This window comes from Triticum aestivum, chromosome 5A (assembly GCF_018294505.1).
Source record: "Triticum aestivum cultivar Chinese Spring chromosome 5A, IWGSC CS RefSeq v2.1, whole genome shotgun sequence".
NCBI lineage: Eukaryota > Viridiplantae > Streptophyta > Magnoliopsida > Poales > Poaceae > Triticum > Triticum aestivum.
In genome coordinates, this window is record NC_057806.1 from 382,137,206 (window position 1) to 382,209,294 (window position 72,089).

Consider the following 72,089-nt stretch of genomic DNA (forward strand, 5'->3'; position numbering starts at 1 on the left):
GAAGATCTGAAGAACATGGGTCTCAAAGAAGATTTTGACTGGTCTGCACCTCCACCGAAGAAATTCAAGAAGGTCAAGGTTCCTTCTCTGGTGGCCAGCTCATATTCCTCATTGCACGACACTGATGAAAATGAAGACTTGGACGTCACTGCGGCAGGCCCTACTACAACAAACGACCCCAACAACATTGGCGCTCCTTCATCAACTTGATATTCTTCAGGGGCGTTAGTCCTCATATTCGTTCCTTTTGGTCATTTGATGACAAAGGGGGAGAATTTTGAGTTAGTCTTCAAGCGGGTCTTTCTATATGGGCGTTTTTTGTTAAGTTACAACTCTCATTCTTCTGCGACTTTATTGGATCGAGTTGTAAACTTAAACCTGATGGTGCTCTGATAATCTTGATACATTTTTTTGCATGCTTATTCCTCGTTAATATTATTGCACGCATGCTAAATTACATCAGTCACCATATTTCATCATGCATTTCAAATTCTTCATTGTTATATATCAAATGCGTGTATGAATTACAAGATATAGGGGAGATCTCCATGATTCAACTCTTCAAGTGTGCATTGCTTCAAAAGCAAATTCCTCACCATGCACATCTTCAGGGGGAGTTCTTCTATATCTTGCAATCAAATTCCTCAATATTAGTAGTTACACTTCATATGTTTATCCCCGTTGAAAACTTAACCTATATTGTCATCAATCACCAAAAAGGGGGAGATTGTAAGTGCATCTAGTGCCCCTTAGTTGTCGGTGTTCTGGGAACGGGGGTCCCCAGACTTGCCTGCCTGCGGCCTGTGGCGTGGCTCAAAGGGGGGCCCAGCGTGGCCCATCTTCACCAACACAAACCCAAGACCCTCGCGAGGGGCCAAGCCTCGCGGTGCGGACGATGCAGAGCTTCCTCAGACGCGGCCTCGTCAGGCTGGGTCACGAGGAGGCGGAGAAATCAAGGCGGGGTACCTCACGAGGTGCCCATGACGCAAGCCATGACGATCAGGGGCGCCAGGCGGGTGCTAGCCCGTGCAGTGTCCTTCCTTCCTCTTTGGTGCAAAGGGGGCAAGCGCAGTCGCGGAGTACCGAGGCATCAGGCAAAGGTTGCCGTTTCGGTGCAACGAGACCAAGACCAGGGGGACTACGAGACGAAGGTCACCGTGGAGCCCAAGACGGCGTCATCACCAGAGCTTTGCGCAGGCGAAGACTACTTTTGTCAGGATAGCTGATACTAGTTGTCCCCCTTCAAATTAGCCTGCCATTGTTGGCTCCCTTCCCGCTCGATATTTGGGAAGAGGACCAGGGCCTCTATAAATAGGACCAGCCACCCACAAAGCAAAGGGAGCCGGGGGGTTGGAAGGATAGAGAGGATCAGAAAGAGAGAGAGAGAAAGGTGACTGAGCTCCTCCCAGCAGTTCATCGCCCCAGCCAAGAACAGACCCTCGCGAGGCTGTTCTTCCTTGTATTGTTCATCATCACCAGCCCAAGAGGCAATCCACCACACCACACACTGGAGTAGGGTATTACACCACAACGGTGGCCCGAACCAGTATAAACCCTGTGTCTCTTGTGTTGTTCTTTCCATAGTTTAGATCCTAACAAGGCGGAGGAGTGCAGGTAGGTAGGAGGTGAAATCTCCGCTCGCACCCCAGTGTTCGAACCTCAAGGGTCTGCTGGAACCCGAAATCCGACATTTGGCGCGCCAGGTAGGGGTGCGCCGGGATTCGTCTTCCACCACCCCGTTCTCCTCCGACCATCACGCCCATGTCCGACGCTCGTCGGGCCCGCGCCGAGCGCCGGGCCGCGCTCGCTGCCCGCGTCGCCCAGACGGCCCCAGTCGGCGGGCGTCCTCGCCGTTCCCCATCACCTGCCGTCAATGCCGCCATCGGCTCGGCGGGGGACGAGCAGCAAGCATCATCCCAGCATCCGTCCATGCGGCAAGACGGTCGCACCGCGACTCCCTCGCTCACCCCAGCTGGTTCTTCGTCCCGCGCACTCCGCGCGCCCATGGACGCTCGGGCTGCACTCATCGCAGTGAACGAGCTCCTGTGCTACCGTCCCGTCGACGACGTCTACGAAGAATGGCTCGACCACGTCGCCAAGCTCGTCCGCGCTGCAGGGGGCTCTCCTGCACCGTCCGTTCCGCTGCACCGCACCCCGCCCCGCGCGGGCAATGAAGCTCCGGCGGAGCCCCGGCCGCCTCCTCCTCAGGAAGGCGCCATGGCTCCAAGGCGCGTGGCCCCTGGGTGGAACCCGCTCCGTCAGGCGCTAGTGCAGCAAGAGCAGAGCTGTCAAGAAGTCCCTCGCCCGCAAGAAGCTGCCCGGGCGCTCCCTGCTCCAGCACGTCGCGACCATGCTCCTGCTCCCGCGCGTCAAGACATTGCGCTGCTCCCAGCTGCAGCGCGTGGGGACATGCAAGACCAAGCTCCCCGTCATCCAAGGCCTCCCGTGGCCACGGCAGGCTGCCGCGCCTTCACCGCCGAGCTACGCAGCGTCGCGTGGCCTGGCAAGTTCAAGCCAGACTTGCCTCCTCGCTACGACGGCACGGCTGACCCTGCGGAGTTCCTCCAGCTCTACGAGCTGGGCATCAAAGCTGCCAACGCAGACGAGAAGGTCATGGCGAACTGGTTCCCCATGGCACTCAAGGATGGGGCCCGCACCTGGCTCCTGAACCTGGCTCCAGGCACAATCTCCTCCTGGGACGAGATGCGCACCCGCTTCATCGCCAACTTCCAAGGCACTCGCGACCGGCCACCCGCCGTGAGTGACATGCGCCGCATCAAGCAACAGCCCGGAGAGACCCTGCAGAAGTACATCCAGCGCTTCAACAACGCGCGCCTCAAGATTCCCAAGGTGACTGAGGAGGCCATCATCTCAGCCTTCTCCGACGGCGTGCGCGACGTCAAGATGAAGGAGGAGCTGGCGATGCATGAAAACCTGTGCACTTCCTTGGAACTGTTCAACCTGGCAACCAAGTGCGCCAGGGCCGATGAAGGGCGTCTCTCCCTCCTCGAGCTGCCTGCCGCAGACCCAGAAGAGAAGAAGCCCAAGGCCAAGGATGTGAAGCACAAGGGGGCTGCCGTGCTCGCGGCAGAACCAGACACCAAGCGGGGCAGAGATCAGCCCGAACCTTCCAAGGGCAGCCGGTACTGTGTGTACCATGACCTCCACACCCACAACACCAACGAATGTCAAGAGCTCTGAGCCGTGCGAGAAGGAAGGATCGGCCATCACCCTGACCGCAGTGACCGGGGCTACGGCCGAGGAGGAGGAAGGAACGCAGGACGCTGGGAAGATCGTGGCCCGCGCCAAGGGTGGCGCGATCAACCTCGCGAGGATCGCTGGCAAGATCCGCCTCGCTAGGGAGGCTGGAGGGATCAGCCTCGCGAGGATCGCCCACAAGGCAACGCAGGCCTCCCACCGCTGCCGCCACAGCCAAGGAGAAACGAGGACCGCCACCAAGACGAGGGGGCTGGGGGCTTCCAGGAGCCGCGCGCGATCGCCTACATCCTGGGCGGGGAACAAGCCCCAGCCTCTCAGTGCATCTTCAAGCAGTTCGCCCGCGAAGTGAACGCAGTCCTCCCCAGGCTCGAAGCCACGCGCCCTCTCAGGTGGTCGGCGTGCGCCATCACGTTCAGCTTAGCAGATCAACTCAAGTGTGCGGCTACAGCCGGAGTTCTCCCGATGCTTTGTTCCCTAATCATCAGCAACGTGGTGGTCACCAAGACCCTCATCGATGGCGGTGCAGGGCTCAACGTCCTGTCCGTGGATACATTCAACAACCTCCAAGTGCACTACAGCCAGCTTCAGCCAACCAAGCCTTTCTCCGGTGTCACTGACGGCTCCACGGTCCCGATTGGGCAGGTCCGCCTCCCTGTCACCTTCGGGGCACGCGACAACTACCGCACCGAGCTCATCGACTTCGACGTCGTTCACATTCGCCTGTCGTACAACGCCATCCTTGGGTACCCAGCGCTGGCCAAGTTCATGGCCGTAACTCACCACGGCTACAACGTCCTCAAGATGCCAGGAAGCGGCGGAGTCATCACGGTGCCGTGTGAAGAGAAGGACGCGGTGTGTTCCCTGGAAAGAGCCTTTCAGGCCGCGTCACTGGAAGACCCGGATCGTGGAAGCAGGAGGCCTCCCGAGACCGCCCCTAAGAAGAAGAAGACATCGTCCGGCCCGACCACCTAGGAGGCAGGCCCCTCTGGGCCCGCGCCTGCCCAGGGGGAACCTCCTTCCATCGCATAGGAAAGCGCGCCCGGCGCCCTCCTCAGGCAGGTCTCGGGGGCTCTCCCCTGGAGGGCCACCGACCTAGCTAGGGTCACGAGGGAGGCGCTTGGGCACCACCTGGAGGCGTGTTTCGAAGCACGTTTCCCTCAAGAAGGAGCAAGGCAAGGAGACCCCGACCCTCAGGAGTTCGTCAGCGAGGCCATTCAGGAGCTACAGGAGTCAAGAGTCATGAAAGGCAGCCGCCGCCTACCAGCAGTGGCTCCCCATCCAGGCGAGGATGGTGGGCTGCGCGTCTGCATCGACATACCAGGGCTCAACCGAGTCGCCTCTCTGGAGCGCCTCTGGCCCTCGCGAGTGGGGTGCTGTGGAGGCCCACCCCACAACTATGTTCACATGCCTTACGGCTTGCCGAACGCGGCTGACATGTACCAGCGCCTCATGAGGGGTATCACGGAGGCACAAGAGGCCATGCGTTCCGCAGCCCTGGCAGGGATGGAGATGGCCCGTGAGGAGCCGTCAGCGCCTCCGAAGCCTCCCGAGGCCCCTGGGCCTGGGGGCTCGTGAGGATCGGCTCCCGCAGCCCACCGAGCTTGCTACATCAACGCTCCTTCGTCCTCAACATCATCAGGTGACATTTTTCGAGTTTTATTTCCAGCTGGGAGCACCCCCCCAGGGATGCATTATTCCCAGGCCGCGTGGGTCCGTCCCTGCGGCGTGTATCCCTTTTTATTCCATGTTGTTAGCTTACCTTGTTGGGGGCGCCCCTCGGGCTGCATGATCCCCAAACCGCTCTGGCCAGGCCCAGCGGCATGTATCCCGTTTGCGTTTATTTTCGATTATGCGTTAGACCCACCATGCTTGATTATTTGATGCCGGTCCACGGCACCTCTTCTTCTCCATGCTGACCACTTGCACGTTAAAGGGGGGGTACCGGAGCATCGCGACTCAGGGATCTTACTGGCTCTCCAGCCCTCACCCTCTGGCCTTGTCCATGGCATCGCGACCTGGCATACCAGCGACGGCTGAGACCAGCTCGAGGGCCGGGACCCGAGGACGTAGAGTGCCAACATCTAACCAAATTTGCAGGGACACATCACATGATAAGGCCCAGTGCCAGGCGCAACCTGCCTAGAGGTAGGGCCCCGTGAGTCCCGCGCTGGCTCACGGGTGCCCAGATACACCTCGCCAGGCCCTACCGTGCCAGCCACGTGTCAAGGCGGGGCTGTACACGCCCCGGGGGCTCCTCCTGGAGGGGGCCCCCTCCCACGTACCAGTGGAAGCACCATGCTCTGCGCTGGCTGACGACACTGCCGAGGAGCGGCTATGCCCGTACACATACGGTAGCGCTATGCTTCGCGCTGGTGATAAACAACTGAGGGTGGCCCCCGGGCCGCACCAACCTTAGGGAGCCCAGAGCTCAGTGTCTAGCCTCATTGTAACGCCTCCCCTCGGGAGTGCCGCGCGAGGGGGCTGGGCACGGGGGCTGTGCCTGGGTCACACCCAGACACACGCCACCCAGCCAGGTCCCCCCGGGCCTGGTTCGTCGCGCGTCTCTCCCCAAGCGGAGCCAAGGTACGAAGGCCGTTTGAGCGTCAAGGGTGACTCCTGAGCATCGCGACTCAGGAGCCTAACTGGTCACGTAGCCCCTCACTCCGTGGCCCCGTCCTGGTTTCCGGTCGGGACCAACACTGGGTGAGGTACGCGCGCAGCCGGGCTCTGTAGACGTAGAACGGTAGATCCACCCGCATCACACCTCCCTACTTGCTGTTCGTGCGCCAAGGGGGACTCCTGAGCATCGCGACTCAAGAGCCTAACTTGTCATGTGGCCCCTCACTCCTTGGCCCCGTCCTGGTTTCTGGTCGGGACCAACGCTGGGTGAGGCATGTGCGGGGCCGGGCTCTGCCGGCGTAGAACATAAGCAAGTAGGAAGGAAAGGCGCAAATTTCAAGGAATTCAAAAGCAAATATTACAGTCCACACTATTATCTCAATGCCAAATGCAAGTTTAAACGCCTCCCCGAGGCATGATACATGTGCAGGAATTAAAGGCAGGACAGGAGCCGCCATGGAGTCACTTGTCGGCGATGGAGCAGCGCGGATTGGGTACGCCTCACGGAGCGGTGGGGTTGGCAGCGCCTTGCTTCAGCTTGGTGCTAAAGGCCCGGAACTTCCCCAACAGGGCCTCTGTGCGACCCTTCACGGCCCCGGCAGCGGCAGCGGCACGCTCGCTGCTCACTGGCTCCAGCAGGCTGTCGAGGTCGACACCGGGATCGCGAAGGTAGATGTGGGTGAGGACCCGCGTCATTGCTGCAGAAGACAGGACACGCGCCCCGGCCTCGGCCGCGGGGCCAAGGCCAAGGGCGACATCTTCAAGAGCGTGAACCAGGAAGGGAAGCAGCTTGGCGGGGCCGTCCTCGGCGCCAGCCAGTGGGCTCTCCAGGCCGCTGTCATAAAGCGTCCTCAGTGAGGAGCGAGCCCTCGCCTCCATCTCCGCGAAGGCCATGCGGTCCTCGGCAAGAACCAGGGCCTCGTCGTCCAGCTTGGCCTTCCTCGCCCCAACTCCTGCTCCAGCGCGCCTAGGCAGTCGTGGCGTTTCTTGAGCTTGACCTCCCTCTCCTAGAGAGCCGCCTCGCGAGCCTTCATGCCTTCTTCCTGCTCTTGGCAAAGGCGGACCTCGTTCGTGAGCTGGTCCCGCAAACCTTGCAGTTCACCCTCCAGCGCCTTGCAACGGCCACGGACGTCGACCACCTCCCCCAGGGCTGCATCACGAGCAGCCTTCGCCTCAAGGACGGCCTGCTTCTCCTCGTCGCATGCCGTCGAGGCCTGGACCAGCGCCGCCTGAATCGAAGCGTCGGAGCGAACCCATCCTGAAGCCAGCTCCAAGCGCCCCGCCACCAAGGGGGGGTCGGCGCCAAGAAGATCCTGACGCAGTCGGTCCAGCTCAGCAACATCATGATCCAGAATGGCAGAAGGAGTCGGAGAGACAGCAGCCAGTCGAGTAGGAGGAGAAGACGGCAGCGCGGCCACAGCATCCTGAGGCGAAGTCTGCCGCGCCCCGACAGCTGAAGTGGCGGCGGCAGGCAAGAGCACCTCGGGAGCCACTTGGGCCGTGGGGGCTGAGCTCACCCCAGCCGGCTCGGCCAGGCCTCGCGAGGACGACCGGGCAGGAGAAGCCTGTGCGTCGTGGTCACCCTCCTTTGCGGGAAGAAGCGCAGCCACGGATGGAACCTCGGGAGCCCCCTTCGGCTTCTTTGTGGCGGGCGCCAGCCTACCCAAGAGATGCGAACGTCAAGCCCTAGAAGCAGAGCAAGAGATAAAGACAAGAATCGAATGCTTACGGGTCATCGCTAGTGAGCTCAAGCAGCCTCCGGCCAAATTTGAAGCCTGAAAGCCGGCTGGAAGGGTCAACCTCGGGAAGCTTGGAGGCAGAAGGCGCATTTGCGGTCCGCCCCGGGGCCGGGGCAGACCCGCGGGAGATCAGCCCGGTCCTGTCCTTCTTCGGGATCGGGGGCGAGCTCCCGCCGTCCTGCTCGTCGTTGTCCTCGTCGTCGTCTTCGTCGTCATCCTCGTCGTCATCGCTCGGAGAGATGCGGAGAACGCGGGACCTGCGCCAGGGGAGGGGAGCCCCCGTCTCTCCGTCAGTCGCCTCAGAGTCAGGCCCCTTTCCCCGCTCCTCTCCTTCCTCCTCTTCGCTGGAGTCATCGGAGGGCACGTCCACCGGTTCCTCAGGAGTTTCCACGGGCACGGGCCCATCCCTGTTGAAGACGGGCATGGACTCCACTACCTGCTCCTAGTCGTCGCGGAGGAACAAGGGCGTAGGAGCGCCCGCCAACCTCACCACATCGCCCCCGACCAGAGATTGGAGGACCGCAGCCAAATCTCCGTTGGCTAAGGCCGCGGGGCTCGGACGGGGCCTCCACATCGGAAGTGAGTACTGCCAAAGCGGGGCCGGCTGGTGCTCCAGGAATTCCCTCAGTAGCAACGCGCCGGTCAGCTTCGCCGCCGCCATGTTGGCCGGCCTCAGATCCGCGTCCATCTTCTCCAACAACAGCTTCGCGCGGGGGTCCGTGAGCTCTGCTCGACCCCAATCGCTGGAGCTCATGGGCTGCTCCGTGGGCAAGATCAGCCGAGGGTGGATGCGCCCAGTATCCACCAAGACCCACTTGCTCCTGACGCCCTCAATCCTTTTCCTGGGGTTCGAAATGGCAATGGCGCCACCGTACGCGATGAAGCTCGCGCACGCGGAAGCAGTACCACGAGAGGTCTGGAGGTAGAAGTAGTGGCGCAGCAAGGCCACCAAGGGCTGCACCCCTACGTGAGCCTCGCAGTAATAGGCGAAGATTGCCAGGAGAAGGACGGAGTTGGGGTGGAGATGCAGGGCTTGTAGCTTATAGTGGCGGAGGACAGAGAAGAAGAACTCGGAGAAGGGAGGCACCAGGCCAGAAGCAATGGCACTTACGAAGAGCGGATAGAAGGTGCTCCCTTGACCCTCAGGGATGGCGGAGCCGGCTTTAAACACCTTCGCCCCGTTGATGCCCCACGCCATCGCCATCCGGCGCAACCGGGCAAGGCTCGCCTCCGACACGTTCGGCGGGTCCAGGGCAGACGAGTACCAAGCTACGGCCGGGGGCTGACGAGGCGCCATGGTTTCCTAGGTCACACGGTCGGAGTGGATCTGGAAATTTTGGAGGAAGGAGAGCCGCATGAAAGGGGATCTGAGCAGCAACCGGGGAAAGCAAGAAGCAAAGCCTAGGTGGAGGCCGCTCCTTTATCAACTTGCGCGGTTGCTAGGGCGCCCACGTCCAATCAACCGCCACGCGGCGCTCAAGGCCACAGGCTGTTAGGGCCTGCGGCGCTTCGCTCTTGCCCTTCCGCCTCCCTGCACGGCCAAGTCCGGGCGCGCCTTGGGCCCGGGGGCTACTGTCGGTGTTCTAGGAACATAGGTCCCCAGACTTGCCTGCCAGCGGCCTGCGGCGTGGCTCAAAGGGGGGCCCAGCGCGGCCCATCTTCACCAACACAAACCCAAGACCCTCGCGAGGGGCCAAGCCTCGCGGGGCGGACGACGCGGAGCTTCCTCAGGCGCGGCCTCGTCAGGCTGGCTCACGAGGAGGCGGAGAAATCAAGGCGGGGTACCTCACGAGGTGCCCGTGACGCAAGCCATGACGATCGGGGGCGCCAGGCGGGTCCCAGCCCGTGCAGTGTCCTCCCTTCCTCTTTGGTGCAAAGGGGGCAAGCGCAGTTGCGGAGTACCGAGGCATCAGGCAAAGGTTGCCATTTCGGTGCAACGAGACCAAGACTAGGGGGACTACGAGACGGAGGTCACCGTGGAGCCCAAGACGGCGTCATCACCAGAGCTTTGCGTAGGCGAAGACTACTTTTGTCAGGATAGCTGATACTAGTTGTCCCCCTTCAAATTAGCCCGCCATTGTTGGCTCCCTTCCCGCTCGATATTTGGGAAGAGGACCAGGGCCTCTATAAATAGGACCAGCCACCCACAGAGCAAAGGGAGCCGGGGGGTTGGAAGGAGAGAGAGGATCAGAAAGAGAGAGAGAGAAAGATGACTGAGCTCCTCCCAGCAGTTCATCGCCCCAACCAAGAATAGACCCTCGCGAGGCTGTTCTTCCTTGTATTGTTCATCATCACCAGCCCAAGAGGCAATCCACCACACCACACACTGGAGTAGGGTATTACACCACAATGGTGGCCCGAACCAGTATAAACCCTGTGTCTCTTGTGTTGTTCTTTCCATAGTTTAGATCCTAACAAGGCGGAGGAGTGCAGGTAGGTAGGAGGCGAAATCTCCGCGCGCACCCCAGTGTTCGAACCTCAAGGGTCTGCCGGAACCCAAAATCCGACATTAGTGATTTTGGTGTATTGAAGACTTATAGGTTAAGGGACTAATGTGTTTATGAGTGTACACAGGTCTATAAGTCTATGAGGAGTTTGATATTTACAGAGAAAGTCGACCCCTAAAAATGAAGTTCTTCGTCTGAAGACTTTGGTATTCTGAAGACTTTTTGAAGACTTTGAAAGTGAAGAAAATGGTGTGACCTTGAAGACTTGGTATTCATTCGAGGAACATAAAGCGTGAAGACTTTTGTTTTCATAGTTTCATTTTCTCTTTCTTGAGTCATAGGAAACACCCTACTATTAAAGGGGGTCGAGGAAATACTAAGGAAAAATTTCCATGTGATGGTCAACTCAAAATCCTACACCTACCAATCCCTTCGAGTGAAGCCATTGGAAATCTCAATCAGTCCAGTCATATTCTTCAGTGACAGAGACGAAGTTCTTCTGGTCTCTGAGGAATTTGTTCTGACTGAGGAGTTAGGAATTCGCCAGTGTGGATTTCCTACACAGTGAGGAACATGATAGCCCTGAGGATTTTTCTACTCAAAATTCCGACCGTTGCTGTGCTATGCGCCAGCTGTCCCAAAATATCTATCCACCTAACGGTCATATCATTGAAGGGCATTTATGTCTTATCATGTCGGGCTGCTCCCTAGGCTATAAATAGCCGCCCCCTACAACCACTAGCTGGTTGGCTGCTCTGAGAGAAACTGACACTTGTCATTTGAGAGCAACCCATCCTCCAAGGACTTTGAGCGAAAATTATCAAGTGAGGAAAAACCAAAAACCCAAAACCCAAACACCTACAAACCCCAAGTGATTGAGCATCACTGAAGAGATTGATCCTGCGTGGATCCGACGCTTGTTACCTTTGAAGATTGTGCTTCTTCCAGACGGTTAGGCGTCATGGTCTAGAGCATCCAAGAGGAATTGTGGATCACTGAGTGACCAAGTTTGTGAAGGTTTGGAAGTCACCTGAAGACTTACCACGAGTGATTGGACAAGGTCTGTGTGACCTTAGTTCAAGGAGAATACGGTGAGGACTGGGTGTCCTGAGCTGCGTGTTCAGGACTGGGTGTCCTGAGCTGCGTGTTCAGGACTGGGTGTCCGGGACTGTGTGTCCTCGAGTTTAAATACTCAGTCGCTCCAACTAGACGTACAACTGAGACAGCAGTTGGAACTAGTCTACCAAATCATTGTCTTCACCAAGCTTACTGGTTCTATTTCCTCAACACTTTCATTTCCTCATAACTGTGTTGTGTGCTTGTTCATATCTGTGTTTGAAGACTTTGACTGAAGACTTTCTCAATTTCCTCAGTTCAATTTCTTTAGTCTGTTTGTCTTCATCCTGTGTTATCCTGTGATTACGCTTCCTGTACTCTGTGCCTGTCTTCATTTCATCATGATGACTATGCTTGTATTCTGTTATGTTTACTTTTGAGTACTTATTCCGCTGCTAGTAGTTCTTCGCTAAGGAATTTCCTCACCAGCAAATTCCTCAGTGAAGAATTTCATAAAAATCGCCGATTCACCCCCCCTCTAGTCGATATAACGCACTTTCAAAAACAATAGCTATAAAAGAAAAACAGTAAACAAAAATATAAAAAAAAACTAAACTACTGGGCACTTGCCCATCTGGCAAAATGGGCAGCGCAGCCAGCCCAACTTCACATTTTTCTTCTACCTCTATTCATAGAGGAGCCGTGGACGATGCCCGCGCGTCCATGGCGGGGGATCTCCACGTGGTGAGCATCCATCGATCCCCGGCGACCTACAAGTGCCCCGTGACTCCTCTGCTAACCCTAGTCGCCTCCCACTCCACTCGCGCCTCCCTCACTTTGGTCCTTCCTCTCTTCGGTCTGAGCTCGTCCGAGCTTGGCCATTGCCGCGCCATCGTCTTAGCCATGGCCACTAACATCCCCGAGCAGTGAGACCGTGCCATGGAGGACCGCCATCATCATCATCGTCCCCTACACCGCTGGATCGAGGCTAGGACGTCATGATGCCGCCGCCATCGTTGTCTTCCCCAACCATGGCCGCAGTCGTCCACCTTGTCGATCCGCTCCATCGAGACCGCTCCGGCTCCCCTGAGCCCCCTGCCGACCCCGTTGTGAGCTCCCATAGCCGTTCCCCCTCTCCTCCTCCTCGAATCACCAACGTAGTCGTCGCCCTGATCTCGTCTAGAACCGTCGCCGCCCGACACCGTCGTTGTGGCCAACTCCGACCACTTTTGCTCGAACCGTGCGTGCCACCGCACTCACCTCGCAACCCCCGTCCATCCACTGCAGCACACGCGTGCCCCTGTGAGCTGCTCCTGCCGATGTGCTCTTGCGCTCACCGCAGCTGCTCTGCATGCTCTGCTCTGCTGCTGCTTCTCGCCTGCTACCGCCATTTGTAACTGGTGCTGGCTGCTGCGACCGTCGCCCGCCTATGCCTGACGCAGCCACGGCCGTCCGGCCTCGCAGCCCGCAGCCACCGCTGCCCCATTGCCATTGTTGCTTGCTGCCTACAGCTGCTGCTCTGCGTGTTCTGTTGCTGTGACAGTAACATTCAGTTACTGTAGCGCGCTAGCTAGCTTTTCTAATTCTATGATGAGCAACCCTCTCGACATCTCCTAAACTCCGGCAAAACAATTGTTAACAGGACTAAAAAAATATGGGAAGGTGGTATACTTGACAAACTCCATTTTATCCCACTGGACCAAATACATTTGATGCATGGTTTAAGTCCTATGAAAATTACAAAATGCTATCTTCTGATAACAGAAAACAGATTTAACCTCTAGCATGTGTGTGAGTGTGCCATGTGAGTGCACATGTGTGTGAGTGTGTGCGGCCGGCCCAAACTAGTTAGGTCTAATTTAATTAGCTAGATTAGTCCTAGGATTAATTTTGCTATTTAGTTAGTATCAGTTTAGCGCTAGATTAGCCCAATAGCCTATGACATGTGGCTCCATTCTAATCTAGACACTAATTTAATTTAGAAGCCTATGACATGTGGGCCATACCTCACATTTTAACCAGTCAAAGTAAAATGGTTGACCAGCCCCTCGAGTCCCACTGTCATACACATAGGCTAGGGTAACACTAGGTAACGAATGCACATTCTGCCTTCAATTCGATTTCAACAATTTCAAAAAATTCACAAAATGAATTAAAACTTTAAAAATTAATATAAAATAATCTGTAACTCGGATGGAAAAACTTTGTACATGAAAGTTGCTCAAAACAACGAGAGGAATCCGAATACGTCGTCCGTTCGTCTGCCACATGTCCCTAGAATAGCGAACATGCAACAATCCACCTCCGATCCGTCTATCCAAAAACGCAGAGCACCGGGAATACTTTCCCGGATGTTTCTCCCCTTCGCCGGTATCACCTCCTACCGCGTTAGGGCACCCCTAGCACCGCTACTTGTCATGTCATGCATCGATATGCATCTGTTTGCATTATATTCATTATTTCTTCCCCCTCTTCTCTTTGATAGACTACGAGACCGACGCCGCTGCTACCTAGTACGACTACGGTGTTGACGACCCCTCTCTCTTGCCAGAGCAACTAGGCAAGCCGCCCCTTTGATCACAAGATATCACCTACTCTTCTCTATACTGCTTGCATTAGAGTAGTGTAGCATGTTACTGCTTTCCGTTAATCCTATCCTGATGCATAGCCTGTCATTGTTGCCACAACTGTTGATACCTCACCTGCAATCCTACATGCTTAGTATAGGTTGCTAGTACTTCATCAGTGGCCCTACATTCTTGTCCGTCTGCCATACTATACTATCGGGCCATGATCACTCGGGAGGTGATCACTGGTATATACTTACATATATACATACTATACAGGTGGTGACTAAAGTCGGGTCGGCTCGTTGAGTACCCGCAAGTGATTCCGATGTTGGGGGCTGAAGGGGCAGGTGGCTCGATCCTGAAAGAGGTGGGCCTGGGTTCCCGAAGGCCCCCGACTGTGGCGGAGCGACAGGGCAGGTTGAGACCACCTAGGAGAGAGGTGGGCCTGGCCCTGGTCGGCATCCGTGGTTATGTCAAAATAACACGCTTAACGAGATATTGGTATTTGATCTGAGTCTGGCCACTGGCCTATTCGCACTAACCAACTACGTGGGAACAGTTATGGGCACTCAACGTCGTGGTATCAGCCGAAGCCTTCGTGATGTCAGCGACTGAGCGGCGTGCGCCGAGTTGGACTGCGTAACGCAACTTCCTTTGTAATGGAGGTTGCTAGGTCTGCTCTCCGGCCGCCCACGCAATGTGCAGGTGTGCAATGGGCGATGGGCCCAGACCCCTACGCGCATAGGATTGAGACCGGCGTGCTGACCTCTCTGTTGTGCCTAGGTAGGACTGCGACGTGTTGATCTTTTGAGGCCGATCATGACCAAGAAAAGTGTGTCCGGACAAAGGGGATCGAGCGTGTTGGGAAATGTGGTGCACCCCTGCAGGGAAGTTAATCTATTCGAATAGCCGTGATCTTCGGTAACAGGGCGACTTGGAGTTGTACCTTGACCTTATGACAACTAGAATTGGTTACTTAATAAAACACACCCTTCCAAGTGCCAGATACAACCCGGTGATCGCTCTCTAACAGGGCGATGAGGAGAGGATCGCCAGGTAGGATTATTTGCTACACGATACTACTTGGTGAACTTACCACCTACTCTCTTCTACATGCTGCAACATGGAGGTTGCCAGAAGCGTAGTCTTCGATAGGACTAGCTATCCCCCTCTTATTCCGGCATTCTGTAGTTCAGTCCACATATGATACCCTTATTCCTTTTGATACCAATGTATACATATGTAGTGTAGCTCCTTGCTTGCGAGTACTTTGGATGAGTACTCACGGTTGCTTTGCTCCCCCTTTTCCCCCTTCCTATACCCGATTGCTGCGACCAAACGATGAAGCCCAGGAGCCAGACGCCATCGTCGACGATGACTCCTACTACACTGGAGGTGCCTACTACTATGTGCAGCCCGCTAACGACGACGAGTAGTAGTTTAGGAGGATTCCAGGCAGGAGGCCTGCGCCTCTTTCGATCTGTATCCCAGTTTGTGCTAGCCTTCTTAAGGAAAACTTGTTTACTTATGTCTGTACTCAGTTAGTGTTGCTTCCGCTGACTCATATATGATCGAGCTCTTGTATTTGAGCCCTCAAGGCCCCTGGCTTGTAATATGATGCTTGTATGACTTATTTTATTTGTAGAGTTGTGTTGTGATATCTTCCCGTGAGTCCCTGATCTTGATCGTACATGTTTGCGTGTATGATTAGTGTACGATTGAATCGGGGGCATCACAAGTTGGTATCAGAGCCGACTGCCGGTAGGAATCCCCCTTCCACACTCCTTGGCCAAAGTCGAGTCTAGACATTGCAAAACTTTTACTAATGTGGTTGTGTGTCTTATGGGCCCACGTCGCCATTGGGTGGTGGTAGGATCTTTTATTCCTCTTCTATACTCTCGGACTCTGATCTCTCTTTTATTTGGGTTAAAATGGTTTTACTAACTCTAACATTAGGATCTTGTGATCACATCCACCTAGAGAGCCCCTTATTACAGATGATCGTCGGCTGCACCAGAAGATTCCGAAATCTCTGATGTTCTCTCGAGACACTTGTGTCCACCGCCTTTGCAAATTCCCTACCACTGTTATATCATTATGGATAACTACATACACTTGCCCTTTTCAATTCCATTGATCTTGTTATTACAAGATACCCCAAAATTCTCTCTATTGATCCGAGAATACTTGGTGCCTACTGCCTTGTAGTTCCTTGCCACCTGAATACCCCTATCGATAATTTCTCGCACTTATCGAGCATCCACTTATCCCCAGTTGTTCATGTGTTTCACCAAAGTCTTCGAAATACTATTTGATCTTCCAAAGATCCTCAGCAGCTTCTTGCTCTTGAAATTCTTGCTTGCTTGCATTATGGTTAATCCCATAAGTATAGTAATCTTATTGGCATCCTTTGTCACTATCATCTTGAGTCCATCGATTCAATAAATTACGAATGCTCGCAATCCTCAACCAGATCCTAGAATTCATCCTTCCGGCTCAGACTCCATTTTTAAACATGAGCTGGATCTCGAACAACCAAATTACCATCGATTATACCCCTAAGGCTATTCAACTTATCCATCTCTAATCAGAGCATTGCTTCTGATCCCTTGTCTATGAATTCATAATTCCTTTGCATTTGAGCTCTGAGTTAGTCAGTTGTTTCTATAATCTGATCTCCTTGTGTTCTTTCATCCTCTGGTTGAGTACCAATACTCACATCAGATCCCTCATGGACCACCAGATCCTTTGTTGGATTTTGTACGACACCATCCTTCATATTCATTAAACTTGTGAGCCTTTCATCGGATACATAATGCCTTTGGTAAATTGTATCCCCTGCTTTTGTCAACCATGCTCTGCTCCCGTGCTTGAGTTATCTACTTCTGAACCTTGTAGTATATGTTCCTAAGATACCCGATGGGTTGAACCAATGCCTTCCCTAATCTGTGCAAACCCGAAAGATTTCACGGGTCATACTTATCTGGTACTGCACCAGGTAAAACTTTCAACAACTGATGCCATTTCGAAGAGAAACGAGAAGTGAATGAAAGGTTATACATTGAAGAAGTGGGAGTCGACCTTGAACTTTGCGTTCATGCCCATGGACACGATGTTGATCTTTTCATGAAAGCTTCTCATAAAAATAATTACCGCCTTGAGATAAGTTCATCTTATATCTTTGATCTGGTCATTCACAATTGTGGTTCCGACCATATTGTTTGCCCTTATTTTCATTTCTCAGACAAGTTAAAGCCCTTGTCTTTTGCACATCAATAAGCCTGCCCAACCTCTATTATGATCTACCTTCGGGTATTACCCCTGGTATCTAGAGGATATCATGCCATTACACTACATCTTATGAACCTTTCCCTGTCATTGTCACTTCATGGGTTCTGGGTTGTTTGTCAACTGAGTACACCGATAAGTGAATCGATTCCGCATCCGATTCATTAACTCTAAGTAATTTTCGTTGCTTATGAGTTTAATAATCCTTCAAGTCATTCCCAGCCTGATCAGCTATATCATTGTCGTGTTAAATTTTAACTGTGCTACCTGGTCCTTCTTCCCGGAGCACAATTTCCGACGATGAGCTAAGCTCACATCAATCTTCCTCGCCATATTATTACACCTCGAACAGCAAGCTTGGTTCCAATCTTTCGTTTCATCAGTCCTTTTGTTTGATGCAATCATTGTTAAATTGCTTCTTCATGTAGCCTCTTGACAAAAATTGTCATGATCATCATCAACATTTGGACTCCTACCAGGATATCAATCTAATTCATGATGATAAGTGCCCTCCTCGTCCCTTGGTAGTTTTAGTTACCATCGACAACGTCCTTACCTTCATTTCATCACAAACTTGTTCATGTTATGGATGCAACTTGCTATCCAGCTTGTATTATGGTCTACCTGAAAGTATTACTATCTTTTATGTCAAGGATGTCGTGACAATTTCACCACCTCTTAAAAATTCTTGATACAAGTGATACTTCTTGCAATCTCTGTTCATTCCTTAGTCCCCGTGTTGTTTCTAACAGGAATACCGACAATTGAACCTTGATGTGTGAATTCAAAACTTCTAGCAACCCTATTGCTTCGAAGTGAATGGTCGATAGTTTCATTCTAATTCTTTTGTTCATTAAGTCACCATTCTAATATAGATCGTGCAACCCAGCCCATATTCCGGGTGCACCTTTCAACCAATGTTTAACTGTGTATGTTTTCCTCGAGCATACCTCATTATATCATTTGACCTGACTAATGTTATCTCCTTGTTGACATAAGTGTGGAAATCCATCTTTTGGAAATCTCGATGATATGTCGCTGAGTCCATCAGCCACCTTCTCATCCTCTCCTTGGTTTAATGATGAACTCTGGTTTCGGAACTTGCTTCCATGGTTCATTTCCCTAGAATCTTAAAATGTCCTTGCGTCAACTGTTGTTGCACCTTTACTTCTCGGGCATCCTGAGTCTGAGGTATCCTGACACCAATCAGATCTGAATCTCGATCAGATATGATGGTTGGGACATATTTCCAAGAGTTATAACACTGGTCTTTATAGGACTCAGAAGGTGATGTCATGCCTAGCACACCTGGCCGGAGGACCTATTGCTTTAGTATCCTTTATAGCAAGGTTAACCATTCTTCCATAAGGAAATTGTAAGACTTGTTCTATAAGTTGTTCCTGATGGATCCTTGGTGAATCCAAAGTCTGACCTTTGCTTGAAAACCATGTCAATGCTATCTCGAAGCATGTCCATGGTACTCCGATTTTCAACAAAAACATTTGAAGCCCAATGCTAAATGTTTCCTGCTCGATTATCCAAACACCGTTGTATGGGTAATGTCATGAAAATTCTCTCCCCTACCTAAAGAGTTTACTACATTATATCATGTCATGGATATCATGCTCTGCTTGTCCTTGGGAAGGATATACCCTTGAAATATATGTTTAAGCAAATTTTCCTTTCCATTGTTCTGTTTAATCTGATGATCACCTTTTCCTTTCCAGTGTTTGGTTTAACCTTTCTTGAGGTCTATATGATCTAAGCAGTAAAATTATCCTACTTATGTAAACACCTCGGTCTACAATTATGTCAGCAAGACCCTGTTATTATTGTTGATGACATTCTGGCAGCCACCGATGGATGAGAACTTTGCCTATTGGTATGCCTCGTTCAACGAGCAGGAAAATGGTTCTCATTGTCCCTCGCCCTTGGTACCAATGTAGTTCCCGACATAACTGTCAGGCTATCCTCTAGCATGCCTTGCTTACATGATCGTGCAAGACATTACCGCCCTTCCTACTTTTAACCCACATGGTGGGCCCATAACCCACAGTTCCACATGATCGAAACCTGACTCTCGTGTACACCCACGGTTTCCAAAGTTATCCCTCACGTGTGACCTCGTATGTAATTCACGGGCCACCGTCCTAGTCCTCCATTCTATATTAGGCGCAAGACTTATTCCCATTGCTCTAAACCCCTTTCACCCCCTGTTTTAGGCAACAGACAGTTGCCTACCCGCTTGGAGCTTCTTGTTGCCCATCCTCACCTTGATCTCGATAACTTTCTTGAATTTCAACTTGAGAGATGCCTCTATGACACGGTTATTGAGATAGCACCCAGGTACCTAACATATGTTGAGCTCCGTCCTTCCCGAGTTTTCCCCCTTAGCTTCCCATAAGTACGATGGAGATCCTGAAGGAAGAATGACGCCTTCATCAGGATAACCTGAAGCAGACAAATGATGACGTCAATGTAATGGATCGACCTCTTCAAGAAGAGCAACCAACCCCGAGAAAACCAGTTAGAATTTCGTGACCAAATCCAATCCCACTTACTCCCGCTCCTAAATCTCGGGATGAGATTTCTTGTAGTGGAGGGGATTTGTAACACCTCGATAATCAAGGTACAGTAACCTCACCCTAATGTGCCATGTAATCAGGTTTTATTAAGCCAATTTGCCACTTGATGAAAATCCGAGTCAAATTCAAATTTCAAATAACAAGTCAAATTCTTATTTCTTCAAACTGTCAAATAAAAATGTTCGAGGGTTTGCAAATATTCACCAAGTATTTAACATGTAGGAACCAACATTAAATTGATTTTTAAATTACCCTAGGCATAATTTAAGTGCACAAGCAACACTTATTATGCCCATTTAAATATAAACTTATTTTCAACATTTCCAAATAACCTCAAACTTTTTGGACAACACCAAAATATCAGCAGGTAATTATGTGGGAAGTTTCAACTTTAACTAAAATCATTTCTTTACCTACTAATAAACCACGCATCGCTTCTGGTGGTACGTCATAAAAACAACCCTCGAAGTTGGCAATAATTACCCACCAATGCCACCCGTAAGTGGCAAAAACGATTCGTTTTTAATTTCTAATATCGCTCCAGGGTTCTGTTATTAAAGGTGGATACGATATAATAGCACCAATGCATGAGCAGCGCGATGGCTCAGGCAACGATGCTCCACACAGGAGACCAGGGTTCGATCCCTGGTTCTCACACTTTTTCTCTTTCTTTTTACCAAGCGCAGTAATGAGCCAGCCCATGTGCGGGTCGTGGCGCCCCCTGTTTTCTATATTTTTTTTTATTTCTATTTTGTTTTTTCCCTAAAAATAAATTTCGGATTGATGGCGCCCCCTATTTTTTATTTCTTTTTACTTTTTTATTTCTGTTTTGGTTTTTTATCTCAAAATTAATTTCGGATTTCCAAAATATCAAACAATTGCGAGTTCTGAAAAAAGGTAGGAAAATGGTAAACTGTTTGTGAATTTAAAAAATATTCTAAAAATCAAAAAATGTTCATGACTTAAAAAATTGCTCACAAATTATAAACAAATCACGATTTCTAATGATTTCATGAAATAAAAAATGTTCATGATTTTTTTAAATGAGCCAATATTCAAAGCATATTCAGGAATTTAAAAATCATGTCCATCAGCTTTTAGAAAATGTTCACAAAAATTAAAACACATCCGTAAATAATGAACAAAACTAATTGTAGGTTCCATAAAGGTTTTATTAGGAGATCTATATAGCTCGTTTTATGATTTTATTTAGTCCTTCGCGTTGGGTAAAAAAGGGTTTCCGTGTTTTGTACAACGCTGAACCCAACAAAATTGACATAACTTTCTAAGGGTTTGTTTTTGTAAGCTATATTAAAATGACTAAATGTCTATTTTGCTTCCATACACAGTTATGCTTATTTTCATATCACAATAGTGGTTATGGTAAACACCGCTACGCTAAGTCCAGACGAGACACTTTATTTATCAGTATAGCTCAGGCAGGGTCCGTCAATGCAGTTTGCTCAGCCACAAAATATTTTGTGAATTTGATTCATACTTTTTTATATCTACCACACATGTATAACTTGATAGTTTTTTTTCCGTTGCAAGGCACGGGCATTTCCAAAAATGTTCGCTAAATCAAAAAAAGTTCGTCAAATTCAATAACTATTCCACCCAATTTCTAAATATTTTCATCGATTATAGAATGTTTGCCAGTTCAGGAAAATTGCTTAAAAATGTTCACAATTTTTAAAAAATGTTTGTAAATAGCAAAAAATATTCATAAATTGAAAAAATGTTCTTGATTGTAGAAAATGTTCAGAAATTTGTAATAGTATGTTGTTTGCGAGTTCAAATATGTGCATGAGTTTAACAAATTGTTCATAATTTCAAAATGTTCATGATTTCGAGAAATTGAGGGAGATATTGTATCTCGGTGATGCAACGAAATGTGATCATGACCATTTGAAATTATGAATTTTTTTCTCCCGTTGCAACGCACGGGCCCTTTTGCTAGTAATATATAAACTCAATACAAAACAATAGTTATAAAAGAAAAACAGTAAACAAAAATGTTAAAAAAAACAACTAAACTACTCGGCACTTGGCCCATCTGGTAAAATGGGCAGCGCAGCCAGCCCAACTTCACATTTTTCTTCTACCTCTGTTCACAAAGGCGCCGTGGACAATGCTCGCGCGTCCATGGTGGGGGATCTCCACGTGCCGAGCATCCGTCGAACCCCGGCGACCTACAAGTGCCCCGTGACTCCTCTGCTAACTCTAGTCGCCTCCCACTCCACTCGCGCCTCCCTCACTTCGGTCCTTCCTATCTTCGGTCCGAGCTCGTCCGAGCTTGGCCATTGCCGCGCCATCGTCTTAGCCATGGCCACTAACCTCCCCGAGCAGTGAGACCGTGCCATGGAGGACCGCCATCATCATCTTCGTCCCCTACACCGCTGGATCGAGGCTAGTACGTCATGATGCCGCTGCCATCGTCGTCTTCCCCAACCATGGCCGCCGTCGTCCACCTTGTCGATCCGCTCCATCGAGACCGCTCCGGCTCCCCTGAGCCCCCTGCCGACCCCGTTGTGAGCTCCCATAGCCGTTCCCCCTCTCCCCCTCCTCGAATCACCACCGTAGCCGTCGCCCCGATCTCATCTAGAACCGCCGCTGCCCGACGCCATTGTTGTGGCCAACTCCGATCACTTTTGCTCGAACCGCGCGTGCCACCGCACTCACCTCGCAACGCCCGTCCACCCGCTGCAGCACACGCATGCCCCTGCGAGCTGCTCCTGCCGCTGTGCTGTTGCGCTCACCGCAGTTGCTCTGCATGCTCTGCTCTGCTGCTGCTTCTCGCCTGCTGCCGCCGTTTGTAACTGGTGCTGGTTGCCGCAACCGTCGCCCGCCTATGCCTGACGCAGCCACGGCCGGCCGGCCTCGCCACCCGCAGCCGCTGCTGCCCCATTGCCGTTGTTGCTCGCTGCCTACAGCTGCTGCTCTGCGTGGTCTGCTGCTGCTATAGTAACATTCAGTTACTGTAGCGCGCTAGCTAGCTTTTCTAATTCTATGATGAGTAACCCTCTCGACAGCTCCTAAACTCCGGCAAAATAATTGTTAACAGGACTAAAAAATATGAGAAGGTAGTATACTTGACAAACTCTATTTTATCCCACTGGAGCAAATACATTTGATGCATGGTTTATATCCTATGAAAATTACAAAATGCTATCTTCTGATAACAGAAAACAGATTTAACCTCTAGCATCTGTGTGAGTGTGCCGTGTGAGTGCACATGTGTGTGAGTGTGTGCGGCCGGCCCAAACTAGTTAGGTCTAATTTAATTAGCTAGATTAGTCCTAGGATTAATTCTGCTGTTTAGTTAGTATCAGTTTAGTGCTAGATTAGCCTAATAGCCTATGACATGTGGCTCCATTCTAATCTAGACACTAATTTAATTTAGATGCCTATGACATGTGGGCCATACCTCACCTTTTGACCAGTCAAAGTAAAATGGTTGACCAGCCCCTCGGGTCCCACTGTCATACACATAGGCTAGGGTAACACTAGGTAACAAATGCACATTCTGCCTTCAATTCGATTTAAACAATTTCAAAAAATTCAAAAAATGAATTAAAACTATAAAAAATAATATAAAATAATCCGTAACTCGGATGGAAAAACTTTGTACATGAAAGTTGCTCAAAACGGCGAGACGAATCCGAATACGTCGTCCGTTCGTCTACCACATGTCCCTAGCATAGCGAACATTCAATAATCCACCTTCGGTCCGTCTGTCCAAAAACGCGAAACACTGGGAATACTTTTCCGGATGTTTTCCCCCTTCGACGGTATCACCTCCTACCGCGTTAGGGCACCCCTAGCACCGCTACTTGTCATGTCATGCATCGCTATGCATCTGTTTGCATTATATTCATTGTTTCTTCCTCCTCTTCTCTCCGATAGACTACGAGACCGACGTCGCTGCTACCCAGTACGACTATGGTGTTGACGACCCCTCTCTCTTGCCAGATCAACCAGGCAAGCCCCCCCTTTGATCACCAGATATCGCCTACTCTTATCTATACTGCTTGCATTAGAGTAGTGTAGCATGTTACTGCTTTCCGTTAATCCTATCCTGATGCATAGCCTGTCATTGTTGCTACAACTGTTGATACCTCACCTGCAATCCTACATGCTTAGTATAGGTTGCTAGTACTTCATCAGTGGCCCTACATTCTTGTCCGTCTGCCATGCTATACTATTGGGTCGTGATCACTCGGGAGGTGATCACGGGTATATACTTACATATATACATACTATACAGGTGGTGACTAAAGTCGGGTCGGCTCGTTGAGTACCCGCAAGTGATTCTGATGTTGGGGGCTGAAGGGGCAGGTGGCTCCATCCCGGTAGAGGTGGGCCTGGGTTCCCGAAGGCCCTGGACAGTTACACTGTGACGGAGCGATAGGGCATGTTGAGACCACCTAGGAGAGAGGTGGGCCTGGCCCTGGTCGGCGTCTGCGGTTATGTCAAAATAACACGCTTAATGAGATCTTGGTATTTGATCTGAGTCTGGCCACTGGCCTATTCGCTCTAACCAACTACGCGGGAACAGTTATGGGCACTCGACGTCGTGGTATCAGCCGAAGCCTTCGTGACGTCAGCGACTGAACGGCGCGCGTCAGGTTGGACTGCGTAACGCAACTTCCTTTGTAATGGAGGTTGCTAGGTCTGCTCTCCGGCCGCCCACGCAACGTGCAGGTGTGCAATGGGCGATGGGCCCAAACCCCTGCGCGCATAGGATTTAGACTCGTGTGCTGACCTCTCTGTTGTGCCTAGGTAGGGCTGCGACATGTTGATCTTTCGAGGCCGGGCATGACCTAGAAAAGTGTGTCCGGACAAAGGGGATCGAGCATGTTGAGAAATGTGGTGCACCCCTGCAGGGAAGTTAATCTATTCGAATAGCCGTGATCTTCGGTAACATGATGACTTGGAGTTGTACCTTGACCTTATGACAACTAGAACTGGTTACTTAATAAAACACACCCTTCCAAGTGCCAGATACAACCCGGTGATCGCTCTCTAACAGGGCGACGAGGAGAGGATCACCGGGTAGGATTATGCTACACGATGCTACTTGGTGAATGATAACCCACAAGTATAGGGGAACGCAACAGCTTTCGAGGGTAGAGTATTCAACCCAAATTTATTGATTCGACACAAAGGGAGCCAAAGAATATTCTCAAGTATTAGCAGCTGAGTTGTCAATTCAATCACACCTGGAAACTTAGTATCTGCAGCAAAGTATTTAGTAGCACAGTAATATGATAGTGGTGGTAATAGTAAAGACAACAGAAATAATGTTTTTTGATATTTTGTAGTGATTGTAACAGTAGCAGTAGGAAAATAAATAAGCGTAAACCAGTATATGGAAAACTCATAGGCACCGGACCAGTGATGGATAATTATGCCGGAAGCGGTTCATCATGTAACAGTCATAACATAGGGTGACATAGTACTAGCTCCAATTCATCAATGTAATGTAGGCATGTATTCCGTATATAGTCATACGTGCTTATGGAAAAGAACTGGCATGACATCTTTTGTCCTACCCTCCCGTGGCAGCGGGGTCCTATTGGAAACTAAGGGATATTAAGGCCTCCTTTTAATAGAGAACCGGAACAAAGCATTAGCACATAGTGAATACATGAACTCCTCAAACTATGGTCATCACCGGGAGTGGTCCCGATTATTGTCACTTCGGGGTTGCCGGATCATAACACATAGTAGGTGACTATAGACTTGCAAGATAGGATCAAGAACTCGCATATATTCATGAAAACATAATAGGTTCAGATGTGAAATCATGCCACTCGGGCCCTAGCGACAAGCATTAAGCATAGCAAAGTCATAGCAACATCAATCTCAGAACATAATTTATACTAGGAATCAAACCCTAACAAAACTAACTCGATTACATGATAAATCTCATCCAACCCATCACCGTCCAGCAAGCCTACGATGGAATTACTCACGTACGGTGGTGAGCATCATGAAATTGGTGATGGAGGCTGGTTGATGATGATGACGGCGACGAATCCCCCTCTCCAGAGCCCCGAACGGACTCCAGATCAGCCCTCCCGAGAGGTTTTAGGGCTTGGCGGCGGCTCCATATCGTAAAACGCGATGATTTCTTCTCTCCCATTTTTCTCTCTTCGAAAGCGAATATATAGAGTTGGATTTTGCGTCGGAGGGCTTCCAGGGGGCCCACGAGGTAGGGGGGCGCGCCCTAGGGCCCCCCCCCACCCTCGTGAGAAGGGTGTGGGCCCCCTGGTCTTCATCTTTGGCGAGGATTTTTTATTGTTTTTTCTAAGATGTTTCGTGGAGTTTCAGGTCATTCCGAGAATATTTGTTTTCTGCACATAAAACAACATCATGGCAATTCTGCTGAAAACAGCGTCAGTCCGGGTTAGTTCCATTCACATCATACAAGTTAGAGTCCAAAACAAGGGCAAAAGTGTTTAGAAAAGTAGATACGACGGAGACGTATCAACTCCCCCAAGCTTAAACCTTTGCTTGTCCTGAAGCAATTCAGTTGACAAACTGAAAGAAAGAAAGAAAAACTTTTACAAACTATGTTTGCTCTTGTTGTTGTAACTATGTCAAGCCAACATTCAAGTTTTCAGCATAGATCATAACTAACCACATTTGCAATAATTCTCAGGTCTCATAATTACTCATATCAATAGCATGATAAACTAGCAAGCCACAATAATAAATCTCGGATGACAACACTTTCTCAAAACAATCATAATATGATATAACAAGATGGTATCTCGCTAGCCCTTTCTGAGACCGCAAAACATAAATGCAGAGCACCTTTAAAGATCAAGGACTGACTAGACATTGTAATTCATGGTAAAAGAGATCCAATCATAGTCATACCCAACATAGATTAATAGTGATGAATGCAAATGACAGCTGTGCTCTCCAGCTAGTGCTTTTTAGTAAGAGGGTGATGACTCAACATAAAAGTAAATGGATAGGCCCTTCGTAGAGGGAAATAGGGATTTGTAGAGGTGCCAGAGCTTGGTTTTGCAATAGAGATAAATTGTATTTTGAGCGGTATACTTTCATTGTCAACGAAACAACTAAGAGATGGCGATATCTTCCATGCTACACACATTATAGGCGGTTCCCAAACAGAATGGTAAAGTTTATACTCCACCTCCACCAACAAACATCAATCCATGGCTTGCTCGAAACAACGAGTATCTCCAACATACATCAGATCCCAGGGGGAGTTTTGTTTGCAATTAATTTTGATTTAGTTTGCATAAAGCATGGGACTGGGCATCCCGGTGACCAGCCATTTTCTCGTGAGTGAGGAGCGGAGTCCACTCCTCTTGAGAATAACCCGCCTAACACGGAAGATAAGGACAGCCTTGGTTGATACATGAGCTATTCGAGCATAGAAAACAGAATGTTTATTTGAAGGTTTAGAGTTTGGCACATACAAATTTACTTGGAACGGCAGGTAGATACCACATATAGGATTGGATGCACAAGCAGTATTCCCGCTTAGTATAAGTGAAGGCTAGCAAAAGACTGGGAAGCGACCAACTAGAGAGCGACAATAGCCATGTACATGCATTAAAATTAATAAACATTGGATGCAAGCTTGAGTAGGATATAATACACCATGAACATAAATATCATGAAGGCTACGTTGATTTGTTTCAACTACATGCGTGAACATGTGCCAAGTCAAGTCACTTAAATCATTCAAAAGGGGATACCACCCCATCTTACCACATCATAATCATCTCAATAGCATGTTGGCACACAAGGTAAACCATTATAACTCATAGCTAATCAAGCATGGCACAAGCAACTATGATCTCTAATTGTCATTGCAAACATGTTTATTCATAATAAGCTGAATCAAGAACGAGGGCTCATCATATTTACAAAAACAAAAGAGGTCGAGTCCATACCAGCTTTTCTCATCTCAGACAGTCCATCATATATCATCATAATTGCCTTTCACTTGCACGACCGAACGGTGTGAATAATAATAAGAGTGTACGTGCATTGGACTAAGCTAGAATCTGCGAGCATTCAATAAACAGGAGAAGACAAGGCAATATGGGCTCTTTGGTTGATTCAACAATAATGCATATAAGAGCCACTTCAACAATTTAATTATGGTCTTCTCCTACTGACCCCCAAAGAAAAGAAAAGAAATAAAACTATTTACACGAGAAAGCTCCCAACAAGCAAAAGAAGAACATGAAATATTTTTGGTTTTCTTTTTAATTATTACTACTATAGCAGAAAAATAAACTACTACTAATTTTTTTGGTTTTTCTTAAGGTTTAATAAACACACAAGAAGAAAGCATAAAAGGAAATAAACTAGCATGGATGATACAATGAAAAAGTATGAGCACCGACATCTAGCAATGAGTGTGTGTGAACATAAATGTAATGTTGGTGAGGAATACGTACTCCCCCAAGCTTAGGCTTTTGGCCTAAGTTGGTCTATGGCCACGGCTAGCCTGGCTGATATCCATAATAATAGTTGTTGGGGTCGTACTGTGATGAGGAAGAATAGTTGGGATCATACTGATGTGCAGCGGTTATCGCCTGCTGAGCTGCAGCATGGAGTCGAGCTGCCTCCGCTCTCCTCTCGTACTCTTCTGCCTCCTCTCTGGTAATAACATATCTTCTTTTTGTCTGTGAATCAAAGAAGGCAGGAGCAGGGAGAGTAATACAGAAAACACGTTGTTTATTAAAAATTAAACGATATAAAAGAGGTGATTTAGGCCTCTCGACAAACTGGTGTGAAGCCATAGAGTTATAATCTAAATATGCAGGAGGCAACTCCGTATCACCCTCATGAATGTCTATTTCAAGAAAATGAGCTAAGCGGGTTGCATAAATTCCTTCAAAGAAATCTCCATTATGTCTATTATGATGCAACCTACGAGCTACAATGGCTCCCGTATGATAAGATTGGTCTCCTAACACAACACTCCTAAGAATGCTAAGATCAGGGACACACATGTGAGATGCTTCATCCTTAGCATTTATGCATCTACCGATGAAAAGAGCAAAATAATGTATAGTAGGAAAGTGAATGCTCCCTATGGTAGCCTGCGTTATATCTCTAGATTCCCCCACAGTTATACTAGTAAAAAAGTTTCTAAATTCATATTTAGGGGAATCCCTAACACTGCCCATGATGGAAGTTTTCAAGCAGAAGTAAAATCCTCTAAGTCCATGGTATAAGATTTGTCATAGAGATCAAACATGACTGAAGGAGAATTACGCGAAGATGAATACTCAAACCTCCTCACAAATGAACTTGTGAGATCATGATACTGGGGGCATTTGTTAACCTCAAAATCCTCAAGACCGGCATTGCGCAAATATGCTTTGAATTCTTCTTTAATTCCCGCACGGTCCATAAAATTTTCCGACAGCCATTCGGAAGGCCGTACTGGAGCGTCTCTTGGTGGATCCTCGTCAGCATCGCGCATAGCAATCCTGGGTCCTTGCTTCTTAGAGGAACCACCTTGGAACATCTTCCTAAGCATATTGTTTTTCTCTGAAAAATTCTGAATTTTTTAGTAACTTCAAAATAAAAGTGAACCAACTTCAATAAAATTGATAGCAACTACTCCTACAAGTGCCTAGAGCCTATATCAAGCATTAGAACTACTTGGAACCATATAAATTAGACATGCAAGCTCAAGAACATGGTCACCTATGCAGCACAAATTTGCAAAGAATAAAGCAATAGAACAAAAACAAATTGGACCAATGGAGGAGTCACATACCAAGGAACAATCTCCCCAAGCAGTTTTGCAAGAGGTGCTTTGAGCAAGGAGATCGAAAATCACAACAAAAGTGGCAGGAACTCGTGCTTGAGTTGGTTTTTCGGGTTTGTGTGAGACAGAGGAAGAAGATGGGTGCTGGGATAAGTGGAGGAGGGCCACCATGGGCCCATGAGGCAGGGGGCACGCCCACCACCCTCGTGGCCAGGTGGCAGCTCCTCCCACGGTGATTTTTGCACAGTAAATCCTCAAATATTCCCGAAAGAAACATATTAAATTGGCATGTCATTCTGAGGACTTTTATTTTCAGGATATTTTTATATTGCACTGATAAATCAGGAAACTGACAGAAAAATACTATTTTTACTTTATTCCTACTAATTAACAAAAAGTATAGAAAGGGTACAGAAGGTTGTGCTTCTAGTTTCATCCATCTCATGCTCATCAAAAAGAATCCACTAACAAGGTTGATCAAGTCTTGTTAACAAACTCATTCCGATAATCATGAAACCGGAGAAATTTCGAATAACACTAATTTACCTCAACGGGGATATGCACATCCCCTATAATAATTATATCATATTTCTTCTTGACAGTAGGAAGAGGAAATTCAAAACCTCCAAAAATAATCGATGGAATTTTTCCGATAGAATTGATACTATGAACTTGAGATTGTTTCCTCGGAAAGTGTACCGTATGCTCATTACCATTAACATGAAAGGTGACATTGCCTTTGTTGCAATCAATAACAGCCCCTGCAGTATTAAGAAAAGGTCTTCCAAGAATAATAGGCATACTATCATCCTCGGGAATATCAAGAATAACAAAGTCTGTTAAAATAGTAACGTTTGCAACCACAACAAGCACATCCTCACAAATACCGACAGGTATAGCAGTTGATTTATTATCCATTTGCAAAGATATTTCAGTAGGTGTCAACTTATTCAAGTCAAGTCTACGATATAAAGAGAGAGGCATAACACTAACACCGGCTCCAAGATCACATAAAGCAGTTTTAATATAATTTCTTTTAATGGAGCAAGGTATAGTAGGTACTCCGGGATCTCCAAGTTTCTTTGGTATTCCACCCTTAAAAGTATAATTAGCAAGCATGGTGGAAATCCCAGCTTCCGGTATCTTTCTTTTATTAGTAATGATATCCTTCATATATTTAGCATAAGGATTTGTTTTGAGAACATTAGTTAATCGCATACGCAAAAAGATAGGCCTAATCATTTCAGCAAAGCGCTCAAAATCCTCAAAATCCTCATCATCCTTTTTCTTGGATGGTTTTGGAGGAAAAGGCATGGGTTTCTGAACCCAAGGTTCCCTTTCTGTACCATGTTTCCTAGCAACAAAGTCTTTTTGATCATAACGTTGATTTTTTGATTGTGGGTTATCAAGATCAACAGCAGGTTCAATTTTTACATCATTGTTATTTCTAGGTTGAGCATCATCATGAACATCATCATTAATATTTTCATTAGGTTCATGTTCGTTACCAGATTGTGTTTCAGCATCAGACATAGATATATCATTTGGATTATCAGGTGGTTCAGCAATAGGTTCACTAGAAGTTTGCACAGTTCTATCATTTTTCTTTTTCTTCTTTTTAGAAGAACTAGGAACATCAATATTATTTCTCTAAGAATCTTGCTCGATTCTCTTAGGGTGGCCTTCAGGATACAGAGGTTCCTGAGTCATTCTACTAGTTCTAGTAGCCACTCTAACAGCATAATCATTTTTCTTACTATTCATTTCATCAAGCACTTCTTTTTGAGCTTTAAGTACTTGTTCTACTTGAGTGGTAACCATAGAAGCATGTTTGCTAACAAGTTTAAGTTCACCTTTAATATTAGCCATATAATCACCCAAGCATCTAATCATATAAGCATTTTCTTTAATTGTCTACCAAAATAAGCATTGAAGTCATCTTGCTTAAACATAAAGTTATCAAACTCATCCAAGCACTCACTAGCAATTTTAGTAGGAGGGACTTCAGCTTTATCATATCTATAGAGAGAATGTACCGTTACTACCTGTGTCGGGATATCGGGATCAGGAGGTTCTTCAATAAATAAAGAATTGAGATCATATGTTTCTTCAACAGGCGGTATATTAAGACCATGTATTTCTTCAATAGGAGGTAAATTCTTAACGTCTTCAGCTTTAATACCTTTCTCTTTCATAGATTTCTTTGCCTCTTGAATATCTTCGGGACTGAGAAATAGAACACCTCTCTTCTTCGGAGTTGGTTTAGGAATAGGCTCAGTAATTGGAGCAGGAGCTAGCTCAGGAGGTGCCCAATTATTTTCATTTGTCAACAAATTATTCAATAGAATTTCAGCTTTATCTGGTGTTCTTTCCCTAAAAAGAGAACCAACACAACTATCCAGGTAACCTCTGGAAGCATCGGTTAGTCCATTATAAAAGATATCAAGTATTTCAGGTTTCTTAAGAGAATGATCAGGCAAAGCATTAAGTAACTTGAGAAGCCTCCCCCAAGCTTGTGGGAGACTCTCTTCTTTAATTTGCACTAAGTTGTATATTTCCCTCAAAGCAGCTTGTTTCTTATGAGCAGGGAAATATTTAGCAGAGAAGTAATAAATCATATCCTAGGGACTACGCACACAACCAGGATCAAGAGAATTAAACCATATCTTAGCATCACCCTTTAATAAGAACGGAAATATTTTGAGTATTTAAAGGTAATGTGATCTCTCATCATTAGTGAACAGGGCAGCTATATCATTTAACTTAGTAAGATGTGCCACAACAGTTTCAGATTCATAGCCATAAAACGGATCAGATTCAACCAAAATAATTATATCAGGAGCAACAGAGAATTCATAATCCCTATCAGGAACGCAAATAGGTGAAGTAGCAAAAGCAGGATCGGGTTTCATTTTATCTCTAAGTGATTCTTTGTTCCATTTAATTAATAACCTCTTAAGCTCATATCTATCCCTGCAAGCTAAAATAGCGGCAGAAGATTCCATATCAAAAAGATAACCCTCAGGAATATCAGGCATATTTTCATCATCACTTTCATCATCGTATTCAGATTCAATAATTTCTTTTTCTCTAGCCCTAGCAATTTGTTCATCAAGAAATTCACTAAGGGGAACAGTAGTATCAGGCACAGAAGCAGTTTCATCATAAGTATCATGCATAGCAGAAGTGGCATCATCAATAACATGCGACATATCAGAACGAACAGCAGAAGCAGATGTAGGTGTCGCAAACTTACTCATAACAGAAGGTGAATCAAGTGCGGAGCTAGATGATAGTTCCTTACCTCCCCTCGTAGTTGAGGGATAGATCTTGGTTTTTGGATCTCTCAAGTTCTTCATAATGATAAGCAGATATAAATCCCAAGTGACTCAAAGAATAGAGCTATGCTCCCCGGCAACAGCGCCAAAAATTAGTCTTGATAACCCACAAGTATAGGGGATCGCAACAGCTTTCGAGGGTAGAGTATTCAACCCAAATTTATTGATTCGACACAAGGGGAGCCAAAGAATATTCTCAAGTATTAGCAACTGAGTTGTCAATTGAACCACACCTGGAAACTTAGTATCTGCAGCAAAGTATTTAGTAGCACACTAATATGATAGTGGTGGTAATAGTAACAAAAGTAAAGACATCAAAAGTAATGTTTTTGGTATTTTGTAGTGATTGTAATAGTAGTAGCAGGAAAGTAAATAAGCGTAAACCAGTATATGGAAAACTCGTAGGCACTGGATCAGTGATGGATAATTATGCCGGATGCGGTTCATCATGTAACAGTCATAACATAGGGTGACACAGAACTAGCTCCAATTCATCAATGTAATGCAGGCATGTATTCCGTATTTAGTCATACGTGCTTATGGAAAAGAACTTGCATGACATCTTTTGTCCTACCCTCCCATGGCAGCGGGGTCCTATTGGAAACTAAGGGATATTAAGGCCTCCTTTTAATAGAGAACCGGAACAAAGCATTAGCACATAGTGAATACATGAACTCCTCAAACTATGGTCATCACCGGGAGTGGTCCCGATTATTGTCACTTCGGGGTTGCCGGATCATAACACATAGTAGGTGACTATAGACTTGCAAGATAGGATCAAGAACTCACATATATTCATGAAAACATAATAGGTTCAGATCTAAAATCATGGCACTCGGGCCCTAGTGACAAGCATTAAGCATAGCAAAGTCATAGCAACATCAATCTCAGAACATAATGGATACTAGGGATCAAACCCGAACAAAACTAACTCGATTACATGATAAATCTCATCCAACCCATCACCGTCCAGCAAGCCTACGATGGAATTACTCACGCACGGCGGTGAGCATCATGAAATTGGTGATGGAGGATGGTTGATGATGACGACAGCGACGAATCCCCCTCTCCGGAGCCCCGAACGGACTCCAGATCAGCCCTCCCGAGAGGTTTTAGGGCTTGGCGGCAGCTCCGTATCGTAAAACGTGATGATTTCTTCTGTCCCATTTTTTCTCTCCGAAAGCGAATATATAGAGTTAGAGTTGGCGTCGGAGGGTTTCCAGGGGGCCCACGAGGTAGGGGCGCCCTAGGGGGGGCGTGCCCCCCACCCTCGTGAGAAGGGTGTGGGCCCCCTGGTCTTCATCTTTGGCGAGGATTTTTTATTGTTTTTTTCTAAGATGTTCCGTGGAGTTTCAGGTCATTCCGAGAATATTTGTTTTCTGCACATAAAACAACATCATGGCAATTCTGCTGAAAACAGCGTCAGTTCGGGTTAGTTCCATTCAAATCATACAAGTTAGAGTCCAAAACAAGGTCAAAAGTGTTTGGAAAAGTAGATACGACGGAGACGTATCAGTGAACTTACCACCTACTCTCTTCTACATGTTGCAAGATGGAGGTTGCCAGAAGCGTAGTCTTCGATAGGTGTCGTGGAATTGTCATGGCAGATGTCCTCTTGCAAGGACTTAATCATGGAGCCATCGCAACTAGGAAGCTTAAAGGGGTTAATCGGACAAAGGACACGCGAGGTTTATACTAGTTCAGCCCCTTGCGGTGAAGGAAGGCCTACGTCTAGTTGGGTTGGTATTGCTTGAGGTTTCGATGACCAGGGAGCGAGATACGCTATGCCCGGTTCTCGATTGGTTGTTTCTTGCCCTAAGCCGCCGGCGGGTCGTTCCCTTATATACACGGGTTGACGCCCTACGGCCTACAGAGTCCCGACCGGCTCATAAACAGTGTCTGGCTCGGTGACTAGTTACCTCTACCTTATGTTACAAGTCATGCCATTACGGCGGTTTGTCTCTATGGGCCTTAAGCTCTATGAACCGCCATCCTCACGCTGGGTCTTGGGCTTCCTTTACGATGAGTCTTCTTTGCATAACCCGGCCCCTCCTGGCCGGCTTACTCAAATAGTTATATCCCCAACATTAGGCCCCGGATTGATTTGGACCGGTTCATGTCAATCTTAAAATACCTTAAGAATCAGTCCTTCTATCTTCTGTCCGTGAAAAAGGTCATAACCTATTGTGACTCATCTTCTGGATCCGGGTTAACCCACCGTGACATCATCTTTTAATTAAATCCTTATCTTATTTCATCATATCTTCAACGGATCTTTGCCTTAACTGACCATCCCGAAAATCGAGGCGTCGGGGTCGTTGTAAAATGATATTCCGTCTCCTCGTTTCTCATGCCGTCTTGGTCGGCCCCTCCTTATAAATAGATGCGACCTAGGTCTTTTTCATTTCCTTCAGTCGTCTTCTTCCTCGCACCTCCTTCTTTGCTGCTCAAGCTCCTCCGCCGCCGCCGTCGACCCCCTCGTCTTCACCGACTCAGGCCGCTGCATCACCCTGATTCTGACCAGAAAATGACGGCGACCCTCCGTAGTTCTTCTGCATCTGTGAGTTCCTCTTTTCCCCCTTCTCAGATCAGTATTGAAACCATTTTGAGTTCGTCGTCGTTCATCGCCGCCCGACGCAAACCTCCATTAGTTCTCACCTCCAGTGCCTTGTTTAGATTATAAAAACAACTTAGAACTGCTGCGGAAAATGTTTGTGCTTATCCTGTATGAGAACAGATCTTATTTCCCTTGTTTTGGAAGCCCTCCACGAGTATATGAACTTCTTTGTACTGTTTTAGGTCTAGAAATATTTTCCTTTCCAGAGCATCGTTTGATCCAAAATAATGATTGCAACTTGTGAAACCTGTTTGTTCCACACTTAGCCAAAAAACTGCGTCTGTTGACTCTGTTTCAGCATAATAGTTCATGTGACCGGTTTAAGATAATACCGGCTGTCAGCACCGCTTGCTTCTGACGACTTAAGAAAACCTTAATCATCTTTAATACCTACAGCTGTTATACATTATCACATAGTTACCTGTATGTCATTAGGCCCCTTCTTAAGCCGCCATCTTAAATAACCCAATAATGTTTTATTCTCTGGGTTATAATAAATCGGAAAAATTTCCTTTATCTTGTTGTAGGCTTAAATTTACCCAATGGCACCCAAAGCTGTTAAACCTCCGGTTACCTGCAACTGGGTCCCATCCATTGTTACAGAGAGCAAATTGTCCAAGTTTGTAAAGTCTGGCCATCTGCCCAAGAAGGATGTCATGTCTTATCATGCTCCTGAACCGTTTGAAGAGAAACCTCAACCCAAGGAAGGGGAGGTGATCATTTTTACCGATCACATGAGCCAGGAATTTGCTCCTCCATTTTCAAAATTGTTTAGAGACGTTCTGCACTTCTTTGACTTAAGACCTCAAGACATCGGGCCCAATTCCGTGTCAAATATCTGCAACTTCCAAGTTTTCTGTGAGGTCTACCTTGGAGAAGAACCCACCCTACTTTTGTTCAGGGAATTGTTCTATTTAAACCGGCAGAATGAGCGGGCCAACGGGCCCAGTCTGGAGCTTGGTGGCATATCGATTCATAGGCGGAGAGACTGCCTGTTCTCTTATGCTGAATTACCGAGTCATCCAAAGGACCGGAACCAGACATGGTTCTACTGCCAAGATACTTCTCCGGCTGGTGAAAACCCGCTGCCCGGCTTCCGTGCATTGCGCCTTGAACCTACTCACCCGCTGCCGGATAAGTTGACTGCTATTGAACGTCTGCCACTCACCCCCAAGATCAAGAAGATTAAAGCTCTTTTAGGGAACGACTTAGATGGCATTGACCTGGTCCGAGTCTGGGTTGCTTGGAGAATAATTCCGTTAAGCCACCGCCCCGGCTTAATGTGTAATTATTCAGGCGAGAAAGATGACCCTCAGCGTCATAGTCCTGACGACTTACCAGATGACGTAGTGGAAGCTACAACTCAGTCTTTGTTGAAAGAGGGCATAGTGAATAGTAACGCTTTCGGCTTACTACCTTTTTGCCAGAAGAACCCGGCCCCTGCAGGAAGTTTCCAGCCGTCGGGTTATTTTTTACCATGTTATACTGTATTCTTACGCATAACCCTTTATAACCTTTTACAGGCAAATGATAACTTCTGGAAAATCCAATATGATCATGAGGCGGCCAAGAGGGCCGAAAGGAAAACCGCCAAGCCCACCACTTCAAGGAAAAGGAAGCCAAGCACTTCTGAGTTGTTTCAGCTTGATGATACTGATGATAATGAGGAAGAGGTAACTTTTTAATTTCCCTTTCTCCTTTATCACTGCTTTATTGATATTAGCCTTCTTTCAGGGAGACACAGGCAACAGCCAACCCGTTGAGGAAGAGGTAATTATAATCTCCTCTGACTCCGAACTTCGGCCGGTCAGAAAATTCGAAGAGTAACCCGGAAAGTAAGATTTTCACACCCTTTGGCTTACCAAGATCCTGACTTTCTTTTGAAGCAACAACAATTTGAAAACCGGAGGCAGACCCGGACCAGCAAGGATGCAGAGCTATCCTCCGGCTTGCCTGACACAACCCGGAAGCGTCAGACTGAGGTTATCTCCAATTTATACCCTTTTTACCTTTGGCGGGTCTAATCCGTCAACCTCTCAATTCCTCTGACTCCAATTACCAGGATACCTCTCCTTTATCCGGCGAGTCCATGCAATCAAACATGCCGGCTTTTAAGACTGCCCCTGGGTAATATCAATTTATTCACCTTATGTTTATCTTTCTTCATGTTTCCTTACTTATTTCTCTGCTTTGCCCACAGCGTGCAGGTTAAGCCAGGAAGAAAACCAAGAAAGATAAACCGGCCCAAACCCCTGTGGTGACTGAACCGGAACAGGGTATAGCTGCTCCCGACTCTTCCACACATCAACCGCCGCCTGAGCCGGCTCAAGACATTGCAGCAAGAGCCGGAGCAATAGCCGCTTTGAGTCGGGCCAAAGCCTGGTTACCAGAGCTAGACCCTGCCGACATCGCTCTTGGGTATCCAAGTCTAAAGGAGGATGGCACTCCATTTGATGAAAAGGATTTCACCACCTGCGTGAGGGATATACGCCCTGTGGCCACTCAAATTGGAAACGACACTGACCTCACCAAGTGTCAGCCGGGTTATGACAAGGAGAATCGGAGAATCCCCACGCCGCATTATGACGATGTCAGCTTGATCCCTCCAATTCGTAAGCACACCTTTGCCCCTGAAGTCGACCCAACCGGTTTAATAGATGATGAAGCTGAGTTTGAGGCCTTGAGTGGCATTGACTGGGCCTCATCATCCTTCCAGGACAAAGCAGCCGGCGGAGAGGCGGAGAAGGATAACCCGGAAGCTTCAAGTCAACCCCAAGAGTAGATTGCCAGGCGCCACCTGCTTATGTCGTTGTAGAAAAACAATGCCGCATCATTCAGACTCGGGGAGTCTTGTAACAGAGTAGAAAATACTTTGAGTTTTGCTATGCCTTTGCGCACGCTTATGGCCCTTAATACTTGCATAAGCCGCCGTCACTATGCACTTTGTAGTTTATATGAATCTGTTATGTCCTTTGCAGAAATGTCTTGCATTTCCCTTTCATGCTTACAGCTGCTTTTCCGGCTTATATAAGCCAACCCCTGAGGGTAAGTTTAACTCCTGAAAATTGGCACATAAAAGTTCACCTGGTACTTAACAACCTGATGTAACCAGTATTAATCCTGGAGGATTGCAATGTATTCCATTGTATTTTCAAGAGGGTCACAAGATATCCAATGTTGATACTTGTAAAATATGATGAACAAAATTCAAGGGTTTCTGATTCGAATACGATCAGTGAACCATTCCAAAGGGGTTGGGCTAAGGTTCGGATGCGATCTGTTAGCCCCCAGTGGCTGTGGCGATGCCGATCAAGTGGGTATCAACAGCTATGTTCTCTTTGGTTCGAATACGACCTATGTTTGAATAGGAAGCCCCCAAGTGACCATAAGAGTTGTTTAATGACGCTGATTCGAATACGATCCACGTCAGACCCAAAGGGGTTAAGCTATGATTCAAATATGATCAAGAAGCCCCCAAGTGGGTTTGGCAGTATGCCGATCAAGTGGGTATCGACAGCTATGCTCTCTTTGGTTCGAATACGACCTATGTTTGAATAGGAAGCCCCCAAGTGATCACGGCTAGATTCAGATATGATCATAAGCCGGACCAAAGGAAAGCCGGATTCAGATATGATCCGCTTTTCCTTGGTTATCTCCACCACCTGGCAAAGAAAACACATAAACCTTTTTGGGAGTGGAAAAAAGGACAGAGGTCCTGCTTTATTGCTTTATGTAATATACATAGTATAAGTATATACGCATTAGAGCCGATGGCTCAAGTATAATAAGGCTGAAGATGAGCGATATTCCACGGCCGACGGGTCTCCTCCTCTGACTTACGTGAGTCTTTGTGCTCCTGAACATCGATAAGGTAGTATGATCCATTGTTCAGATTCTTGCTGACCACAAAGGGTCCTTCCCAAGGAGGGGATAGCTTGTGCATGTCAGATTGATCCCGGATGAGTCGGAGCACTAAGTTGCCTTCCTGAAAGGTTCTGGATATAACCCGGCGGCTGTGGTAGCGGCGCCGGTCTTGCTGGTAAATCGCCGAGCGGGCTATTGCCAAGTCTCGCTCTTCATCCAACAGGTCAAGTGCGTCTTGCCGAGCTTTTTCATTGTCTTCCTCAACATAAGCCGCCACACGGGGTGAGTCATGACGGATGTCACTTGGTAGGACCGCCTCTGCTCCATACACCATAAAGAAAGGCATGTAACCCGTAGATCTGTTAGGTGTAGTATTGATGCTCCAAAGTACAGAAGGTAACTCCTCCACCCAACAACCCGGCGTCCGCTGCAAAGGGACCAAGAGCCGGGGCTTGATACCCCTCAAGATTTCTTGATTAGCTCGTTCTGCTTGACCATTGGATTGAGGGTGAGCCACAGCTGAAACGTCAAGCCGGATATGCTCTCGTTGACAAAACTCTTCCATAGCTCCTTTGGAGAGGTTAGTGCCATTATCAGTTATAATGCTGTGTGGAAAACCAAAGCGAAAAATCACCTTTTTCATAAACTGGACCGCCGTGGCTACATCACACTTACTGACTGGCTCCGCCTCCACCCACTTTATGAACTTGTCAACCGCCACCAAGAGGTGCGTTTTTTTATCCTTAGACCTTTTGAAAGGCCCGACCATATCAAGCCCCTAGACTGCAAATGGCCAAGTAATTGGAATCATCCTCAATTCTTGAGCCGACACATGGGCTCGTCGTGAGAATTTCTGACATCCGTCGCATTTACTGACCAGGTCTTCTGCATCAGCATGAGCCGTCAGCCAATAAAACCCATGACGGAAAGCTTTGGCCACAAGAGATTTTGAGCCGGCGTGATGACCACAATCGCCTTCATGAATCTCACGAAGGATCTCCTGACCCTCTGTAGGTTACACGCAACGTTGAAATGCTCCAGTGACGCTGCAGTGATGTAACTCGCCATTGACAATTGTCATGGACTTGGACCGCCGGGCGATTTGTCTTGCCAAGGTCTCATCTTCAGGCAACTCTCCCCGGGTCATGTAAGCCAAATAAGGCACTATCCAATCCGGGATAATGTGGAGAGCCGCCACCAGCTGTGCCTCCGGGTCTGGTACTGCCAGATCTTCCTCTGTAGGTAACTTAACAGAAGGATTATGCAAAACATCAAGAAAGGTGTTAGGCGGCACCGGCTTACACTGAGACCCCAGCCGGCTTAAGGCATCAGCCTCATTCTTCCTTCGATCAATGTGTTCCACCACATAACCCTTGAAATGTCCAGCCACAGCATCGACTTCACGATGGTAAGCCGCCATAAGAGGATCTCTAGAGTCCCACTTGCCTGACACCTGTTGAGCCACAAGGTCTGAGTCTCCCAAGCATCTTACCCGGCTCAAGTTCATCTCCTGGGCCATCCAGAGACCATGGAGTAGGGCCTTGTACTCAGCTGCATTGTTAGTACAAGGAAACATAAGCCAGAGCACATAACAAAATTTGTCACCTCGAGGGGAAGTTAACACGACTCCAGCCCCCGAGCCTTCCAACTGTCTGGACCCATCAAAGTGAATAGTCCAATAAGTGTTATCGAGCTTCTCCTCAAGTGCCTGTAGCTCTCTCCAGTCATTGATGAAATCCACCAAAGCTTGAGACTTAATGGCAGTGTGTGGTACGTACTTCAGACCATGAGGCCCGAGCTCGATGGCCCACTTGGCGACTCGTCCTGTAGCCTCTCTGTTCTGAATAATGTCTCCCAAGGGGGCAGAACTTATCACAGTGATAGGGTGACCATGGAAGTATTGCTTCAGCTTCCGGCTTGCCATGAACACCCCGTAAACAAGTTTCTGCCAATGAGGATATCTTTGTTTTGACTCGATGAGTACTTCACTGACATAATAAACCGGCCGTTGAACCGGATGTTCCTTACCAGCCTCCTTGTGCTCTACCACAATTGCCACACTGACGGCTCGTGAATTAGCAGCCACATATAACAGCAAAGGTTCTTTGTCAATGGGAGCTGCAAGAACTGGCGGCTCAGATAACTGCCTCTTCAAATCCTCAAAAGCAGCATTAGCAGCATTACTCCAGACAAAGGTGTCTGCCTTCTTCATCAGTTGGTACAGCGGTAGGGCCTTCTCACCTAACCGGCTTATGAACCGGCTTAAAGCGGCAACATGACCCGCCAGTCGCTGAACATCATTGATACATGCCAGTTTAGCCAAAGAAGTGATTGCCTTAATCTTCTCCGGATTAGCCTCGATGCCCCTGTTTGAGACCAAGAATCCCAAAAGCTTGCCTGCAGGCACACCAAATACACACTTCTCCGGGTTAAGCATCGTTTTGTAAACCCGGAGATTGTCAAAGGTTTCTCTGAGATCAGATATCAAGGTTTCCGCCTCTCTGGATTTCACCACTATGTCATCCACATAAGCATGAACATTGCGCCCAATCTGATTGTGGAGACAATTCTGTACACACCGTTGATAAGTCGCCTGGGCACTCTTGAGCCCAAAAGGCATAGACACATAGCAGAAGGCTCCAAACAGAGTGATGAAAGCCGTCTTCTCCTGGTCCTTAATTGCCATCTTGATCTGATGATAACCAGAGTAAGCATCCAAAAAGCTCAAACGCGCACAACCCGCCGTAGCATCAATGATTTGATCAATACGGGGGAGAGCGAAAGGATCAGCTGGACAAGCCTTATTTAAGTCCGTGTAATCCACACACATCCGCCAGGTGCCGTTTTTCTTGAGCACGAGCACTGGGTTAGCCAACCACTCCGGGTGAAAAACTTCGACAATGAACCTAGCCGCCAAGAGCCGGGCGACCTCTTCTCCTATAGCTTTTCGTCGTTCCTCATTGAATCGCCGCAGAAACTGCCTGACCGGCTTATACTTCGGATCAATATTAAGAGTGTGCTCAGTGAGTCCTCTCGGTACACCCGGCATGTCAGAAGGCTTCCATGCAAAGATGTCCCAGTTCTCACGGATGAACTCGATGAGCGCGCTTTCCTATTTAGGATCCAAGTTGGCACTGATGCTGAATTGCTTAGAGGAATCACCCGGAGTAAAATCAACAAGCATAGTCTCTGCAGCTGATTTAAACTTCATGGCCGTGTCATGCTCCGTAGTCGGCTTCTTGAGAGAGGTTATATCCGCCGGGTCAATGTTATCTTGATAAAATTAGAGCTCCTCTACTGCACAGATAGACTCGGCATAAGCCGCATCACCTTCTTCGCATTCCAGGGCCACCTTTTGGCTTCCATGCACGGTGATGGTACCCTTGTAACCCAGCATCTTGAGCTGTAAATAAACATAACACGGCTGCGCCATAAACTTGGCATAAGCCGGCCGCCCGAACAAAGCGTGATATGGACTCTTGATTTTTACCACTTCAAAAGTTAACTTTTCCGCCCTAGAATCATGCTCGTCTCCAAAGGCCACCTCTAGCTCAATCTTACCCACAGGATACGCCGATTTACCAGGCACCACTCCATGGAAGACGGTGTTGGAAGTCTTTAAATTCTTGTCAGTTAAGCCCATGCGCCGAAAGGTCTCATAATAGAGGATGTTGATGCTGCTACCTCCATCCATGAGTACCTTAGTAAATTTATAACCACCAACCTGCGGTGCCACTACCAAGGCCAGTTGGCCCGGATTATCAACCCGGGGAGGGTGATCCTCCCTGCTCCAGACAATAGGCTGTTCCGACCACCTCAAGTAACGAGGGACTGCCGGCTCAACAGAATTCACGGTCCTCCTATGAACTTTCTGATCACGTTTACACAAACTTGTGGTAAACACGTGATACTGCCCATTGTTTAGCTGTTTTGGATGGCTCTGATAACCTGACTGCTGCTGCTGCTGACCTCCTTGACCAGACTGCTGTTGATTATAACCACCCTGGCTTCCCTGAAAACTGGATCCTGAGCCGCCGCCCGGGCCATGAAAGCCGCCAGCTCTTGAGCCGTCGCCTGGGCCTTGATTGCCATCAAACGCATTAGAATTCTTGAAAGCCTTCATGATTGCGCAATCCTTCCATAAATGAGTCGCTGGTCATTCCCGGGTGCCGTGTTTCGGGCAGGGCTCATTGAGTAGTTGCTCAAGAGACGGACCTGACCTGCCAAACCGAGGGGGTGGCTTTCCTTTGCGCTTCTGATTGTTACCCTGTGCATTGGCCACAAATTCCGAGTTACAGTCTGCCTTACGCTCATTGCCTCCTTGACTCGCCGGGTTATGCTGCTGACCCTTTCCATTATCATTCTTCTTTCCCTTCCCTGTCTTTTCCTCATCAGACGCGGGATCCTTAGTACTATCAGAATCGGCATACTTGACTAAAGCCGCCATCAGCGTCCCCATATCGTTGCAATCACGCTTAAGGTGCCCCAGTTTCTGTCTCAGAGGCTCAAAGCGGCAATTCTTCTCCAGCATGAGAACTGTTGAGCCGGCATCCATCTTGTCAGACGAATGTATTATATCTTTGACCCGGCGCACCCAATGAGTCATAGATTCACCTTCCTCCTGCTTACAATTTGCCAGGTCCACAATCGACATAGACTGCTTGCAAGTGTCCTTGAAGTTCTGGATGAAACGGGCCTTTAGCTCCGCCCATGAACTAATGGAATTGGGTGGCAAACCCTTTAACCAAGAACGGGCCATTCCGTCCAACATCATGGTGAAGTATTTAGCTATCGCTTCATCACTAACCTCCAGCAGCTCCATGGCCATCTTGTAACTTTCAATCCACGCCCCAGGCTGTAAATCAGCCGTATAATTCGGCACCTTTCGAGGTCCCTTCAAATCCTTGGGCAAACGTACAATATGTAGAGCCGGTACCAGACAAGGAACTCCTCCGGTTCTAGTAGCAACACCCGCCTCAACGGAAGTCGTCGGGTAAGCCGGTGAGTCCTGTTGGGCTGCTAGCTGAGCCGCTAGTTGAGCCGCCCGCTCGTCCTCCTGACGTATCCGATCCTGAACCGGGTTATACCCACCGGGTTGGTTCCGGCGCTGAGCGCTACTTGACAAGGCCTCTGACTCCATGTGTCTACTGTAACTCGGGCTCCGGTTTTGATGAGGCGGAGCTAACCAGGGCGGAGGAGTTGAGTGAATCCTGTCCCGACTGTAGGAGTAGATCTCTTGCTGAGCCAGGGCTGTTTGGACAAGTTCCCTGATCCTCCGGGTTTCCACCGCTGTCGGATCATCACCATCTACTAGGAGAGCCGCCAAACGTGTTGATGCTGCGATTAAGTTCTCCATGGGGTTGGAGAAGTGACCCTGTGGTATTGGTACGTAATGGGGCGGTGCCATATTGCCATGAAGAGGCGCCGTCACCGGAGGCTGGACTGGGCCTCCCGCTCTGGATGTCATAAACTGATTTGCACCTGGCGGGTTACTTGGGCCGGCCCCGGGTGTAGCAAAGAGATTCCGAGGATCATAAATCTGAGGTAAACGGGACTGAGTTTTCTGATGTCTCCTCCTCATTGCCTCATTAGATGCGTTCAAGCTCAACGTGAGCTGAAAAGCCTCTGCCTGAAGTTGCTGCGCCCGTACGTCCAAAGCCGCCCGCTCTGTGGCTAATCTAGTATCTTCAACTGCTAAGGTTTCCCTGGCCCAGGCGATCTCATCGTGAACCTGTGCCACCTCTGCCTCATGCTCAGTTTGGTTCGCGGGGACGACTGTAGCAGTTAACAAGGCCGTAAGTTTATCCATGAGATCCATCAGCACCTGAGCCGGTGAGCGCACAGGGCCTCCTGCTCCGGATGCTCCTAACCCGGATGTTATCGCCGCTGAGGCCGTAGAATTTTGGCTGGGTTGAGTACCAGGCATGAAGACTCCTGCCCAGTTTGGCGACTCTGAGGGGTCCTGAATAGTGCTACCATTGGAATAGCCCCCAAGCACACCATCTTGAACTTGATATAGCGAATCTGTTGAGCCGACGGACGAATCACCGTCAGGGAGGATGGCCGGCTCACCATCACCTTCAGATCCTTCAGAAAGTTCACCTCCGTGGATGCAACCCACAAAGGCACGCTTCACGACGGGTTGACCTCGGGCGGGTTTCGCAAGCTGAGCCGTCTTGACGAGGTCGGTGCAGCTGTCCGGCTCAGGGCCCGGCTCACCAATCCGGCCGATGAAGACGTGAATTCCGCCAAAGGGGACCCGGTACCCGTACTCAATTGAGCCGGCGTCGGGGCCCCAACCTTCATCGTCGATGTAGATCTTGTCGCGACGACTCTTGGTCATCCGGCCAACTATGTATCCCTTGAGCCCTTCGAAGCTGCCCTTCAAGAACTCAAATCCACCATGCGCTGGCCCCACGGTGGGCGCCAACTGTCGTGGAATTGTCACGGCAGATGTCCTCTTGCAAGGACTTAATCGCGGAGCCATCACAACTAGGAAGCTTAAAGGGGTTAATCAGGACAAAGGCCACGCGAGGTTTATACTAGTTCAGCCCCTTGCGGTGAAGGAAGGCCTACGTCTAGTTGGGTTGGTATTGCTTGAGGTTTTGATGACCAGGGAGCGAGATAGCTATGCCCGGTTCTCGATTGGTTGTTTCTTGCCCTAAGCCGCCGGCGGGTCGTTCCCTTATATACACGGGTTGACGCCCTGCGGCCTACAGAGTCTCGGCCGGCTCATAAACAGTGTCCGGCTCGGTGACTAGTTACCTCTACCTTATGTTACAAGTCATGCCATTACGGCGGTTTGTCTCTATGGGCCTTAAGCTCTATGAACCGCCATCCTCACGCTGGGTCTTGGGCTTCCTTTACGATGAGTCTTCTTTGCATAACCCGGCCCCTCCTGGCCGGCTTACTCAAATAGTTATATCCCCAACAATAGGACTAGCTATCCCCCTCTTATTCCGGCATTCTGCAGTTCAGTCCACATATGATACCCTTATTCCATTTGATACCAATGCATACATATGTAGTGTAGCTCCTTGCTTGCGAGTACTTTGGATGAGTACTCACGGTTGCTTTGCTCCCCCTTTTCCCCGTCCTATACCCGATTGCTGCGACCAGACGATGAAGCCTAGGAGCCAGACGCACCATCGACACGACTCCTACTACACTGGAGGTGTCTACTACTACGTGTAGCCCGCTGACGATGACCATGAGTAGTTTAGGAGGATCCCAGGCAGGAGGCCTGTGCCTCTTTCGATCTGTATCCCAGTTTGTGCTAGCCTTCTTAAGGCAAACTTGTTTACTTATGTCTGTACTCAGTTAGTGTTGCTTCCGCTGACTCATATATGATCGAGCTCTTGTATTTGAGCCCTCAAGGCCCCTGGCTTGTAATATGATGCTTGTATGACTTATTTTATTTGTAGAGTTGTGTTGTGATATCTTCCCGTGAGTCCCTGATCTTGATCGTACATGTTTGCGTGTATGATTAGTGTATGATTGAATCGGGGGCGTCACACTTAAATTGAAGATGCCTGGGCCCAAAGGCGTGATTACGGTCATTGGGAACAGACAGAGAGCAGAAGAATGTCTTCAGAAAGGGTCCAAGATCACTGACGAGCAGATGGCAGTGGTGGAGTTGGAGGAATACAAGAAGAACGCTGATCTGAGTGATTTGCTCCGCACAAAGAAGCCTGCTTCTGAGTCTGCTTTTTAGTTGGCGGGCGAGACGAAACCAGTTCAATTCACCCGGAAGATCCCACGGCTGCTCCGACCCATATCTCAACGACACTCGACAGCAAATAGGAAGCCGCGCTCATCTAGTTCCTCCGTGGGAACTGGGACATCTTCACATGGAAACCTTCAGACATGCCAGGTGTACCCAGGGGAGTGGCTGAGCATCGTTTGTGTGTCGACTCCAAAGCCAAACCAGTTAAAGAGCATCTCTGTCAGTCCTCCGTGGAAAAGAGGAAGGCGATTGGCGAGGAAGTGGCTCAGCTCCTGGCAGCTGAGTTCATCCGCGAGATATACCACTCTGAGTGGCTCGCCAACATCGTCATGGTACCCAAGAAGGATAATTCACTTCGTATGTGTATTGATTTCAAGCATATCAATTGGGCCTACCCGAAAGATCATTTTCTGCTCCCCCGCATCGATCAGATAGTCGACTCGACTGTGGGGTGCGAGCGTTTGTCTTTTCTGGATGCGTACTCCGGGTACCATCAGATCCGACTATATGGGCCCGATGAAATAAAGACAACCTTCATCACCCCATTCGGGTGTTTTTGCTATATCACCATGCCATTCGGTCTCAAAAACGCCGGTGCCACATTCAGGCGCATGATCCAGAAGTGCCTCTCACTCAAATCAGTCGGAATGTGGAGGCGTACATGGATGATATTGTTGTTAAGTCACGCAAGAGTTCCGACATGTTGACTAATCTCGCCGAAACCTTTGCCAATCTGAGGAGGTATGACATCAAGCTGAATCCAGCCAAGTGCACGTTTGGAGTTCTCGGTGGAAAGTTACTCAATTTTCTCGTTTCCGAACGAGGAATAGATGTCGATCCCGAGAAGATCGGTGCGGTTCTCCGAATGAAATGCCCCGTGCATGTGCATAATGTTCAGAAGCTCACGGTTTGCCTTGCAGCATTGAGTCAATTCATTTCGTGGCTCGGTGAGAAGGCATTGCCTCTTTACCGACTGATGAGAAAGTCTGATACATTCGAATGGACTTCTAAAGCTGAAGCAGCCTTTGTGGAGCTCAAAGCCCTGCTTTCCACCGAGCCGGTGCTTGTTGCTCCGATCAGCAAAGAGCCTCTACTATTATATATTGCAGCTACTGGTCAAGTTGTCAACATGGTGCTCACAGTGAAGCGAGAACAAGAAGGAGGCCTATAAAGTCCAATGCCTAGTGTATTACATCTCTGAAGTCTTGACTCCATCCAAGCAAAGGTATCCACATTACCAGAAGCTTGTCTATGGAATTTATTTGACTATGAAGAATGTTGCACATTATTTCCAAGACCACTCGGTTTCAGTCGTCAGCGACGCTCCATTGTCTGAAATCTTGAACAATCGAGATGCAACCGTTCGAGTGGCTAAGTGGTAAATTGAAATTCTTCCTCTGGATATCAAGTTCGAAGCAAAAAAGGTGATCAAGTCTCAAGCAATCACGGATTTCTTGGCTGAATGGATTGAGCAACAGCAGCTGGCTCAAGTTCACTCGGAACACTGGACCATGTTCTTTGATGGATACAAGATGTTAAATGGTTCTAGTGCCGGAGTGGTCCTGGTGTCTCCAAGAGGCGTAAAACTCAGTTATGTCCTCCAGATTCACTTTGATTCATCCAATAATGAAGCTTAGTATGAAGGACTTCTCTGCGGATTGCGTATGGCCATCTCACTCGGTGTCCATCGCCTGATGGTCTACGTCGACTCGGATTTGGTAGTTAATCAGGTGATGAAGGAGTAGTTGATACGTCTCCAACGTATCTATAATTTTTTATTGTTCCATGCTATTATATTACCAACCTTGGATGTTTTATATGCTATTTTATATGATTTTTGGGACTAACCTATTAACCTAGAGCCCAGTGCTAGTTTCTGTTTTTTCCTTATTTTAGAGTATCGCAGAAAAGGAAAATCAAACGGAGTCCAATTGACCTGAAACTTCACGGAACTTATTTTTGGAACGGAAGCAATCCAGAAGACTTGGGGTGTACGTAAGGGAAGCAACGAGGAAGCCACGAGGCAGGGGGGCGCGCCCACCCCCTGGGCGCGCCCTCCACCCTCGTGGGCCCCTCGTGGCTCCCCTGACGTACTTCTTCCTCCCATATATACCCATATACCCTAAAAACATCGGGGAGCACAATAGATCGAGAGTTTCGCAGCCAGAAGCCTCCGTAGCCACCAAAATCCAATCTAGACCCGTTCCGGCACCCTGCCAGAGGGGGAATCCCTCTTCGGTGGCCATCTTCATCATCCCGGTGCTCTCCATGACGAGGAGGGAGTAGTTCTCCCTCGGGGCTGAGGGTATGTACCAGTAGCTATGTGTTTGATCTCTCTCTTTCGTGTTCTTGAGGTGATACGATCTTGATGTATCGCAATCTTTGCTATTATAGTTGGATGTTATGATGTTTCTCCCCCTCTACTCTCTTGTAATGGATTGAGTTTTCCCTCTGAAGTTATCTTATCGGATTGAGTCTTTAAGGATTTGAGGACACTTGATGTATGTCTTGCGTGGGATACCCGTGGTGACAATGGGGTATTCTATTGATCCACTTGATGTATTTTTTGGTGATCAACTTGCGGGCTCCGCCCATGAACCTATGCATAGGGGTTGGCACACGTTTTCGTCTTGACTCTCCGGTAGAAACTTTGGGGCACTCTTTGAAGTACTTTGTGTTGGTTTGAATAGATGAATCTGAGATTGTGTGATGCATATCGTTAATCATACCCACGGATGCTTGAGGTGACATTGGAGTATCTAGGTGACATTAGGGTTTTGGTTGATTTGTGTCTTAAGGTGTTATTCTAGTACGAACTCTATGATAGATTGAATGGAAAGAATAGCTTCATGTTCTTTTACTACGGACTCTTGAATAGATCGATCAGAAAGGATAACTTTGAGGTGGTTTCATACCCTACCATAATCTCTTCGTTTGTTCTCCGCTATCAGTGACTTTGGAGTGACTCTTTGTTGCATGTTTAGGGAAAGTTATATGATCCAATTATGTTATTATTGTTGAGAGAACTTGCACTAGTGAAAGTATGAACCCTAGGCCTTGTTTCCTAGCATTGCAATACCGTTTACGCTCACTTTTATCATTAGTTACCTTGCTGTTTTTATATTTTCAGATTACAAAAACCATTATCTACTATCCATATTGCACTTGTATCACCATCTTCGCCGAACTAGTGCACCTATACAATTTACCATTGTATTGGGTGTGTTGGGGACACAAGAGACTCTTTGTTATTTGGTTGCATGGTTGCTTGAGAGAGACCATCTTCATCCTGCGCCTCCTATGGAATTATAAACCTTAGATCATCCACTTGAGGGAAATTTGCTACTGTCCTACAAACCTCTGCACTTGGAGGCCCAACAACGTCTACAAGAAGAAGGTTGTGTAGTAGACATCAGTAGTATGTCAGAAATCCTGCCATGACCGGATACTTTAATGCAGTGAGGAAGTTGGATAAGAATTTTTAAGGATTGGAGCTCCACCACATTCCCCGAATCAAGAACCAAGCAGCTGATGACCTGGCAAAAATAGGTTCCACTCAGAAACCTATCCCCAGCAATGTGTTCCTTGAGCATCTCCGTTCCCCGTCGGTGCAAGAAGATCCCTTTACTAAAGAGCCTCCCCAACCAATAAGTTCTACCAATCCAACTGAAGTCGAGGTACCAGCAGTTATCGATCTAGTTATGGAGATTCTGGTTACCACCCCCGACTAGACAGTGTTGTATATTGCATACCTTCTCAGCTAGGAGCTTCCAGAAGATGAAGTTGAAGCACGTCAGATCGTCCATAGGTCCAAGGCCTTCACAGTAATAGGCGGACATCTCTACAGAGAAAGTGTTACTAGCGTAACTCAACAAGTATCTCTCTGGAGGAATATCGATTGATATTGGATGATGTCCACTCGGGGGCCTGCGGTCACCACGCATCCTCTCGAACCATCGTGGCCAAAGCATCCGAGCAGGGTTCTACTAGCCACGGGGCAATGATGTTGCAAAAGAGATCATTGAGAAGTGTGAAGGTTGCCAGTTTTACTCGAACATGTCCCACAAGCCCGCATCCACCTTGAAGACCATTCCACTCATCTGGCCATTTGTTGTGTGGGGACTGGACATGATAGGGCCACTCAGGACCGGCAGAAGTGATTTCACTCACTTGCTCGTGGCACTCGAGAAGTTTACCAAGTGGATCGAAGCCAAGCCTATCAAGAAGTTGGATTCAAGGACAACCATCAAGTTTGTGAAAAAGATAGTTTTACGGTATGGGGTCCCGTAGAGCTTTATCACAGACAACGACTCAAACTTCGATTCGGAAGAGTACAAAGAGTATTGCGCCTCCTAGGGCACTCGAGTGGATTACGCATCTGTTGTACCTCCACAGTCAAAATGGTCAAGCTGAAAGAGCAAATGGTCTGATCCTCCAAGGCTTGGAACCTCGACTCATGCGTGACCTCGAACACGTAGCTGGGGCGTGGGTAACCGAACTGCCATCTGTTTTGTGGGGGTTGAGGACGATTCCCAATCGATCCACTAACCGAACCCCCTTTTTCATGGTATACGGAGCTGAAGCCGTGCTTCCGAGTGATTTGTTTCAAAATGCACCTCGAGTGGAACTTTATTCAGAAGCTGAAGCAGAACAAGCACGTCAAGATGAAGTGGACCTCCTGGAAGAAGAGCGAGAGATGGCTTTGATTCGATCGACTGTTTATCAACAAGATCTCCGTCAGTTCCATGCTAGGAACGTCAAGGGTCGAGCATTTCAAGAAGGAGACCTAGTGCTCCGAGTGGATCAGCAAAGGCCTCACAAGCTTGCCCCGTATGGGAAGGCCCCTTCCTCATCACTAAGGTGCTACACAATGGAGCCTACCACCTCTACAACTTTGCGAAGAAGATTGATGAGCCGCATGCCTAGAACACTGATCTTCTCCGCCGATTTTATACTTAACACTCGGATCATCGAGATGTAATAAGAGTACTCTTAGTTCATTTTGTCAAGACATGACTCCTGCAGTCCCATAATGATTGTTTCTGCATAAACATGTGTCCAAATCCCCCAGTGGGTGGCTTAGCCGCGAACCAGTTTCGCCTAAGTTTCAAAACTACTCTGAGTGGAGAGCAATCCTCCCACTCGGGGGCTTAGCTATGAACCAGTTTCGCCTAAGTTTCAAACTACTCTGAGTGGAGAGCGATCCTCCCACTCGGAGGCTTAGCCATGACCTCGTACTCGCCTAAGTTTCAAATCTACTCCGATTGGAGAGCAATCCTCCCACTCCGGGGCTTAGCTGCAAACTAGTTTTGCCTAAGTTTCAAAACTACTCCGAGTGGATAGTGATCTTCCCACTCGGAGGCTTAGCCGCAACCCCGTACTCGCCTAAGTTTCAAATCTACTCCGAGTGGAGAGCAATCCTCCCACTCGAGGGCTTAGGTGCGAACCAGTTTCGCCTAAGTTTCACAACTACTCTGAGTGGAGAGCAATCCTCCCACTCGGAGGCTTAGCCGCGACCCCATACTCGCCTAAGTTTCAAATCTACTCCGAGTGGAGAGCAATCCCCACTTGGGGGCTTAGCTGCGAACCAGTTTCTCCTATGTTTCAAAACTACTCCAAGTGGAGAGCGATCCTCCAACTCAGAGGCTTAGCCGCGACCCCGTCCTCGCCTAACTTTCAAATCTACTCCGAGTGGAGAGCAATCCTCCCACTTGGGGACTTAGCTACGAACCAGTTTCGCCTAAGTTTCAAAACTACTCCGAGTGGAGAGCGATCCTCCCACTCGGAGGCTTAGCTACGACCCCGCGCTCGCCTAAGTTACAAAACTACTTCGAGTGGAGAGTGATCCTCCCACTTGGAAGCTTAGTTGCGAACCAATTTCACCTAAGTTTAAAAATTACTCCGAGTGGAGAGCAACCCTCCCACTCGGAGGCTTAGTTGCAAACCAACCTCGCCTAAATTATAGAACTACTCCGAGTGAAGAGCAATCCTCCCACTCTGGGGCTTAGCTGTGAACCAGCTTCGCCTAAGTCTAAAAATCCAGTCACGCAAAGCGTTTTGAAAACAAGAAAGCGATACTTGGATAAAACCATCAAGTTCAGATAAATCCATCAAATTTTGAAACCACAAGCAAAAGTACTCGGGCGTTGATACATCTCAGTCATATCTACTTTTCCAAACACTTTTGCCCTTGCATGATTTGAATGGAACTAACCGGGCTGACGCTATTTTCAGCAGAATTGCCATGGTGTTATTTTTGTGCAGAAATAAAAGTTCTCGGAATGACCTGAAAATCAACGGAGAATTATTTTGGAATATATATAAAATACTGGAAGAAGAATCCATGTCAAGGGGCCTCCACCTGTCCACGAGGGTGGGGGCGTGCCCTGCCCCTGGGCGCGCCCCCTGCCTCGTGGGCCCCCTGACACTCCACCGACCTCAACTCCAACTCCATATATTCATGTTCGGGGAGAAAAAACCAGAGAGAAGGATTCATCGCGTTTTACGATATGGAGCCACCGCCAAGCCCTAAACTCTCTTGGGAGGGCTGATCTGGAGTCCGTTCGGGGCTCCGGAGAGGGGAATCCATCGCCATCGTCATCATCAACCTTCCTCCATCACCAATTTCATGATGCTCACTGTCGTGCGTGAGTAACTCCATCATAGGCTTGCTGGACGGTGATGGGTTGGATGAGATTTATCATGTAATCGAGTTAGTTTTGTTAGGGTTTGATCCCTAGTATCCACTATGTTCTGAGATTGATGTTGCTATGACTTTGCTATGCTTAATGCTTGTCACTAGGGCCCGAGTGCCATGATTTCAAATCTGAACCTATTATGTTTTCATCAATATATGAGAGTTCTTGATCCTATCTTGCAAGTCTATAGTCACCTATTATGTGTTATGATCCGGCAACCCCGAAGTGACAATAATCGGGACCACTCCCTGTGATGACCGTAGTTTGAGGAGTTCATGTATTCACTATGTGTTAATGCTTTGGTCCGGTACTCTATTGAAAGGAGGCCTTAATATCCCTTAGTTTCCAATAGGACCCCGCTGCCACGGGAGGGTAGGACAAAAGATGTCATGCAAGTTCTTTTCCATAAGCACGTATGACTATATTTGGAATACATGCCTACATTACATTGATGAACTGAAGCTAGTTCTGTGTCGCCCTAGGTTATGATTGTTACATGATCGATCGCATCCGGCATAATTCTCTATCACTAATCCATTGCCTACGAGATTTCCATATATTGTTCTTTGCTTATTTACTTTTCCGTTGCTATTGTTACAATCACTATAAAACACCAAAAATATTACTTTTGCTACCGTTACTTTTCTACCGTTACCACTTCTATCATATTACTTTGCTACTAAATACCTTGCTGCAGATATTAAGTTTCCAGGTGTGGTTGAATTGACAACTCAGCTGCTAATACTTGAGAATATTCTTTGGCTACCCTTGTGTCGAATCAATAAATTTGGGTTGAATGCTCTACCCTTGAAAACTATTGCGATCCCCTATACTTGTGGGTTATCAAGACTATTTTCTGGCGCTGTTGCCAGGGAGCATAGCTCTATTCTTTGAGTCACTTGGGATATATATATCTGCTTATCATTATGAAGAACTTGAAAGATCCAAGAACTAAGATTTTTTCCCTCAACTACGAGGGGAGGTAAGGAACTGCCATCTAGCTCTGCACTTTATTCACCTTCTGTTTTGAGTAAGCTTGCGACACCTAAACCTGCTTCTACTATTAATTCTGATATGTCGCATGTTATTGATGATGCCACTTCTGCTATGCATGATACTTATGATGAAACTACTTCTATGCTTGATACTACTGTGCCACTAGGTGAATTTCTTGATGAACAACTTGCTAGGGCTAAAGAGATGAAATTATTGAAACTGATAATATTGATGAAAGTGATGATGAAGATTCTCCCCCTAGATATGAATTGACTGTTGTTCCTGAGGGTTATGTTATGGATGAAGAAACTGCTAGAGACTTTCTTGCCTGCAATGATAGAAGTCATCTTAATAAATTATTAGCTAAGCTTAAAGAGAAGTCTTTGAATGCTAGAATGAAATATGACCCTGCTTATGCTACTTCACCTATCTTTGTTGCTGATAAGGATTATGATTTCTCTGTTGATCCTGAGATAATTACTTTGGTTGAATCTGATCCTTTTTATGGCTATGAATCTGAAACTGTTGTGGCACATCTTACTAAATTAAATGATATAGCCACCCTGTTCACTAATGATGAGAAAACTCGCTATTATTAAATCCTTAAATTATTTCCGTTCTCATTAAAGGGTGATGCTAAAATATGGTTTAATTCTCTTGATCCTGGTTGTGTGCGTAGTCCCAGGGTACGATTTATTACTTCTCTGCTAAATATTTTCCCGCTCATAAGAAACAAGTTGCTTTAAGGGATATATATAATTTTGTGCAAATTGAAGAAGAGAGTCTCCCACAAGCTTGGGGGAGGCTTCTCCAATTACTTAATGATTTTCCTGATCATCCTCTTAAGAAAAATGAAATACTTGATATCTTTTATAATGGACTACCGATGCTTCCAGAGATTACCTGGATAGTTGTGTTGGTTGTGTTTTCAGGGAAAGAACTATTGATGAAGCTGAAATTCTATTGAATAATATGTTGACTAATGAAAATAATTGGACACTTCCTGAACCAACTCCTAAGCCAACTCAGAAGAAAAGGGGTATTCTGTTTCTCAGTCCTGAAGATATGCAAGAGGCAAAGAAATCTACGAAAGAAAAAGGTATAAAAGCTGAAGATGTTAAGAATTTACCTCCTATTGAAGAAATACATGGTCTTAATTTGCCGCCTGTTGAAGAAGCACACGGTCTTGATAACTCGACACAGGTAGTAAAGGTAAATTCTCTCTATAGATATGATAAAGCTGAAATCCCTCCTACTAAGTTTGCTAGCCAATGCTTAGATGAGTTTGACAATTTTATGGTTAAGCAAGAAGACTTTAATGCTTATGTTGGCAGACAATTGAAACACAATTCTTATATGATTGAAAACTTGAGTGATTATACAGCTAGTGTTAAAGGTGAACTTAAAATTATTAGTAAACATGCTTCTATGGTTACCACTCAAGTAGAACAAGTACTTAAAGCTCAGAATGATTTGCTCAATGAATTAAATAGTAAGAAAAATAATAATGTTGTTAGAGTTGTGACTAGAGGTGGTAAAATGACTCAGAAACCTTTGTATCCTGAGGGCCATCCTAAGAGAATTGAGCAAGATTCTCAGAGAACTAATGTAGATGCACCTACTCCTTCTAAGAGGAAGAAAAAGAAAAATGATAGGACTTTGCATGCTTCTAGTGAACCTGTTATTGACACACCTGAGAATCCCAATGATATCTCTATTTCTGATGCTGAAACACAATCTGGTAATGAACATGAGCCTAGTGATAATGTTAATAATGATGTTCATGTTGATGATCAACCTAGTAATGACAATGATGTAGAGATTGAACCTGCTGTTGATCTTGATAACCCACAATCAAAGAATCAACGTTATGACTTTGTTGCTAGGAAGCACGGTAAAGAAAGAGAACCATGGGTTTAGAAACCCATGCCCTTTCCTCCTAAACCATCCAAGAAAAAGGATAATGAGGATTTTGAGCGCTTTGCTGAAATGATTAGACCTATCTTTTTGCGTATGCGTTTGACTGGTATGCTTAAAATGAATCCTTATGCTAAGTATATGAAGGATATTGTTACTAATAAAAGAAAGATACCGGAAGCTGAAATTTCGACCATGCTTGCTAATTATACTTTTAAGGGTGGAATACCAAAGAAACTTGGAGATCCAGGAGTACCAACTATACCATGCTCCATTAAAAGAAACTATGTTAAAACTGCTTTATGTGATCTTGGAGCCGGTGTTAGTGTTATGCCTCTCTCTTTATATCGTAGGCTTGATTTGAATAAGTTGACACCTACTGAAATATATTCGCAAATGGCTGATAAATCAACTCCTATACCTGTCGGTATTTGTGAGGATGTGCCTGTTGTGGTTGCAAACGCTACTATTTTAACAGACTTTGTTATTCTTGATATTCCCGAGGACGATAGTATGTCTATTATTCTTGGAAGACCCTTTTTGAATACTGCAGGGGCTGTTATTGATTGCATCAAAGGCAATGTCACTTTTCATGTTAGTGGTAATGAGCATATGGTACACTTTCCAAGGAAACAACCTCAAGTTCATAGTATCAATTCTATTGGAAAAATTCCATCAATTATTTTTGGAGGTTTTGAATTTCCTCTGCCTACTATCAAGAAATATGATATTCTTATTATTGGGGACGTGCATATCCCCGTTGAGGTAACCTAGTGCTATTCGAAATTTCTCCGGTTCCATGTTATTCAGAATGAGTTTGTTAACAAGACTTGATCAACCTTGTTAGTGGATTCCTTTTGATGAGCATGAGATGGATGAAGTTAGAAAGCACAAGTCTCTGTACCCTCTTTGTACTTTCTGTTATTTATATTAAATAAAGCAAAAATAGTATATTCTGTCTGTTTTCTGAATTATCCATGCAATGAAAATAACCCCGAAAATAAAAGTTCTCCAAATGCCCTGAAATTTAAGTATGATTTTTTCTAGACTATTTGAGAATATCTAGCACTGACAACACAGCAGGGGGAGCAAGCACCTGGCCACGAGGGTCCAGGGCGCGCCCCTTGCCTCGTGGGCCCATGATGGCTCCCCTCCACTTATTCCAGCCACCACACACTCCTTCTTCCTCCCAAAAAAAAATCACCAACCAGCTCAAACCCGAGTTCTAGCTCATCTTGATGCCTCCTGTTTTTCTATACTATAAGAGTATGGTAGCACATGATTTTATCGTTAAGAATAGAGAAAGGGCGCTTAAGTACAAACTGATATTTGATAAAATTCGCCCTGAGATTATTACTTTGCCTGCTTATTCTTTGTTTGACTTATCTGCAGGCAAGTACCTTGTTCCGCTGGAGGTCATTCACGCTTATCAAAACCCCGCACCAGCTATAGAGCCAGAACGGAACCACAATTTGATCCTTCACGCTTACCAGTGGGATCCGGAAGAGTTTGCCAACCAGTGGCAACCCGAGGCTCCATCACAGTATGAGCCCAACTATAACTTTGGATATCCGCCAGGACAGCCGTGGCCATAGACCAACTTAGGCCAAAAGCCTAATCTTGGGGGAGTACGTATTTCTCACCGACATTACATTTATGTTCACACACTCATGCTAGTTGTCGGTGCTCATACTTTTTCATTGTATCATCCATGCTAGTTTATTTCCTTTTTATGCTTTCTTCTTGTGTGTTTGATAAACCTTAAGAAAAACAAAAAATTAGTGTAGCTTTTAGCTAGTTTACTTTCCATGCATGTAGTAGTAATAATTAAAAAGGAAAACTCAAAGAGATTTCTCGTTCTTCTTTTGCTTGTTGGGAGCTTTCCCGTGTAAATAGTTTTATTTCTTTCTTGTTCTTTGGGGGTTGAGAGGAGAAGACCTTGATTAAAATGTTGAGTGGCTCTCATATGCATTATTGTTGATCTAACAAAGAGCCCATATTACCTTGTCTTCTCTCTTGAATTGAATGCTTGCAGATTCAAGCTTAGTCCAATGCACGTGCACTATTATTATTATTATCCACACTATTCGGTCGTGCAAGTGAAAGGCAATAATGATGATTATATGATGAACTTATTGAGATGAGAAAAGCTGGTATGAACTCGACCTCTCTTGTTTTTGTAAATATGATTAGTCCATCGTTCCTGATTCAGCCTATTATGAATAAACATGTTTGCAATGAAAATTAGAGATTATAGTTGCTTATGTCATGCTTAATTAGCTAGGAGCTTCTAATGGTTTACCTTGCGTGCCAACATGCTATTAAAATGGTTGTGATGTGGTATGATAGGGTGTATCCTCTTTTGAATGATTCGAGTGGCTTGACTTGGCACATGTTCACGCATGTAGTTGAAACAAAATCAACATAGCCTCTACGATATTTATGTTCATGATGCATTATATCATACTCATGCTTGCATTCGGTGTTGATTAATTTTAATGCATGTTCATGACTGTTGTCGCTCTCTAGCTGGCCACTTTCCAGTCTTTTTCTAGCCTTCACTTGTACTAAGCGGGAATACTGCTTGTGCATCTAACTCCATAAACCCAAAAGTTATTCCATATGAGTCCACTATACCTACCCATATACAGTATCTACCTGCCGTTCCAAGTAAATTTGTATGTGCCAAACTCTAAACCTTCAAATAAATATCCTGTTTTGTATGCTTGAATAGCTCATGTATCAACTAGGGTTGTGCGTATCTTCCATGTTAGGCAGGTTATTCTCAAGAGGAGTGGACTCCGCTCCTCACTCACGAGAAAATGGCTAGTCACCGGGATGCCCAGTCCCATGTTTTATGCAAATCAAATCAAAATAACTGAAAACAAAACTCCCCCGGGACTCTTGTTAGTTGGAGGCACTCATTGTTTCGAGCAAGCCATGGATTGATTCTTGTTGGTGGAGGGGGAGTATAAACTTTACCATTCTGTTTGGGAACCGCCTATAATGTGTGTAGCATGGAAGATATCGCCATCTCTTGGTTGTTATATTGACAATGAAAGTATACCGCTCAAAATATTAATCATATCTATTTCAAAACCGAGCTCTGGCACCTCTACAAATCCTTGCTTCCCTCTGCGAAGGGCCTATCTATTTACTTTTATGCCGAGTCATCATCCTCTTATTAAAAAGCACCAGTTGGAGAGCACTGCTATCATTTGCATTCATTACTGTTAGTTTACATTGAGTATGACTTGACTGGATCTCTTTTACCATGAATTACAATGTCTAGTCAGTCCTTGATCTTTAAAGGTGCTCTGCATTTATGTTTTGCGGTCTCAAAAAGGGCTAGCGAGATACCATCTTGATATATCATATCATGATTGTTTTGAAAAAGTGTTGTCATCCGAGATGTATTATTATTGCTCGCTAGTTGATTATGCCATTGATATGAGTAAACATGAGACCTAAATGTTATTATGAATATGGTTAGTTCATAATCTTTGCTGAAAACTTGAATGCTGGCTTTACATATTTACAACAACAAGAGCAAACAGAGTTTGTAAAAGTTTTTCTTTATCACTTTCAGTTTATCAACTGAATTGCTTGAGGGCAAGCAAAGGTTTAAGCTTGGGGGAGTTGATACGTCTCCGTCGTGTCTACTTTTCCAAACACTTTTGCCCTTGTTTTGGACTCTAACTTACATGATTTGAATGGAACTAACCCGGACTGACACTGTTTTCAGCAGAATTGCCATGGTGTTATTTTTGTGCAGAAATAAAAGTTCTTGGAATGACCTGAAAATCAACAGAGAATTATTTTGGAATATATAAAAAATACTGGAAGAAGAATCCACGTCAGGGGGGCCTCCACCTATCCACTTGGGAGGGGGCGCGCCCTGCCTCCCTAGGCACGACCCCTGCCTCGTGGGCCCCCTGACGCTCCATCGACCTCAACTCCAACTCCATATATTCGTGTTCGGGGAGAAAAAAACCAGAGAGAAGGGTTCATTGCATTTTACGATATGGAGCCGCCGCCAAGCCCTAAACTCTCTCGGGAGGGATGATCTATAGTCCGTTCGGGGCTCCGAAGAGGGGAATCCATCGCCATCGTCATCATCAACCTTCCTCCATCACCAATTTCATGATGCTCACCGCCGTGCGTGAGTAATTCCATCATAGGCTTACTGGATGGTGATGGGTTGGATGAGATTTATCATGTAATCGAGTTAGTTTTGTTAGGGTTTGATCCCTAGTATCCACTTTGTTCTGAGATTGATGTTGCTATGACTTTGCTATGCTTAATGCTTGTCACTAGGGCCCGAGTGCCATGATTTTAGATCTGAACCTATTATGTTTTCATCAATATATGAGAGTTCTTGATCCTATCTTGCAAGTCTATAGTCACCTATTATGTGTTATGATCCGGAAACCCCGAAGTGACAATAATCGGGACCACTCCCGGTGATGACCGTAGTTTGAGGAGTTCATGTATTCACTATGTGTTAATGCTTTGGTCTGGTACTCTATTAAAAGGAGGCCTTAATATCCCTTAGTTTCCAATAGGACCCCGCTGCCACGGGAGGGTAGGACAAAATATGCCATGCAAGTTATTTTCCATAAGCATGTATGACTATATTCGGAATACATGCCTACATTACATTGATGAACTGGAGCTAGTTCTGTGTCACCCTAGGTTATGACTGTTACATGATCGATCACATTTGACATAATTCTCTATCACCGATCCATTGCCTACGAGCTTTACATATATTGTTCTTCGCTTATTTACTTTTCCGTTGCTATTGTTACAATCACTATAAAACACCAAAAATATTACTTTTGCTACCGTTACCACAATATCATATTACTTTGCTACTAAATACCTTACTGCAGATATTAAGTTTCCATGTGTGGTTGAATTGACAACTCAGCTGCTAATACTTGAGAATATTCTTTGGCTCCCCTTGTGTCAAATCAATAAATTTGGGTTGAATACTCTACCCTTGAAAACTATTGCGATCCCCTATAATTGTGGGTTATCGGGCGTCAGGCCTGAAAGAGTTTAATGGTTATAAATTCCCTCAGCATTCCGCGGCAAATAAATTCGTATCATTAAAGTTTTTTCACTCGGCGGGAGGAGGACTCGCAGGCTCGACGAAGGTGTCCAAGTCGATGCCGTCAGTTATGCGAGTGGCTACTTCTATGAAGGTCTCCATGAAATATTCTAACTGAAGCTTCTTCGTGTTCGCCACTTGGAGAGACTTCAACTTCTCTTCTTTGGCATCCTTGCAATGAACCCTGACGAGTGAGAGAGCTACATCGGCTCCGCAGTGAGCAGCTGATTTTTTCCACGTCTGTACTCGATTGGGGACGTCATTGAGGCAAGTCATCAGGGACTCGAGGTCATTCTGAAGTTTGTCTTATGGCCATAGCTCTTGGTCTATTCTTGTCAGCGCAACCTTCAGTCGAGCGATATATGCCAAGACACTGTCCAGACGAGCTTCAAGTCGCAGTACGTTCATGGCTGCTTCGTCCTTAACGAGTGACTTAGTGGGGTCCAGGCCTGGTTCGATCCACTCGGTCTCCTACTCAAAATTCTGACAAAACTCTGCCCGAGAGAGAAAAGGATGACTTGGCAGCATAATTATGTGAAAAGTTTTCTGAATTCACTCGAGCAAGGAAAGATACCTTCAAGCATGACGTACAACTTCTTGGCAAGACCTCCCAAGTAAACCTCCAGCTCATCCCTCTTTCGAGCGAGCTCACCCCCTTGTCAACCAGGGCCACCTTCTCTTCTTTCAGTTGTGCAGCTTCTTTCTTCGCCTCGTCGACAGTAGTCTTCAGATTGGCATTTTCTTCTTCCAGTTTGCTGACTGAAGCTAGCTTTCTCTCAGCTAGTTTAGTCTTCTCACACGCCACCTTTTGCATCCCCGCAAGATCAGTGTCCTTCTTCTCCAATGCATGCTTCATGGTGTCTAAAGAAATAACATTCTTCAGTCGTGCTTGGAGTTGACGGTTTTCACTATGCACATCTGTTCGAGTGGAGTCACTCGGTTCAAAGGATGGAAAGAAGAAATATCAAAGCATATAGTCAGCAAGCTGTTACCTCCCATGGTCGCTACTTCATCCTGAGCATCCTTCAGATTCTTCCTGGCAAGCTCCAGATCAAGCTTGAGCTGGATCTTCTCCTTGTCCGGGGCAGCATACTAAGTCCCAAGCTCACAAGATTTCTGCGATCAACAAAAAGACAATTTAGTTGACAAAAAGGAAAGACCCTTTACTTCCGAGTAAAGAAGAGCAAGTCCAGATTGTTGTTGTTAAAGGAACTCTAAGACCACTGCCGAATCAAATATTCGACGATGGACTCAGGGACTACACTGAGTGGGTGCACTCAGCGTGCCCCCACTAGTTCGATTTCCCACTTGGTACGGCCTGCCCGGACTAAGTAAAAGAAAATCCTTGTTCTCAGACCCTCACCGACTGCTGCAATCGACGGCAATCTCGGGGACTACACCCAGTGGGTGCACTCAGCGTGCCCCCACTGGAACAGGTACCCACTCGACACGGCCCGACCGACCCAAGTGACGAGCAACAAACAAACATATTCTAAAGACCCTCACCGAATCAAACATTCGACATCGGTCTCGAGGACTACACCCAGTGGGTGCACTCAGCATGCCCCCACTGGACCAGGAACCCACTCGACATGACCTAACTGGCTCGAGTGGAGGAGCTACATAGAAAAAGAAAACACCCAGTGGGTGTACAGATGCAGGGCGCGGACCCATGATAGATGCACATTAAAGGTTCCAAAACGCTCATCCATGGACATCTTACGAATAATAAAGTAGCAGTTTTCATGTAGCATATCCTAGCAGAGCAAGGTTCAAGCCAAAAAGCCAATTGGAAATCAACTTACAATCGTACTTAATCGGACATTGGTCTGGAGGGCAGAGCTGGCGTCGTAAGTAGCCTTACTGGTCTCATACACCACCTTCAGTCACTTCATCATCAAGCCGGCTTGGATCACTGCTTCCTTGGCAGATCCTGTTTGGTCCTATGTGACAGGATGCAGAGCGAACAAAGTCGATGATGGAGTCGATGACACAGCTGGAGGGGTCAGAGTTTGAGGTTTCCCGGTCGGACCTGAAGTTTGAAAAGTCGACGCAGGAGGCTGGTCAGCCGATAGAGGGACAACAAAAAAAACAACAACTCGAGATGTGTCACCAAGTTCTTGAACAACGGGCTCGGATGGCAGGCAAGATGCCCGGCTGGAAGGCACTCTCTTGCTCAAGGCCCTGCCCCTTCTTCCCGCGCTCCTCGGAGGTTCATCCTCATCATCATCCGGAAGTTGGATAACATTTGTTGGCACTACAGTCACTCGACAATAAGATTCCAGTCGACCGCCAAAACAATTGAAAAAGTGCGAGCATTTCTGCAGTATCGTACTTGCTCGGGAAGTGGCCATGTCCGCGTCAGCTTGCTCATCATCGATCTTCATGCGAGACGTCTTGGAAGTAGCGGTGCTGGAAGGCCAAAATTCCATTCGGTCAAACAGACAAGAGGGTTCACAATAGTAATGAAGAAAAAGGAAAAGAAACACTTACACTGAAGCAATGGGCACAACCACTTTGATCCTGGGCAAAGCCTTCCGAGGTTTGGGCGGAGTGACTTTGGCTTGCTTTACGGTCTTCTTAGTCAGCTATGGGGTTGATGTTTGAGTGCAGTTTGTAATTCTCGCACTCGACGCCTCTGTCTTGCCACGGCCGCCTGCAGGGTCTTGTGATTGCTTGGAGTGTCGCTCGAAGCGTGGTGGTGACTCGACCTCCTCACTGTCGTCAAAGTCTTCACTTTCATCATCACTATCGTCTGCATAGTCAATATCGGCGCTCCCGCCTTTGACATCTGCTCCTCCAAGGTGTTGCTCTCCTTTCGATATATGCGAGTACATATTCGTGAAAACATGCAAGACACAAGTCAGAAATCTCAGTCGGATTCTAGAATAACTGCATATTGGAGAATACGAGACATAAACACTCGACAAATCGCGCCTGGCCTCTCTTGGGGCATTCTCGGCATTGAATGGAAAGATCCTCTTGGCTCCACGGGGGTTGTCCTTGTTGATAGTGATGCTTCACAGCCACTGAGCCACCGTCTCCTTGCTAACCTCCTCTGGGTGTGTCCGAGCGGTGTCTCCTGGGCCCGAGTACATCCACATGGGGTGGTCACGAGCTTGCAAGGGTTGGATGCGTCGACTGAGGAACACCTCCAACAGATCCATGCTAGTCACTCCACCCTGGACCAACGCAACTACCACATCGACCAAAATAGCTACCTCACCCTTCTCATCCGCGGATACAGTCAATGAACAAGGGGTGCGGAGTCTCTCCATAGAGAAAGGGGGAAGGCCGGTCAACTGACCAGGAGTCGGGATATCCTTGCAGTAAAACCAAGTTGACTATCATCCCCCAACTAATTCAGGAAAGGTCATAGGAGGAAAAGAGCTCCTACCCCTCATCTGGATCCCTAATCCCCCACACATCTGGATCACATGCGTCCTCTCATCAGTCGGATTAGCTTTCTTCACTGACTGAGATCGGCATGTGAAGATGTGCTTAAACAATCCCCAGTGCGGGTGGCACCCGAGGAAGTTTTCGCACATCAAAATGAACGTAGCAAGATAAGAGATGGTGTTGGGAGGAAAATGGTGGATCGGAGCGCCAAAGAAGTTCAAGAAACCCCAAAAGAACCGGTGAGGGGGCAAAGAGAAATCTCAATCGACATGTGTCATGAGGAGAACACGCTCACCCTCGCGCCGCTCGGGCTCGGTCTCCCCCTCTAGCAACCTCCAAGACCCCTCTGCAATCAGGCCATCGGCGACGAGGTTCTCCAGATCCTCTTCCGTGATGGAGGAGCGGATTCAATCCCCCTGGATCCAACTAGGAGGCAGAGCGGACCGCGAGGTCGACCCCTTCGCTGCCTTCTTGCCCTTAGCCATCGCCTTCTTTGCGCTCTCCAGATTCGCAGTCTTGTCCTTCGCCATTGCCGCGGAGCTCGAGAGGAGTGGGCTGAGGAGCAAGCCATTGGGGAAAACAAAGCGGAGAAGCAGAGGAGAGGGAGGGAAATGGCAAGCACTGTTCCACGTACCAGCAGAGGCGCCTTATATGGCCACACATCCGAGTGGCTGACTCGTGGGCGTGTGAAATCCTAGCGCGTCCTACAACCAGCGCTGGCTCGATACGTGGCAAAAAAGGCAGCATGAAGATCGAGGAGTCCCTCTCCACCTGCCCCGCTTACTGCGCCGCGTCCCGTCCCGCACGCTTCTCCAAATTTCGAATCCTGTGAGATCCAAACCCTACAAAGTAGTTGATCATGTCAGAGATTTCCAAATCCAATCTACTCAAAGACATACCAAAAAATTCACTCGGACATTCCAAAAGGTAGAATCGATCAAGGCGACTGACGAAGGGTTAAAATACCAGCATGCTTTCAGGCCCCTGAGGAAATGTCTTTGAGACACTGAATCAGGTCGGAATCAATTCAACCCTTCTTCACTTGGTCCTCAATTCATTCGGGGGCTAATGACGATGACATGTACCCAGGGTAGGGCCTTAGGCCTGACCTAGACGCCCTACCCAAGGACGCGACACAAGAGTCCAAGGCCTATAAGGTTCAATAGAAGATACTGACTGAAATCCTCATGAAGTGTAATCCACCGAAGAAGATTCCACTCTGATATCCCAATTCCACTCGACCATGGTTATTTCACTCGACCGTACAAGAATTCACTCGGAGTACAGAATACCTAAAGTCACCCAGGATGGCAACGGTCAGGCGTTCACTCCATTGTCATAAAGACCATTTAATACGAGCATTACTAGTAACGTTCAGGACTTAACTCTCATTGAACCCATGTGTAACTGAGGGCGGCGAGGGGTCAGCGCACTCTATACACTACAAAAAAATACACTTCCGTGATGATACGTGTTTGTCACAGTAGGTCGCGTTTTCTGTCATGCATATACATCCATGACAAATTTATGACAGAATCAAGATAGTCATACCTGAGCTGTCGTAGAAGTGTTCCATGACATTGCCAAAATTATCATCACGGAAGTGTCCACTTCCATGATGATAAATTGCACGTCACAGAAGTGCTTTCGTCAAGGGTGACCGACACGTGGCATCCACCGTAACGGAACGCTGTTAAGCTATCGGGTCGGATTTTGGATCCGATAACCCGTTAACAGCCACGACCAATGCCGATTTTCCATGTGTAAAATTCTCATTGGCTGACAGATCCACGCATTAGCTCCGCGTTGGCACAGGTGTCACTCATCCAACGGTCGAGATGAGCCTATGATATGTTGACTAGTGGACCAGCCCAAAAGTGGCCCACAAAGTTTAAATGGGCCAGCCCAACCGAAGGCCCATAAGACTTAGCGGACCATAATGAGCCGGCCCAGCTAAAGGCCCACACGATTTTACAGACCATAATGGGCCGGCCCAGCTAAAGTCCCAACATTCTCTGTCAAATCGGCCCGTCAATGGCCTGTCCTAAACTTGTCATCAACGCGGCCCATGGTCACTTCTGGCCTGTTAACAGTCCGCTAAGTAATTGGGCCGAATTACGGCCCGGTGTATTTCCGGCATGTTAAAGGTCCGGCTTCATTTGGGCTCATTTACACGCCATCAAAACTTTCAGCCCATAAACAACCGTGAAGGATTTGGGTCATATTCGGCCATGTCTGACATTCGGCCTGTTAGAGGCCCACTATAGCTTTGGGCCACTTTCGGCCTGTTGTCATTTTCGGCATGTTAACACCGGACGTAAACCATGGGCCATATGTGGGCCAACGTCATATCGGGCCCATTAACGGCCCATATAAAAATGACGATAATCTAGCCCGACCGAAGTTCCGGCCTGTTAAAGGCCCGTGTATTAGGTCGGCGCATTTACGGCCCATCCGAATTTCGGCCTGTCAAAGATTCGCATCGTAAATGGGCCACCATTTCGGCCTGCTAAGTCCAGTGGGTTATTGGCACAATCAGGGCCCAATCTCACTTTCGGTCTATTAAAGGCCCATGTTTTTTATGGGCTCGAGATATTTACACCTGTAAACGGCCTATTTTTACTAAGGGCCCAAATTATGTTTAGGCCTGTTAAAGGCCCACTATGGGCACAGGCCTACCAAAAAAATATGAAAGCTTATGCTGATTTAGGCCCAGATATTTTTAGTGGGCTACATGCCAATTTCGGCTCGTAATCATTTTTAGCCCAACTGGAATGGGCCCGACGAATGTTGGCATGTTGGGCTCCTACGAAGCTTTCGGCCGAATACATTACTAAGATAAACCTACACTATACAAAAATAGCATTGTAATTACTGCAGCCTGAGGCAACATCATAAATGTTGTATCACAACAAAATAAATTCCAACCATACAACAAAAGGCCTGTTGGCATAAAGTTTACAGTCCTTCCAGATAAAAGCACCATCAGATGTATAGAAGCACAGATCATTTGACCTGAGTGCTAATGTTTCAGGCTGTAGAATCTGATGGAGCAGCACGATCTCCACCTTTTTTCCGCCATTGCTCTTGAACAACGAAGCGAATGTTTGATAGTCTGGTTTCAAAACCATTCATATCTTGATGACATTTCTCAACCACTATTCTTATTTCCGAAACAACGTCCATTAGGGATTGGACTTGTGTCTGGAGCACAGATATATCACTCTGTCTAGCAGGAAGATTTTGTTCAGTAGGCGATTTGGACGAGGTTACCTTGACAACCAACCTAGAATTACGCAGGAAGGTGCTTTTTGCACTGTTAGTGGAGAGATACTGACGCACTGTAGCAAGAGGTGACATTGTGCATGTAGTAGCCTCGTCACCTTCAGGTGGTTGTGGCTGTTCAATCATTTGTTCCATAGCTTCCTGAAAGTTTGAACTTGTAGATTAGTGTAGCAGATAAGTTACTAATGAGACAAGAACAAACAAAGTAGGTTAAACGTTTATACATAACTTATTTTGGTGAACTACTGTAATACATTAGCATGTATTGTAGTGCCAACTACATAATAAAATCACTTTCGGAACATATGTCCATGTAGCATGCCTACTGTATTGTCTATTTCATCAAATTCGTTGACATCTAAGGATAAAGAGACATGGTTTAAAGTAGGATGAACATAGTATGACATCATTCATATCATGGGCAAACAGATATAAAACAAACAGGCTATTTTATCATTGTGTGCGCACGTGAATATAACAACTACATTACAGAACAAGACCAAAAGAATATCCTTCATCTCTTTTAAACCATGTAAGGTGAAATGATACGTTAAGACAACTGTGAATAAAAGTGAACAGAGTAACTGACATTGGCTGCAAACCAAGTAGTTAAATGAACACATCACAGTACCAATCAGTTCAAGGTAGGAGGAGTAAAGACTTACAACAGCGGCTTGAACTGGTGTGCTCATGCCCTTCATCTTGCTGGTGTGGAAATCCTTGAAGATTTGCACTGCATTCGGTTCAGGTTCTTTTTGGTCCGCATGGGCTTTCCTCTGTATTTCGAACAAGTCAATATAGATACGATAATATGGCACAAAAAAAGAAGGAAGTAGCAGCTATTTACAAGAGCCTCGCAGTGTGCAATATAGCTACGAGATCCTGTTGTCTGTTGGAATTTCACTTTAGAATGGTTGGTTTTGTTCTTCAAACAGTTAGCCTAGAAGAAGATACACTTGTAAGGCACATACATAAATACAAGTTCAATATGTGGTCTGATCAAATACATATAGCCTACCTGATACTTTGGATCAGACCAGTGTTTAACGAGGGCTGTCCAGTCTTCATCTGTAATATATTCCACTCGAGATGTTTGGGCGATTTCATTGTTAGCCTTGCCTTTGAAGTGAGATTTTCTAAGGTGGTACTGATACTGTCGTAGAGCAGACTGAAAAACATGAGTGCATGCTTGTTTAGTTGCATCATCTTTCGGATCCAACTTGAACCTCATATGTTGAAAAAAGAATGTGAGTCTTATTAGGAGGAAGCTAGAAAGTATGGGACAGAGCAAGACAATATTACTAATTGCGATGAATAACATTACTTACGGATAAATGGTCAAGGAAGGTGTTAAACTGGGTATTGTCTTTCTCATTCCTGTACTGGATCCACGTTGGGAGGATACGTGCATGACACCTAACGGCAACTGCTGCCTATGATACTAACTTGGCTAACTCTGTAGCATCACGTGGCCTTTTTAAACCTGCCTCAAAATGGATCTCCATTCTTCCTCCTTTAGATTTTGTTAATTTGTCAAGCATTATCCCTGATGTCTGTTTCCGCTTGCGCCGTGGTGCTAGTTCAACAACGAATATGGAAAGTGTTAGTGTACATCAAAGTGTGAGAGTACATGTAAAGGAGCATGCAACTGCAACTTGACTCGATCGGGTACCGTCTTGGTGTTGATGCTCATGAGGTTCATCTGATCTTGCCAAGTCCTGTTGTGTCAGCAGTGCTTCGTAAGTAGTGTTAGGTGTGAAGGCAGCTTGGGAACCAGCTAGTTCCGAAGCAAACGAACGAGTAACTGGTTGAGATGCTGGTACAGTTGAAGCGGATGCTGCAGCTGGTGGAGCAGGTGATACTGTGTTTGTAGATTTAGCCGGTGGACTTGGACCTTCTGCTGCACTATAAGTACCAGCAGAATCTCGATGGCAGAACCTTTTCCGTTTCACCTGACGAGTAACAACACTCCCTACTATATTATTTTCCTTGCTCTTTTTTGACTTTGCCATGTCAAGCTGTACCCACAACACAAAAGAATAAAATCACTCTTTAGAACTCATTGATGCATGATACAGACAAGCAATACTTTGATGTAAGACAATCGTATGAGGATGGAATATGTAAGAAAAACAGGACGACATGACATATTCACAGCTATGATGTGTAAACTAAGCAGAAGGATTTTCAAGAAAATAGAAGTAATGCAAGCTAGACACCATATGAAAGATGCAACCAATATTACTCTGCCAAGTTAAAAGTGTCTTGTCATAAGTGGCAATTCAAAAAATTAGAAGCAGTACAACATAGAAATCAATGCAAGATGCAACCATTATCAAACTGCCATGTTAAAAGTGTCCAATCATGAGTGACTGATGCGGGATACACAACAGCAGTACTTTGATGTAAGAACCTGGTATGATAGATAGATGCAGTGTATTCTAGACACAGAAAGCCATGTCATATGCACATGTATAACGTATAAACTCAACAGGTGCAATTTAATCAAAATAGAAGAAATACAAGCTAGACAACATATGCAACATGAAACCAATTATCACACTGTCAACTTAGAGCAAGCACCTGCGATGGTGGAGTACGGGAGATGAACTCATCATGTAGACTTTGGACTTCAACTTCATTAGCAGTAACAGTGGCAAATCTAGAGAGTCTCTATTTGCATCGGTGCGGAGGACCACCAACATCCCCTAACTTACTCTTTTCCTTCCTATTTTCTGATATTGCCTTATGAAGTCAAAATCACAAGAAGATGAATAAAATTAGCTCTGCATAACTGGTTGATGCATGATACAGACAAACACTACTTTGATGTAAGGCAAGCGCGGGATAGGAGGATGGAATATATACAAAAAAAGACAGCGTTTCATATTCACACGTACGATAGGAGGATGGAATATGTATGAAAAAACAGTAAGCGGAAGGCATTTCAACAAAATTAGAAGAAATGAAAGCTAGGCACCATATGAACATGCAACCAATATCACTCTATCAGGTAAAAAATGTCTCGTCGTAAGTGCCATTTCAAGAAATTAGAAGCAGTACAAGCTAGAAGACAATGCAAGATGCAACCTACATCACAGTCCCAAGTTAAATGTGTCTTATGGGTAAGTGATCGTTGCAGGTATAAGTTGTAAGCTACGCAGATGCAATTCAACATAATCAGAAGCAATACAAACTAGACATCGTACGGAAAACGCAACCACGTATAACAGTTCCAAGTAAGAGCAAGCACCTGTGATGGTGGAGTAGGGGAGATGTGCTCATCATGTACACGTATGTTCTAGAAACAGGAACACGTGTCATATTCACAAGCATTATGTGTAAAGTAAGCAGATGCAATTCAAGTTAGAAGCAATACAAGCTAGACATCGTACGAAACATGCAACCACATATAATAGTATCAAGTTAGAGCAAGCACCTGTGATGGTGGAGTAGGGGAGATGTGCTCATCATCTACACAGCTACGTTGACTGTCCAGCCTTGTGTTGTCTTGCGAATCTTGTTGGGAGGATGGCGGAGTAGAATCTGTAGAGACCCCCTATTTGAGTTGCACCGAAGGACCACCATCTTCCACTGCCGGACTAATTTCCTTCAGTTGTGATGATTTTGCATTGTGAAGTCAAACCGATAAGAAAAAGGACTAAAATTCGCTCTTTAGAACTCATTCATGCATGATACTGACGAACACTACTCGGATGAAAGGCAAACACATGATACGAGGATGGAATATGTATGAAACACAGGATGGTGTGACATATTCACACCTATGATGTGGTAACTAAGCAGAAGGCATTTCAACAAATTAGAAGCA

The 72,089-nt window shown here is 46.8% G+C and overlaps 1 protein-coding gene across 1 annotated transcript; it reads left to right on the top strand.

Moving 5' to 3' along the window:
- The first annotated feature begins 35,166 nt into the window (after positions 1–35,166).
- On the top strand, positions 35,167–37,863 carry LOC123101322 (uncharacterized). The gene is made up of 6 exons (XM_044522825.1): positions 35,167–35,199; positions 36,684–36,929; positions 36,991–37,026; positions 37,143–37,238; positions 37,319–37,383; positions 37,457–37,863. Exons 1-6 carry the CDS (start codon positions 35,167–35,169, stop codon positions 37,515–37,517), a joined length of 537 nt encoding a protein of 178 aa, XP_044378760.1. The 3' UTR covers positions 37,518–37,863.
- The last annotated feature ends 34,226 nt before the right edge of the window (positions 37,864–72,089 follow it).

What these genes read in the sequence shown, in the direction of transcription:
- LOC123101322 (XM_044522825.1), top strand. Translation starts at nt 35,167, where the DNA reads ATGACGGCGACCCTCCGTAGTTCTTCTGCATCT. An exon ending in CCCGGAAGCGTCAGACTGAG is followed by an intron (nt 37,239 to 37,318) that starts GTTATCTCCAAT and finishes TCCAATTACCAG; the next exon opens with GATACCTCTCCTTTATCCGG. An exon ending in GCTTTTAAGACTGCCCCTGG is followed by an intron (nt 37,384 to 37,456) that starts GTAATATCAATT and finishes CTTTGCCCACAG; the next exon opens with CGTGCAGGTTAAGCCAGGAA.